The sequence below is a fragment of the Arachis ipaensis genome, chromosome B3 (genome assembly GCF_059453495.1).
Source record: "Arachis ipaensis isolate K30076 ecotype BB chromosome B3, ASM5945349v1, whole genome shotgun sequence".
Lineage (NCBI taxonomy): Eukaryota > Viridiplantae > Streptophyta > Magnoliopsida > Fabales > Fabaceae > Arachis > Arachis ipaensis.
Window position 1 is genome coordinate 69,605,485 of NC_142438.1, and position 72,089 is coordinate 69,677,573.

Genomic DNA, 72,089 nt, shown 5'->3' on the forward strand with positions numbered 1-72,089 from the left:
TCACCACTTCACCACTCACATCCATCCACTCTTCCCCATAAACCTACCTCATAAACTCCACCTACCTTCAAAATTCAAAATCAATTTCCCACCCAAACCCACCCTATATGGCCGAAACTAACCCCCCCCTCCCCTCCCTATATAAAGCCTTCCATTCTTCCTCATTTTCACACAACACAACCCTCTTTTCCCCTTCTTGGCCGAATACACCTCTCCCTCCTCTCCTCCATATTTTCTTCTTCTTCTTCATCTATTCTTTCTTCTCTTGCTCAAGGGCGAGCAATATTCTAAGTTTGGTGTGGTAAAAGCATAAGCTTTTTGTTTTTACATTACCATTGATGGCACCCAAGACCGGAGAATCCTCTAGAAAAGGGAAAGGGAAGACAAAAGCTTCCACCTCCGAGTCATGGGAGATGGAAAGATTCATCTCCAAAGCTCATCAAGACCACTTCTATGATGTTGTGGCCAAGAAGAAGGTGATCCCCGAGGTCCCTTTCAAGCTCAAGAGAAATGAGTATCCGGAGATCCGACATGAAATCCAAAGAAGAGGTTGGGAAGTTCTAACAAACCCCATCCAACAAGTCGGCATCCTAATGGTTCAAGAGTTCTATGCCAATGCATGGATCACTAAGAACCATGATCAAAGTAAGAACCCGAACCCAAAGAATTATCTCACCATGGTTCGGGGAAAATACTTAGATTTCAGTCCAGAAAATGTGAGGTTGGCGTTTGACTTGCCTATGATGCAAGGAGATGCACGCCCCTATACTAGAAGGGTCAATTTTGATCAAAGGTTGGACCAAGTCCTCACGGACATATGTGTAGAAGGAGCTCAATGGAAGATTGACTCAAAAGGCAAACCGGTTCAACTGACAAGATTGGACCTCAAGCCTGTGGCTAGAGGATCGTTGGAGTTCATCCAACGCTCCATCATTCCCACTAGCAACCGATCTGAAGTTACTGTGGATCGGGCCATCATGATTCATAGCATCATGATTGGTGAGGAAGTAGAAGTTCATGAAGTCATCTCCCTTGAACTCTACAAAATAGCCGAAAAGTCCTCCCCCTTGGCAAGGTTAGCTTTCCTTCATCTTATTTGCCATCTATGTTACTCAGCTGGAGCTTTCATAGAAGGAGACATTCCCATTGAGGAAGAGAAGCCCATCACTAAGAAAAGGATGGAGCAAACAAGAGAGCCCACTCATGGAGCTCAAGAAACGCATGAGGAAGCTCACCATCAAGAAATCCCTAAGATACCTCAAGGGATGCACTTTCCTCCACATAATTTTTGGGAGCAAATCAACACCTCCCAAGGAGAATTAAGTTCCAACATGGGACAATTAAGGGTGGAACATCAAGAGCACTCCATCATCCTCCATGAAATTAGAGAAGATCAAAGAGCTATGAGGGAGGAGCAACAAAGACAAGGAAGAGACATAGAAGAGCTCAAGGACATCATTGGTTCCTCAAGGAGAAAATGCCACCATCACTAAGGTAGACTCATTCCTTGTTCTTACATTCTCTGTTTTTCGTTTTCTTTATGTTAAGTACTTATCCATGTTTGTGTCTTATTACATGATCATTAGTATTTAGTAACTTTGTCTTAAAGTTATGAATGTCCTATGAATCCATCACCTCTCTTAAATGAAAAATGTTTTAATTCAAAAGAACAAGAATTACATGAGTTTCAAATTCATCCTTGAACTTAGTTTAATTATATTGATGTGGAGACAATACTTTTTGTTTTCTGAATGAATGCTTGAACAGTGCATATGTCTTTTGAAGTTGTTGTTCATGAATGTTAAATATGTTGGCTCTTGAAAGAATGATGACAAGGAGACATGTTATTTGATAATCTGAAAAATCATAAAAATGATTCTTGAAGCAAGAAAAAGCAGTGAATACAAAGCTTGCAGAAAAAAAATAGGCGAAAAAAAATAGAAAGAAAAAGAAAAAGCAAGCAGAAAAAGCCAAAAGCTCTTAAAACCAAAAGGCAAGAGCAAAAAGCCAATAGCCCTTAAAACTAAAAGGAAAGGGTAATAAAAAGGATCCCAAGGCTTTGAGCATCAGTGGATAGGAGGGCCTAAAGGAATAAAATCCTGGCCTAAGCGGCTAAACCAAGCTGTCCCTAACCATGTGCTTGTGGCGTGAAGGTGTCAAGTGAAAACTTGAGACTGAGCGGTTAAAGTCAAGGTCCAAAGCAAAAAAAAGAGTGTGCTTAAGAACCCTGGACACCTCTAATTGGGGACTTTAGCAAAGCTGAGTCACAATCTGAAAAGGTTCACCCAGTTATGTGTCTGTGGCATTTATGTATCCGGTGGTAATACTGGAAAACAAAGTGCTTAAGGCCACGGCCAAGACTCATAAAGTAGCTGTGTTCAAGAATCAACATACTGAACTAGGAGAATCAATAACACTATCTGAACTCTGAGTTCCTATAGATGCCAATCATTCTGAACCTCAATGGATAAAGTGAGATGCCAAAACTATTCAAAAGGCAAAAAGCTACAAGTCCCGCTCATCTGATTGGAGCTATGTTTCATTGATAGTTTGGAATTTATAGTATATTCTCTTCTTTTTATCCTATTTGATTTTCAGTTGCTTGGGGACAAGCAACAATTTAAGTTTGGTGTTGTGATAAGCGGATAATTTATATGCTTTTTGGCATTATTTTTAGCATGTTTTTAGTAGGATCTAGTTACTTTTAGGGATGTTTTTATTAGTTTTTATGTTAAATTCACATTTCTGGACTTCACTATGAGTTTGTGTGTTTTTCTGTGATTTCAGGTATTTTCTGGCTAAAATTGAGGGACTTGAGCAAAAAATTAGATTCAGAGGTTGAAGAAGGACTGCTGATGTTGTTGGATTCTGACCTCCCTGCACTCAAAGTGGATTTTCTGGAGCTACAGAACTCAAACTGGCGCGCTTTCAATTGCGTTGGAAAGTAGACATCCAGGGCTTTCCAGCAATATATAATAGTCCATACTTTGGCCGAGTTTAGATGACGCAAAAGGGCGTTGAACGCTAGTTCTACGCTGCAGTCTGGAGTTAAACGCCAGAAACACGTCACAAACCAGAGTTGAACGCCAGAAACACGTTACAAACTGGCGTTCAACTCCAAGAATGACCTCTCCACGTGTAAACTTCAAGCTCAGCCCAAGCACACACCAAGTGGGCCCCGGAAGTGGATTTATGCATCAATTACTTACTTCTGTAAACCCTAGTAACTAGTTTAGTATAAATAGAACTTTTTACTAGTCTTTTAGACATCTTATGATTTTTAGTTCAACTTTGGATCATATTGATCACGTTTGGGGGCTGGCCATTCGGCCATGCCTGGACCTTCATCACTTATGTATTTTCAACGGTAGAGTTTCTGCACTCCATAGATTAAGGTGTGGAGCTCTGCTGTTCCTCATGAGTTAATGCAAAGTACTACTGTTTTTCTATTCAACTCAACTTATTCCGCTTCTAAGATATCCATTCGCACCCAAGAACATGATGAATGTGATGATTATGTGACGTTCATCATCATTCTCACTTATGAACGCGTGCCTAACAAACACTTCCGTTCTACATGCAAACAAGCTAGAATGAGTATCTCTTAGATATCTAATACAGGGGACCAAGTCTGAGTTATTAGTGTCTTCGTGGTATAAGTTAGAACCCATGGATGGCCATTCCTGAGATCCGAAATGTCTAAACCTTGTCTGTGGTATTCCGAGTAGGATCTGGGAAGGGATTGCTGTGACGAACTTCAAACTCGCGAGTGCTAGGCGTAGTGACAGACGCAAAAGGAGGGTGAACCCTATTCCAGTATGATCGAGAACCTCCAGATGATTAGCCGTGCCGTGACAGAGCATTTAGACCTTTTTCACAGAGAGGATGGGATGTAGCCATTGACAACGGTGATGCCCTTACAGAAAGCTTGCCATGGAAAGGAGTAAGACTGATTGGATGAAGACAGCGGGAAAGCAGAGATTCAGAGGAACGAAAGCATCTCTATACGCTTATCTGAAATTCTCACCAATGATATACATAAGTATTTTTATCTTTATTTTCTGTTTATTTATTATTATTATTCGAAAATACTATAACCATTTGATATCCGCCTGACTGAGATTTACAAGATGACCATAGCTTGCTTCATACCAACAATCTCCGTGGGATCGACCCTTACTCACGTAAGGTTTTATTACTTGGACGACCCAGTGCACTTGCTGGTTAGTTGTGCGAAGTTGTAAAGTTATGTTTGGACCATGGTATTGTGCACCAGTTATTGGCGCCATTGCCAGGGAGAGAACGACAACAAATTTTACAACCTCAGAGTAACAATTTTGCATACCAATTACGTTATCCACTATTTCTTGGTAAATCCGCTAGACCCTGCAGCGATTTATGTATGGTCCAAGTTTTTCAAAAATAGCGACATCCTCTAACTGTTTCTGTATGGCACATTTTTAACGTAATATGTGTTATTCTGTAGCAAATTACGTGTAATCTACAAACCGTTATACTCTGTAATGATTTATATAGAATTAAAACAGAACAAAGATGTAACATATTTTAAAAAAGTTATATTTGCATAAATTTAAAGTTCAATTGATTTATTTATGTAATTTGTCCAAAAATATATGTTAAATAATTGTTTCTTTTACTTATTCATTATTTAAAAGGGGTACATTAGGAAGAATAAACAAAAACTAAATGAGAGAGGTGTGACAATATCAATTAAAATCCATTCTTGTTCTGTATATTTATTTGTTTTGGAGTATTCAAAGAGATGTTATATTTATATTAGATGGATTTTAATATAATTATGTTATAATAATTACCATGATTATATAATTATTATTAAAATTGAAGTCATATTGTTTTTATTTTAGTGATATTTTTTAAATAACACTTTTTAAAAAACGTCATTTAACAATAGAAAATATTATTTTAATTTTAGCAATACTTTTTGACACATCATAATTATTATAATCATTCTAGCTAATATAATTTTATTAGAATGAGCCTCTGTATTATTCTTTTAGAAAAAAGTATATATAAAATCAATACGTGCTTTTATCTAGAAGAGAAGATGCACTAATACGTGAAAAAAATATGATTTACATTTTTTAAAAAAAACAAAATAAAAGCTAAAAGAATTTTTAATTTACAATTCAATTACTAACTGCAATACTGCATTGAAGGCACATAAACTACTTACAAGCAGTGAATACATGTTCATGTGAGTGCCCACCGTATCTTAATTGCTCCGACTAAAGAGAATACAAATTAAATGATCCCTGGAGAGGAAGAGTTTCTAGAAGAAAAGCAACATATAGTTTGACATACTACAAAGTATCTGCTATATACTATGCAACTAAGACAAGAGTTGGTGTGAACAGGATCGAAATTGGATCATCTACCACTAAGATTGTTAACTTGGGAAAACATTGTCCCAGAATAATCTTCAGTAGCCGGTACTTGGGTTGATCCATTATTGTTATTTACTTCTTGATGATGAAGTTCACTAGCGGCATTATTATCATCAACCGAGGCGGGGTTGGAAATGGAATTATGATTAGGTAGAGTAGGAGGGGTAGGAACAGAAGCAGAGGAGTTGCTGAGGTCTTCAACCTTTCCTTGCGTGAAAGCATCTTGAAGCTGCAATGCATACTCCAAATTCCACAACACATCCCCCATTGTAGGCCTATCAACACCATGATCAGCCAAGCACTTCTCAGCAGCCTCTGCAAATTTCTTCATGGATTCAGCGTTCAAAGAACCAATAAGATGAGGATCCACAATTTTCTCAAGCATCCCCTTTCTCTTCCACTGCATTGCCCAATCAGCCAAGTTTACTTGTTCTCTAGGCAACTGAGGACTAATGGCGGCCCTCGCGCATAATGCCTCAAGCAACACCACCCCAAATGAATACACATCGGATTTTTCAGTCAATTGTTGCCTCCTGAAATACTCAGGATCAAGATATCCAAAGCTACCCTTGACGGCAGTGCTAACATGGCCTTGGCCCATAGGTGCATCTTTGGAGAGGCCGAAATCGGAAACCTTGGCCGTGAAATTCTCATCAAGGAGAATGTTGGTGGTCTTAACATCACGGTGGATGATACCTTGTGTTGTGCCTGTGTGGAGGTAGTGAAGGCCGCGGGCCGCTCCGATGCAGATCTCTAATCTCTGCTTCCAGGAAAGAGGATGCAAATTCTTGCCATAAAGATGGTCCCTGAAATGTCCATTAGGCATGTATTCATAAACAAGAATCATCTCATTGTTTTCATCACAGTATCCAATCAACGAAACCAAATGTCTGTGTCTTAGCTTAGACAGCATTTGAATTTCAGTTTGGAATTCGTTGATGCCTTGTTCTGATTGTGGATTCCCTCTCTTAACAGCAACTTTAGTCCCTTCATCAATCATACCTAAATACACATTACCAAATCCTCCAACACCTATAATATTATTGGAGTCAAAGCTCTTGGTAGCATCTTGCAACTCTGCAAACGAGAAAAACCTGCCTAGTCCCATGGTTGAGGAGTAGAAATTGCTCTTGTTAGACCCCAATGAGTTCTTGCTACTTAAGAAGCTTGCGTCACCAGCATGTAAAGGGAGCAACCATGAAGAGAAACTATTCCTTTTTTGCCAATCCGGCGGCCTCTTTTGCCACTTCATCACCATCGCACCAAGACCTACAAAGGCTCCAAACATCATTGCAAAACCAACCGCTGCCACCGCACCGCGGTTTGAACCACCAGCTTTTCTTCCATCAACACCAAATTCACCATCCAAACTGTCCACAGAATTGCTTATCTTCAAGACCTCAATTCCATTCATAATTGCATTGCCATTCCCACCCTCAGCATTTGCAGGACCAACCTGAACCATTAGCCCCTCAGACATCAAAGAAGAATTAACCACAATGTCTTTGTAATAAGGTGTTGCCAAAGCTCCAGTAATAGCTGACAAATCCAAATTGGGAACTGCCATTTTTCCATTGACATATACATTAAAATAGAGTTCATTTAGCCCTTTGCTCACGATATCACAGAAATGCAGTCTTACAAGGTAATCAAAAGCGGTGTCCACATCAAATTTCCACGAGACATTGAAATTAGGCTCGTTAACACCAGCATCACCCATCTCCATGGCAGAAGCATAAACTGTTTGCGGTGCAATGAGCGGAGAAATGGTTGGTGTATTGGAAGGGAACTTAATGGCAGTGGTAGCCACAGAAACACTCTTTGCCGAATTCTTGTTTGTGAGGTAAGGTGCATCAGAATCAGATACCCATGTTCTTCCCAGTGTGTCATTTGATGAAGTTATTAAAGGACCACCATTGTTGATGCGATGAGCCGTTTGGAAAGCGTAGTTGCTCAAGCCCGAAAAGTCTCCAACGGGAAAAAGCGATGTGGCGGTGTCAAATATGAGGTTATCAGGAGCTGAAACAAGCTCAATGGCATTGATAAATGCTGCTGAATCCTTGGTTGGAATGAAGAATATGGACAAGTGAGGCTCTGTGGCATTGATGAGGAACTCCTTGACAATGGTGGTGTCATTGTTGACGTTGAAGCTATGAAGCAAAACATACTTATCTGTGTTCACAGAGAAGGTAGCCTTGTGAAGTTCAAAGATAGTGTTCTCGATTGGGTAGAAATGAAGGCGAAGCCAATGAAAACCAGGTTGGTTCAGAGGGAATGAATATGTAGCCTGATGAATGAAGATCCTTGCGTTTGAGTAGATTGGGGAGGGTAGTTTGGGAATTGGTTCGTTGGATGAGACTTTGGTGTCATCAGTGGCTTGCAAGAAGGAGCTTGATTCAGATTCTGATTTGAATCTTCTTCCATCAGGGAGCGTTGCTACGTTTTCAGCACCGCAATCTATCAGGAAATTATCTTTTGGAGTGAAGTTGTTTAAAGCAGATGTTGCGCATGAGTTAGAGATGAACACCACAATGATAATAAGGAGGGTAGGCATTGAAGATCAAATTCAAGACAAGAGAATGCTACATTATTATGTCTAAACCTTTTGTTAGTCTGTATTTTGGTTTAGAATTAGAATAAGCGGAAGCCTGAATAGGAAAAGTGGTGCGTTTTGTGACACAATAATTAGACAAAGCACGTGAGTAGTAATTTTTGTGCTTTGAGAAATTCTTTCTTTGGCTTTATTTAGCATCTACCAATCGAGAAAGTAGGGATCCAAAATGGTTGGGAGGATTTGATTGGAATAGGTCAAACATCTCATGACCTTGCGTTTGATTTGGAATTCAGATTGTTGCCGCGAATAAATGGTGATTTTGGTCCTTTAGAGCTTGGATGCTTTCAAGTAGTGGATGCTATATGTAACTCTGATCTTCAAGTCAAGGCTGAAACTTGGTTGAAGGGACAGAAAATATTTACACACTCCAATGTTAGCATGTTATCACTTATGAACAATGTAAAAAATTACTTTTAATCCATAAAACTTAATTATCTAAATATAAGCGAGCATGATGCATAAAACAACTAACAAGATTAATATTTCAATTAGTATTTCTTTTTTATTTTTAAATATTGTTTTGGTAAATGTAGCTTTTCTGCTTAGGCGGCAACTTCAGTTCCTCGAACATGATTCCATGGACGAAGATGAACAGAAACAGCGATGACTTTCCCTCTAAGAGACTGAGGAATCCGTACGCTGCCATGTTGACAGCGGATTATCACAGGAAGCTCCTCCTGCATAATTAAGGAGCTTGACTCCAGCATCCGAGAAGGTCCACAACATACCGTAAATCTTCCTGTTCTTTACTCCACCAATCACACTCCTTCTCTTTCAGCTCCTGGCTCCTGATTTCATCAAATCTTTTTTTCAATTTATAATTAATGCTTTCTTTGCTTTTTTAAATTTCCTTGACTTGTCTTCTTTTTTTTTTATCATGTTTCCCTTTGCTGAAATTAAAGTTTTGCATTTTGTTTGTTTGTGGAAGCTAGTTGTAATTATAAATGCTATTTTATTCCCTGCTAATGTAGTGCTTTACTGAATTCATTTGGTTCTAATTTTGTAATTGTACTCAGTTAGAGAGAATTTACGGGTTGCAAAGAACGAATCCTCAAAAACTGAGGATGATCTGAATTCCCTTCAGTAAGCACAGTATTTTGGTGATACCACTCAAGCCATTTTAAAATACGATATTTGCCACATTACTAGGTTCAATACCATGTACAAGCCTTAGCAAATTGATTCTTCAGTTGTTTAGTAATTCTGATTTGTCACATTTATGCTATAGCTAGCAAGTGCAAAGTGATTTTCCTTCGTAGTCTAACATGATCATATTATTAGTGATGGAATTTTTTTGGAATAAAATTAAAAAAAAAACTTTATTTTCACAAAAAAATTATTCTCTGATTATATCCTGGAATCCAATCCCGGAATCCAACCTTTTTTGTGGAGGGCAAGTTTGCCATACTCCGGCGAACTTTATAAGATTCATAAAGTTAGTCGTTCTTCCAACGAACTTTAAATTCCTAAACTTCACAACGTCTCTTTGCTTCTAATTTGAAAAAGATATATATATACTAGAATCAAAACTCTTAATTTTGAAAAATTCTAATTTGGTTTAATTTGTGTGAGAAGAAAAGTTGGAGAGTTAAATGCTGAACAGACAACAAGCATGACTTCTGCAACGTGGTCGGCAGAAATGGTGACCATTATCATCGTCTTCAGAAGTACACAGGATTACACAAAAGTACATAGGAATAAGCCGTATTTAAAAATGACTTAAACTGTTTATACTTTCACATTAGCTTTTTTAAGAATAAGTACTCTTGAAAACTTATAGAAAAAAATAAAATAAAATTCATATGTTCAGTTTATTATTTGTTCAATTGTGTATGACACATGTATATAGGCAACAATGGCATAGTAGAATAGTGGTCCCTAACACAAAGAAGAACTTAGGAATCTGAAGTTCGTTGGGAGAATGATGAACTTTATGAATTTTATAAAGTTTGCGGAGTATAGCGAACTTGCTCCCACAAAAAAAGTTCGATTTCGGAGTATAAGTCCAGAATAATTTTTTAAGAATACGTACTCTTAAAAACTCATAAAAAATAAAATGAAATCATATGTTCAAGTTATTGTTTGTTCAATTGTGTATGGCACATGCATACTGTTCATACCTGACCCAAAACATAAGTTAGGCCCAAAAGTAGATAAAAGCCCAAAAGACAACTATCACATAACCGACCTCTTGAGAGATCGGACAAAATATTACAAGGTGATAACTCCCCTCTGAATGAGTTATAACTGACTCCTAATATCTCTCACCCACTTCTAGAAGAGAGATCTTAACAACCTCTTGATAAAGGGGCAGTTATCCACCATCAAGAGTGGAGCTACTCCAATAGTGGTTATTGGCTCATCACCTATAAATACACTGACACTCTCAGGTATACTTAAGATCCAATACACTATAATCCTGCTAAGACCCTTGTTGACTTAGGCATCGGAGTGTTTTTGTAGGTACCACCCCCCATCTCTTTTCAACAACTCAGACGACGGCCGTACCACCCTGGCTGACACTTCAAATGCGACTCGCTGCAAGACCTTCCCGACAACCTTAACAAAGTCGGCCATGAAATGGTTTGACAGCCTGCCACCTAGGTCGGTTACTGGTCTCGAAGACCTTGCACGAAAATTCCTCACACGGTTTTCAATTCAAAAGGACAAGGTCAAGCATGCACCCAGTCTACTTGGAGTCAAACAGGAAGTTGACGAATCTCTCAAAGACTACATGAAGAGATTCAATAGGGCATGCTTGGAAATCCAAGACTTACCCACTGAGGCAATAATAATGGGACTAGTCAATGGTCTCCAAGAAGGCCCTTTTTCCCAGTCTATCTCAAAAAGACACCCGGCTTCTTTGAATGATGCCAGGCTGCGGAAACCAAATTGGCGATTAAGGCATCCTCATCAGACACGAGAAAGGAAAAGGAGCCCAAGAAGAAAGAAGAATTTGGCTCGGAGAAACCTAGGAGGTATCACAACTACACCCCGCTACGAGTTTCTCTCGTGGATATCTACAGGAAAATATGTCATACCGAGAACCCCCTCCCCCCCGGGCGTCCAATAAAAAATAAAAAGGGTGGAAGCCGTAATGATTATTACGAGTACCACAAGCTGTATGGGCACTCTACAAATGACTGTTACGACCTAAAAAATATGATAGAAAAACTGGCCAGGGAAGGTCGGTTAGAGAGATATCTCATGGAAAGGTCGGACGGCCATGGAAAGAGAAAGAGAGATGACGAAGAAATCGGTCGAAGAGGTCAGCCCCCACAAACTCCAAAGTGACATGTCCACATGATAGCAGGAGGCTTCGCCGGTGGAGGAATTGCATCTGGGCATGATGACCCCATTGTGATTACTATTATACTTGCCGACGCAAATTTACATAGGACCTTGGTAGACCAAGGAAGCTCAACTGACATACTGTTCAAGTCTGCATTCGACAAGTTAGGGTTGGAAGAAAGGAATTGAAATCCTATCCGGATACTCTTTTGGGCTAGGGGATACACCAATTAGGCCATTAGGGTTCATTTCCTTATATACTACTTTTGGAAAGGGATTGAAATCCAAAACCCTAAGCATTGACTACATTATTGCGGATGTAGCTTCAGCCTACAATGCCCTAATTGGCAGGACAACTCTAAATCGACTAGGAGCTGTTGTTTCCACTCCTCACTTCTGCATAAAATTCCCAACAAAGGACGGAATTGTTACCATTAAGGGAGATCAAAATCTGGCGATAAAATATTACAATGAAAGCTTGAATCTACGAGGTAAGGGTAAAGAAGTCAATTCGATTGAGCTCGAAAGAGTCCGAGGAAGAGATGAGCTACGACCACAGCCTAAAAGGAAGATAGAAGAAGTGAAAATCGGAGAGGAAGCCGGAAAAAATACCAATATAGGAGTAAATATAAAAATAGATCTGAAGAAAGAACTCGTAAAACTCTTACAGGAGAACTCCGACCTCTTTGCTTGGAAGGCCGTCAACATGCCCGAAATAGACCCCAGACTCATGACGCACAAACTGGCAGTATATCCCGATTCCCGACCTGTCCAACAAAGAAGGTGCAGACTCAGACCAGAGCGAACTCAAATGGTCAAAGAGCAAGTCAAGCACTACTAGAAGCCGAATTCGTCAAGGAAATGTGGTGTTGGTTAAAAAGCAAAATGGAAAATGGAGGATGTGTGTTGATTATACCGACCTCAACAAAGCTTGCCTAAAAGATCTGTATTCCCATCCCAATATCGATGCTTTGGTGGATTCCTCTTCAGGATATCAATACTATCCTTCATGGATGCGTACTCGGGATATAATCAAATTCCGATGTACAAGTCGGACCAGGAGAAGACATCATTCATCACTCCCAGAGCGAATTACTATTACGTGATCATGCCATTTGGATTAAAAAATTCAAGCGCCACATATCAAAGGTTGATGAACAAGATGTTCGCACCCCACCTTGGAAACTTACCGGAGATATATGTGAACGACATGTTGGTAAAAACCAAGGATAAGGCCAATCTCCTATCTGATCTTTCACAAGTCTCCAGTACCATAAGAAAGCATGGGATGAGGTTGAATCCCACAAAAAGCACTTTTGCGGTAGAAGAAGGAAAATTTTTGGGATTCATGCTCACACAGCGGGGAATTAAGGATAACCTTGACAAGTGCAGAGCGATTTTGTATATGAGAAGCCCGACTTGTTTGAAAGAAGTCCAATAGCTGAATGGACGACTTGCAGCCATGTCTAGATTTTTTTGGCAGGATCAGCCTTGAGATCCTTGCCACTTTTCTCATTACTCAAAAAAGGGTGCCAATTTGAATGGACTTCTGAATGCGAAGAATCCTTTCAAGAATTCAAGAAATCTTTAAGTCAACCACCCATCCTTACCCGGCCAAAAACGGGAGACGAGCTCGTATTGTACCTAGCTGTTGCGGATAAGGCAGTAGCCTCAGCACTAGTATGAGAAGATGAAGTCGGACATAATCCTATTTATTTCACTAGTAAAGTCTTACAAGGGCCAAAATTAAGGTATCAAAAAATAGAGAAATTTGCACGCTTTAATTCTGGCATCTAGGAGGCTTTGACCTTACTTCCAGACGCACACCATAAGAGTCCGGATGAGCCTTCCTATCAAGAAGATTCTCCAGAAAACAGACATAGCAGGTCGGATGGTACAATGGACCATAGAACTGTCCGAGTTCGACTTAAGGTACGAAACTCAGATAGCAATCAAGGCTCAATGCTTCACCGACTTCATAGCAGAATACACAGACAACAAGAATGAAACCTCTACGACTTAGAATCTTTATGTAGATGGATCTTCAAACAAGGTCGGGAGTGGTGCGGGTGTAACACCCTAAATTTTAGCATGTCATGATCGTACCAAAAGTAAGGCGTTACTAACCTATTTTCCTTTATTATCTATTTAATATTGAGCCTTTACGTCATTATCGCGTTTCAGTTTTTAAGAAAGTTCCACAAAATTTTGTTTCTATTAATTAAAACTACATATCAAAGATCTTCAAATAATAATAATCACATAAATACTATTAATAATAACTGCTATACAAATAAATTCAATATAAAACTCAAATACAATACCTATCCCTCTAGATAAAATAGAAACTAAAGCAACAAGGGCGAGAAAATTCTATAAAAGCGACAAGAATCATAAGTAAATCTACCAATCGTCCGCAGCTTCATACTGAGTCTTCGAACTTGTGTCACTGAAAGAGTGGAAGATTTTGGGGTGAGAATAAATCACACATTCTTAGTAGGGAATGAGAATGCCGTAAAAGTAATGAATATAATGCAAACAGTTAACTTACTCAATAAAAATATTTTGTTAAACCTTTAAAAATACTTTTTACTTTTACTTTATATAATGAATTACTTTCTTTAAATTTCTGAACTTAAAGCAAATCTCAATCACAACCTCAGTTCCCAATCACAGAGAAACAATAGCATGAGAAACAGATCAACACACAAACAAATTGCAATAAGACAAACAGCACAATCACAGAGAAACAAGATAAGCAAACACAATCAAATACAATGCACAAATAAGGATGATGCATGTCTAGTCCTATACAGGCCATGAGCTCATGTGTCAGTTTGTTGCCCGATTCTCGTCACTGGTCCTGAGATAAGCATTTCGTACTGCTGTCCTTATCTCAGCCATCGTCCCCTCCATGAGCGTTATGTATCACCGTCCTTATGGGGGAACCTTCTTTTCGGTCTCCAATGAGTGTTACGCATCGCCGTCCTCACTGAGCCATAACCTTCCTTTCGGTCTCCAGTGAGCGTTACATATCGCCGTCTTCACTGAGTCGTCTATATAGTATCAAGTGAGCGTTACGCATCGCCGTCCTCACTAGACACTTGGCACTAAGGCCCAACAATACTCAATATCTTTTAATATTTATTCTCTGCTCTCCTGTGGCAAAAATTCCTTTGACTATCTCTCTTTCCTTTACTTTTTGTTCTTCTTCCTTTCTTTCTTATCAAACCGAACTCGTACCGTAATTTAAATGAAATCTCTTCTCAAAAGATTGGATTTAAAACATTATACTTTTTTAATAAATTGGATTCAAAATAGAATAAATCTTTTCTTAACTAAATTTATCTCAAATAATTTAATTTTCCAAAACCAAATCTTTTAAAATAGCATTTCAAAAAAAGTCTCAAATTTTATAAAAATTTTGGTAGCATCTTGCCTAAAACTCGGACTTAGCCACCCTTACGGGTTCCCTCTTTCATAACAAATCACCAACCCTTTTGTCAGCAGTTATCATAACAACAGATTCTCAATAAACAACTCATCATAATTCAGTTTAACGAGTATCATTCTATCACCAACTAAAATTAGAATTTCTGTCAATCATTCTTTTAAAAGTAAACCCGTCCAACTTCAAAAATTCTAACTACTATTCAAAAATCAGCCTCACATAATTCCAATTATTTTAGAGTTACTTATTCATTAACAAAGTTACAATTTTATCTTAATAAAAATCAAATTTTAAGAAAACAATTCAATAACCAAACTTCAATCATTTACAATCCTCAAAATTAATTCTAATTAATCATAAATCAACATTAACAACAATCATAACCTCATCAAACAACCAGTTCATTAACCACCAGTCACATATTTATTCCGCATCCAAAATTCATCACAGATCAAGCATTCATATATTCGCAATAATTCAGTAAACTTCTTAGGCATTCAATGTTTAAAATATTTATTTTAATAAAATATCCCCTACCTCAACTCATCGAAAATTGAAAGCTATGTAACGCGTCAAAGATCCCTTTTTCTCGACCCGCAACAGCGGCAACCATCAAACACCACATGCAGTCACAGTAACTTCGACCTTAAGACATTAACGTCATGAAAATATCAACAAACTATAACAAAAAGCTAATGGCTAGCGTTTCAAGGCAAGAACAGCTTACTGTACCGAACAAGAACCAAGAATGAAGCAGCCGTAACTCTAGTGGTGAACTCTAGCGGCGTAAATGCTGCTCCCGGCGACCATGCACGGCGGCAACGGCAGAAGAACCACCTCGTGATGCCTTCTCTCTCTTCACACATGTTCTCTCTCTCTCTCTCTCTCTCTCTCTCTCTCTCTCTCTCTCTCTCTCTCTCTCTCTCTCTCTCTCTCTCTCTCTCTCTCTACGCGTCGGCTCCTCCTCGGGGTGGCTCCATGACAGCTCGCAGCAGCAGTGCGACGGTAACAGCTCTATGTAGGTCTGGCCGTGATGGCGGCGCATGCAGCACGAGTTCCTCTCCGTTGGTGCATCCCTAGTTCGTGTCTCTTCCCTTCGACAATGACGGCGTGGCTAATGATGATGGCTTTATATACGGCAACTTGGCAGCGGTGGCGGTGGAACTTCGATGATGGCAAGGCAGTGAGCTAGACGGCAGCTGGGGCGGCTGGGCGGCGAGTTCGGTGGCGGATCGGCAGCAGGGCGTAGCGACAGTTCCCTCTCTCTTTTCCCCCCTTCCCCTCCCTTTTCTTCCATGCTTCTAATCCCTTCTTTTCTTTCTTTCTTCGATGGGTAAGGGTTTTTAAGGGGGTGAATGGCAGCTGTAGGGTTAAATTAGGGTTAGGGTTTCAATTTGGAGATTTTTTTTGCTAATTTAGGTAATTTTTAATAAGATTAGGAGTAATAGAGTAATTAAAAACTAATTTTAATCCAACATTAATATTTATACAAATACTATTTAATTATCGACTTACAAGTTTATTTTCAAATAAATTCTCTAATTCAATAATTAGAGATAATCAAATTAATTTTCTTTAAAATCATAAAATAAAGTTAAAAATCTAATTATTCAATTTAAAGCATATAAAATTCTTGTTATTATTCAACTACTAAAGTTCTAAATCATAAATAAGAAATTGCTTAATTTATACATAATATTTCTTAAAATATAATCTTAATTAAATATAATAAATCATAAATACTTTATTATTTAGTTTTCAAAAATCCGGAGTCTTACATCCTACCCCACTTTAACACTTTTCTTTTAGAACACCTTATGGAAAAAGCATGAAGTCTCAGCTCATATGTATACATATATGATTTCCAATACTTGAATTTTCATATGGCATAAAGATACAAGGGTAAAAAGGTGATGCAAAACCGAGGCTACAAGGTAAGCTTGATGTAAAAGATGACATGCATGCGATGGTAAAGCAAGACAATGAAATGTTATAAAACATGCACAGGGTTAAAACGATGTGCTTAACGTCCACACACTAATCTAATCTCACACCAACTTCAGGGCTTCAATTCCCAAACTCCAGCCCGAGGTATATTCACCATTCCAAAATGTACTTTAACAAACAGATTATTCGTGAATTTCTCAACCTCATCAAATACTTCACAACCCATTACTGGTAAAAAATCTAATTTCTGCAAACTTCTTCACGGGAGTCAAAACCCCAAAACATCCTATGACATCGCATGCTTACAAGCTCCACCTTTCGTGTTCACGAACGCATCCTAAAGAACTAACGCACCACTTGCTATGTGTAACGGTCGCACAAGACACGAAAACAAATCTCAAGTCACTCAAAAAGATACAAGACCTCAGAGAAAGGATAAGTAACTCGGACAAGGTTCACAAAGATTTCAACGATTCACTTTGATGCATTAAACAAGTCCAAAACTACATCAAAGAATATAAGAGTCAAGAAGAGGAGTTTAAACAACACAAGGTGGATACCCAAGAAATTTAAGAAGGCATATACAGTTAGGATCAAATGAGAAAGCATATGAACAAGGAACAGGATTGGAGAATAATCAGTTAACTCTTCAAGAAAGAAATCTCGAATAAGAACCTCAAGTCAAACCATGAAAGAACAGATACGTAACTGAGTAATATCAAGAAATTAACTCCTCACGTTCCTAAAACCCACGATTCGCGTTACCTATTACTTCTATTTTGCCTATGATAACCCGTTAACTTTCCCGTATACATAAACCATCAACATTAAGTTGGCTAGACTTAATATTAACAGATATGCAATGGTAAGCTAACAGCGTTAATCAATAGATAGTCATGTGCTTAAAGCTCTAATTCTTGTTATTCGAACAAGACCTACTACATGACAGACACTCAGAGTATGCAATGAAGCATAGTCAGTCCATTCCCAAGGCTCTAATCAGGATGAACCGCTCTGATACCATAATGTAACACCCTAACTTTTAGCACGTCATGATCGTACCAAAAGTAAGGCGTTACTAACCTATTTTCTTTTATTATCTATTTAATATTTAGCCTTTACATAGTTATCGCATTTCAGTTTTTAAGAAAGTTACACAATTTTGTTTCTATTAATTAAAACTACATATCAAAGATCTTCAAATAATAATAATCTCATAAATACTATTAATAACAAGTGCTATACAAATAAATTCAATATAAAACTCAAACACAATACCTATCTCTCTGGATAAAATAGAAACTAAAGCAACAAGGGAGAGGAAATTCTATAAAAGCGACAGGAATCATAAGTAAATCTACTAATCATCCGCAGCTTCATACTGAATCTTCGAACCTGTGTCACTGAAAGGGTGAAAGATTTTGGGGTGAGAATAAACCACACGTTCTCAGTAAGGAATGAGAATGCCGTAAAAGTAATGAATATAATGCAAACAGTTAACTTACTCAATAAAACTATTTTGTTAAATCTTTAAAAATACTTTTTACTTTTACTTTATATAATTAATTACCTTCTTTAAATTTCTAAACTTAAAGCAAATCTCAATCACAACCTCAGTTCCCAATCACAGAGAAACAATAGCACGAGAAACAGATCAACACACAAACAAATTGCAATAAGACAAACAGCACAATCACAGAGAAACAAGATAAGAAAACACAATCAAATGCAATGCACAAATAAGGATGATGCATGTCTAGTCTTATACAGGCCATGAGCTCATGTGTCGGTTTGTTGCCCGATTCCCATCACTGGTCCTGAGATAAGCGTTTTGTACTGCCGTCCTTATCTCAGCCATCATCCCCTCCATGAGCGTTACGTATCGCCGTCCTCATGGGGGAACCTTCTTTTTGGTATCAAGTGAGTGTTATGCATCGCCGTCCTCACTGAGCCGTAACCTTATTTTCCGTCTCCAGTGAGCGTTACGTATCGCCGTCCTCACTGAGCCGTCCTTATAGTATCAAGTGATCGTTACACATCGCTGTCCTCACTAGACACTTGGCACTAAGGCCCAACAATACTTAATTTCTTTTAATCTTTGTTCTATGCTCTCCTGTGGCAGAAATTCCTTTAATTATCTCGCTTTCTTTTACTTTTCGTTCTTCTTCCTTTCTTTCTTATCAAACCGAATTTATATCATAATTTAAACGAAATCTCTTCGCAAAAGATTGGATTTAAAATATTATACTTTTTTAATAAATTGGATTCAAAATAGAATAAATCTTTTCTTAACTAAATAAATCTCAAATAATTTAATTTTTTAAAACCAAATCTTTTAAAATAGCATTTCAAAAAAAGCCTTAAATTTTATAAAAAAATTGCAACATCTCGCCTAAAACTCGGACTTAGCCACCCTTACGGGTTTCCTCTTTCTTAACAAATCACCAACCCTTTTGTCAACAGTTATCATAACAACAGATTCTCAATAAACAACTCATCATAATTCAGTTTAACGAGTATCATTCTATCACCAACTAAAATCGGAATTTCCGTCAATCATTCTTTTAAAAGTAAACCCGTCCAACTTCAAGAATTCTAACTACTATTCAAAAATCAGCCTCACATAATTTCAATTATTTTAGAGTTACTTATTCATTATCAAAGTTACAATTTTATCTTTCATAAAAATCAAATTTTAAGAAAACAATTCAATAACCAAGCTTCAATCATTTACAATCCTCAAAATTAATTCTAATTAATCATAAATCAACATTAACAATAATCACAACCTCATCAAACAACCAGTTCATTAACGACCAGTCACACATTTATATATTCAGTAAACTTCATAGGCATTCAAGGTTTAAAATATTTAATTTAATAAAATATCCCCTACCTCGACTCGTCAAAAATCAAAAGCTATATAACGCATCAAAGACCCCTTTTTCTCGACCCGCAACAGCGGCAACCATCAAACACCACATGCAGTCACAGTAACTTCGACCCTGAGACATTAACGTCACGAAAACCTCAACAAACTATAACAAAACACTAATGGCTAGGGCTTCAAGGCAAGAACAGCTTACTGTACCGAGCAAGAACCAAGAATGAAGCAGCCGCAGCTCTAGCGGTGAACTCTAGCGGCGTAAACGCTTCTCCCGGCGACCATGCACGGCAGCAACGGCGGCAGAACCACCTCGCGTTGCCTTCTCTCTCTCTCTCTCTCTCTCTCTCTCTCTCTCTCTCTCTCTCTCTCTCTCTCTCTCTCTCTCTCTCTCTCTCTCTCTCTCCGCGTCGGCTCCTCCTCGGGGTGTCTCCATGACAGCTCGCAGCGGCGGTGTGACAGTAACAGCTCCATGGAGGTCTGGCCGCGATGGCGGCACATGCAGCACAAGTTCCTCTCCCTTGGTGCATCCCTGGTTCGCGTCTCTTCCCTTCGACAATGACAGCGTGGCTGATGATGATGGCTTTATGGACGGCGACTTGGCAGCGGTGGCGGCGGAACTTCGATGACGGCAAGGCAGTGAGCTAGACGGCAGCTGGGGTGGCTGGGCGGCGAGTTCGGTGGCGGATCGACAGCAGGGCACAGCGACAGTTCCCTCTCTCTTTTCCCCCCTTCCCCTCTCCTTTCTTCCTTACTTCTAATCCCTTTTTTTCTTTCTTTCTTCGATGGGTAAGGGTTTTTTGGGGGGTGAATGGCCGCTGTAGGGTTAAATTAGGGTTAGGATTTCAATTTGGAGTTTTTTTTTTGTAGTTTAGGTAATTTTTAATAAGATTAGGAATAATAGAGTAATTAAAAACTAATTTTAATCCAACACTAATATTTATACAAATACTATTTAATTATCAACTTACAAATTTATTTTTAAATAAATATTCTAATTCAATAATTAGAGATAATCAAATTAATTTTCTTTAAAATCATAAAATAAAGTTAAAAATCTAATTATTTAACTTAAAGCATATAAAATTTATTATTCAACTACTAAAGTTTTAAATCATAAATAAAAAATTACTTAATTTATATATAATATTTCTTAAAATATAATCTTAATTAAATATAATAAATCATAAATAATTTATTATTTAATTTTCAAAAATCCGGGGTCTTACAGCGGGCATCATCCTAGTCAATGACAAAGGGACTCAAATAGAGCTTTCCCTGAAGTTTGAATTTCCTGCTTCCAATAATCAAGCCGAGTATGAAGCCATGATTGCAGGCTTGAAACTCGCCAAAGAAGTCGGAGCCAACAAAGTGGTGGTCTTCAGTAATTCTTAAATAGTGACTTCCTAGATCAATGGAGAATACCAAGCAAAAGACTCCAACATGAAGAGATACTTGGAGAAAACACTTGAGCAAGTTCAGTAATTTCTTGAGACCGAGATCCAGTATATAACTCGGGAATTTAACAGTAGGGCAGATGCTCTTTCTAAATTGGCAAGTACCAAATCAGGAGGAAATAACAGAAGTCTGATACAAGAAACTCTCAAAGAGCCCTCAATTATCAAGTCGGATAACAAGTCGGACATTCTACCTGTCTCTGGCTTAAACCTCGGATGGATGACTCCCTTTATCGAATATCTAAAATTTGACATCCTTTCCGAGGAGTAGAAGGAGGCCAAGAAAATTTGGAGGGAAGCACAAAACTACTCTCTAGTACAAAACTTCCTCTACAGAAGAGGGGTGTCCACACCCTTGTTAAAATTTGTTCCGACTTGCAGAACCAAAGAAGTCTTGGAAGACGTGCATAATGGCATCTGTGGAAACCATCTCGGAGCTTGGTCCTTAGCTAGAAAAGTGGTCTGAGCCGGATTCTTCTGGCCGACCTTGCAAAGCAACATGACCGACTTTGTCAGAAAATGTCCACCTTGTCAGATGCATGCCAATTTCCACATTGCTCCCCCGAAGACCTCATTAGCGTGACCTCCCCATGGCCTTTTGCGAAATGGGGGGTTGGACCTACTCGAACCTTTTTTGCAAGCCCCTGAATAGGTTAAGTACCTTATTGTGGGAGTGAATTACTTCACCAAATGGATAGAAGTAGAACAACTAGCTACTATCACAGCTCAAAGAAGTTGGAAGTTCCTGTACAAGAATATCATTACTCAGTTCAGAGTTCCTCACTCTATTACCGTAGATAATGGTACTCAGTTCACCGACTCTACATTCAAGAGCTTAGTAGCTAGTATGAAGATCAAGTATCAGTTCACATCAGTGGAACATCCCCAAGCTAATGGACAAGTCGAAGCAGCCAATAAAGTTATATTAGCTAGACTGAAGAAAGGGTTGCAAGATGCAAAGGGAGCTTGGATAGAGGAACTCCCGCAAGTGTTATGGGCTTACCGAACAACTCCTCATTCCACGAATGGGGAAACACTCTTCCGACTTACATATGGGATAGAAGCCATGATCCTTATCGAGGTTAACGAGCAAAGTCCAAGAGTAAGATTCTATGACGAGGTCGGGAATGTCCAAGCCCAAAGAGAAGAGCTTGAACTCCTCCCTGAAATTCGAGAATAAGCCTAGATAAGAAAAGCAGCGCTAAAGCAACCAGATACAATAAAAAGGCCATATGAAGAAACTTCGCCACAAGCGACCTAGTCCTGATAAGAAATGACATTGGGGTAAATAAGTCGGGCGAAGGGAAGCTCGCTGCTACGTGGAAGCGACCTTTCAAGATAACTGAAGTCTTGGAAAAATGCTACTACAAAGTGTCCGACTTGAATGGAGCCAAGCTCCCAAGGTTATGGCACGCATGCAACTTGAAAAGATATTATAGCTAGAAGCGCGCCTCACTTCCTGATGTACTCTTTTTCCCGACTTCATGGTTTTTTCCCGAGAAGAATTTTCCTAGAGGGGATTTTAACGAGGCATCAAAGCGGGGACTAGGGGCAAGAAAGTTATCACCCTTAATAGAAAAGCATTTTTTATTTCACTCTTCATTAATAAAAACATCTTTTTTTAATTCCATTATTGTTTCTACGATACACACCGACTTAAGCTCGAAAAAGCGCGTAAATCTGTTGCCCGACCTATATGGTCGGCTAGATAAAGTAACGAGGTACAAGTCGGTGCAAAGAGGTTGTAAATGACGATCATATAAGATCGGTCAACATGACTTACGACTTACGACTTACAAGTCAAAAAGTATTCGAGAAACATAAAATGAATCGCAAAAATAACCTAAGTCATAATAACAGCCCAACAACAGATGAGTTGTCCGATTTACGCAATGGAAAACAATTATCTTGAAATCCTAACACGAAAGGAAATTCAAATATATAAACCTTTTAAGGTAGTTATAACAAACTCCACATCAAAAGGAAAAGTTGTTAAATCCTATCAAAAGGACCAATATCCACGAGTAATAGCAAATGCGAAAACCAAAAAGTAGTTAACATCCTTTAAAAGGAACAGAGTTAATAAACGTACACAAAAGTGTACATAAAAAACATACAAATAAGAAATTTTTATAAAAGGTCCCACAAGCCGGGCTTTAATAAAAACACTAAACACGGCCAAAGACTAGATTTTGATCGTCAGCCGCAGAGGAACCGGGTTCAGTAGAGGAAGTCAGAAGAGTCTCCTCGATTGGAACGGCTTTTGGCTGAGGAGAAGAACTCGGCACTGCCTCCTCGACAGAACGGCCTCTGGTGGAGGAGACTCCACCAGATGCTACCCCGCAGTCTTCAGGTCAGATTCGCTAACATCACCTTCTCAGGGAGGAGGGACAATCTTCCCATCAACCACGATCATGTCTAGGTTGAGAGGGGACAAGTCCAAGTCGGGAGCAATAACCCGAATTTGATTCTTCAAATTTTCAAACACCTCTTTCGTCCCCTCAGCAAGCGACTCCTCTAAGTCGGCATAATCATGTTTAAGTCGCTTTACCTCCTCCTTCAGATCCAAGTTCTTCCCATAAACTCGGACATAGTTCTCTTCGGCCTTCTTCATTAACCCCTCGGCCATAGCACAAGAGGCCGCAGATTTTTTCTCGTTCTCCTGAGTTTTAAAGAGACCGGACTCCAGTTTCAACTTCTCCCCCTCCAACTCCTTTTTTGCCTCCTGAAGAGAAGCCACCTCGACTTGTAAGATCTCCAAAAAATGCTGAGTAACATTCAGAGGAATCCTCTCTAACTCTTTCAGTAAGGTAGAGCATACCCCAACTGTTCGGATCCCACCTCGGATCAAGACCTGGAGGTGGTTTTTGATAGAAACATCATCCATAGCAATGAAGCTATGAGGAAGGATGTATTTCTGACAAAATCTCACACCATCAAACCTAGTATCATAAATGTTGGGGCCGCCAGACTATGAAGTCTTTCTCTTCTTAGAACTCGGCTTCGAAAAGGGGGGAACAGGAGGGGTAGAAACAGGAGGAGGATGACGAGGAGGAAGAGGGTTTACCGACTTATTTTGAGAGGAGGTACCCGAATCAGACTTAGTCGGGGAGGGAGTATTCAATTTCCCAGTTCCTTGTAGCTGAGTAGCTCGAGCTCGAGCATTCCTCTTAGCCTCCTAGACTTTTTGATAAGCCTTAGAACCACTTTTCATTTTCTCTGCACGAGAACATGAAAGGATCAAGAGACAAGTCGAAATAAAAAAATAATTATTTACAAATGGCAATAAAAACTACCTAGCTTGGTACGAACATAACTCGGCGTTCCGAAGAGGAACTTCTTTGTATCAAGGTTTGGAGCCCGCCCCATGCCTTTGAGAAAAAGTCAACTATGGCCTCCTAAACCTCATCCAAATCTATTAGATTGTATTTTCCAACAGGAGCCGCCTCTACCCAATATAATTGAAGTAGGGTTCATTATTTTCATTTAGGAAAAAAGGGTGATGACCCTTAACAGCACGGACTTTAAAAAAGAAGTTCTTGAAATCATGAAATGAATAATCAAAAATGGAGAATACCTTCCGACCTTGAATAGCCCGGAAGAAAATCCATTATTGTTTATTTGAAAGGGAACTGAAGGGTTTTGTAAGATGAAATAAGAAGAGAAGATCTTCAAAGAAATCGAAAAATCGGAAAATCAAGTCACGACTAACAAGTTGATAGATTTTCAAAAACCCCCATGAGTTCAGACGAAGTTGGGAAGGAGCAACTTTACAATCAAACAGGACCTCAATTTCAAAGTCGAAAAAGGGAAGAACTACCCCTAGACAAGTGAAAAGACAATCATACATGAAGAGAAAATGGGCTCCGATATGTCAACTCGGCTAAAGCAAACTCGGTCCTCTGGGTTAGGAGCCACTATCTCATACTTCACCTCATCGTCCCTAAAACTACAAATCCTATGGTGTCTACGAAATTCATCTACGAAAACATTATCTACTACAGGAACTGCTCAAAGAACCGAAGAGTCTACCCATTTCAACAAATCCTCAAGGACCCTTGAAGACATTTTTGAGACAGTTGAACGAGACATATAGAAGAATATACCTACATTATGAAAAAAAAAATTGTCACTACCAATTGGAAACAAAGGAAACCCCCTTTTTTTACAGATCAAAGCAATCGACAAATACGGGGGGAGTATCTTTGAAAATGACATTATGTTGAAGAAAGTTACAACAAATCTCATTTAGAGGCATCTTGATACACAAAGAAGACCATGGCAGCATCACAACAACAAAAAGCAAACTAACAAAGAAAAGCAACGAATATAACGTTCATAATACTACTAGCAAGCAAAGATTCAACAAACAATGATCCCACACTCAAATAAAGGCTTTTAGGTAAGCACTAGAAGATAAAAACTAACCTCTGTTCTCCTCGAAGAAGCCAAAGGCAGATAGGGGCACAGCAGAATAGTGAACGATTCCCTTCAAAGAAAAAGTAAATGTTCTTTAGAATTCTCCAGAGAAGAAACGAAGCTCCAACACAGGAAAGGAAAAGAAAATGAAAAAAAAACTGGAAGAAGAGAGAAAAGCACGAAATGCACAGAGGAAGAAGAAACGAAAAAGAAGAGAGAAAAAGGAATACGTATTTATAAGATTCGAGGAGCAAAACCGTCAAGAGTCCTTCCCCTCATTTAAAGAACGTACACGGTTACCCATGTAACGGCACCCCACGCGTCACAAAGGAAAACCAACAGACGCAACAGTTGGCATTCAAAAATCACGTCGGGCTTCCGACTTGAGAACAGAAGCACTGAAAAACCCGACGTGATAACTCTACTTCTCGACACCGATTTGACTTCATTCATACTTGAATCCGACTTAAGCAAAGATCGGACTCAAGTAGGGGCACTGCTCATACTTGGCCCAAAACATAAGTTAGGCCCAAAAGACAACTACCACATAACCGACCTCTTGAGAGGTCGGATAGAACACTACAAGGTGATAACTCCCCTATGAAGGAGTTATAACTAACTCCTAATATCTCCCACCCACTTCCAGAAGAGAGATCTTAACAACCCCTTGATAAAGGGGCGGTTATCTACCATTAATATTGGAACTACTCCAACGGTGGTTATTGACTCATCACCTATAAATACACTGACACTCTCAGATATACTTAAATTCTAATACACTATAAACCTGCTAAGACCCTTGCTGACTTAGGCATCAAAGTATTTTGCAAGGACCACCCCATCTCTTTTCAACAACTCGGACGACGGCCGTACCACCCAGGCTAAGTCAGAAATCACCTCTCCAAAGAGCTTGGATTTCACGTTCAGGCCCAAATTCGACCCAGTTTCAGGTAACCCTTAGAACACATACTAACAACAATAGTGTAATAGAAATGGTGCTCCCCAACATAAAAAAGAACTTAGGAATTTAATGTTATGAACTTAGGAATTTAATGTTCGCCGATGGAACGACAAACTTTATGAATTTTATAAATTTCGCCGTGCCCCACCCAAACTATTTTTTTATTTTATTCGAGAAAAAATCCCTATTAGTGATAGTTAAAGCAAGCAATGGGCCTAGATATGTAATTATATGGAGTATGTAACATACTTCACTTTTCGATCATCACAAAATTATCATTACGAGATTGATTTAACATGGGAAAAACACGGAACTTACGTTGTTCAGCATGGTTGGTTCAACTACATTTTAAAGGTGTTGGAAAAATCATGAGCATTTGTAGCTCATCCAATCAATTAGAGTAACCGCTTTTGAACTTTATTAGTTAAATAATGGTCAACAACTGATACCACAACACAGCATTAACAACATCTGAATTCTGAAGAATCCCCATTGTCACTTCCACTGCAATGAATCTATTGTCTGTTGATGGATGTGTTTGTCACCAGCCGCCACGACATTAAAACCTGTGACATGCAGTTCACGAAAACCTCAAGTTGATAACAGGACTAGGAGTAGGAGGAAGCAACTGAAATAAACAAGGACATACTTGTTGCAGTTGAAAGTGGAGAAGCTTCCCAATGAAGCTTTTGTCCTTTCCAATCAGTTATGACACCTCCAGCTCCTTCAATAACAGGTATCAATGCAAGAAAATCGTATGGCTGAAACACAAAAGATCAGCAAAGATAGGTATGTAACAATCTAGTTTGAATGTGGAGGCAGAGTTGAGAAAATATAGTACCTTGAGACCGGACTCAACAACAAGATCCACAAAGCCAGAAGACAAAAGAGCATATGCATAGCAGTCACAACCATATAATGGAATCTTAACCTGCAGAATGCAAATTAAGAATATTCATCTTGGGAAAGAAAGGGAATCCAAGTAATAACGCAACAGACCTACCTTGTCCCTAACACGGAAGAATGCGTCCTCTGCATCTCCGCTGAAGAGATGCGGGCTTGTGGTATATAGGTATGCTTGAGAGAGGTTGGAGCAAGCGCGTGTGGACACATGTTTTCCATTGAGTGTAGTCGTCTCTCCGGTCATCCCGACCCATCTTTCTCTCAGGACAGGTTGATCAATGATGCCAAGGATCTAACCAAAAGGAAAGAAAACAAGATATGGTTGATGATAATGCCAATCACAATACATTGATTCATCAAATGTAAAGGAGTGAGTGATTAAAGAGTGGCGTGCATACTGGTGTACCGTTGTGCAGAAGAGCAATCAGAGTTCCAAACAGGGGTTTTCCTGAGGCAGAGGCAGAGTCAAAATGAATGGATGAAATATTTAACGAGTGAGAGGCAATGAATAATGATAGCAGTTACCAGTGATGAAGCTCTTTGTGCCATCAATAGGATCCAGGACCCAGACATAGTCAGCAGTGTCTTGTGTACACCTCCACCCCTTTTCCTCTCCATAACTGCAATTCTCAATATGCCACAAGTGAGTGAATGCAAAAGGCAACAAAGGGTAAAAGGTGGAGTTAAGACTCGACTCACATAGCATGAGAAGGGAAATTGTCTAATATGATGGAAACCATGGCCTCCTCGGCGGATTGATCTGCAATTGTTACTGGACCTGATGCAAGAACGACAATTCCAATTCACAAACAGAGAGAAAATGAAAAGCATTGGAAGGTTGGAGGGAGGCATACTGAGGTCGTCTTTCTGAATAATGTCAAATTTACTCCTGAAATACTGACGGATGACCACTCCGGCAGCATCGGCAACTTTGTTGGCCACGTCGGCAAAGAGGTTCAGGTGGGGAGGCGCGTTGGGAGTGGACGCCGCCATGGCTCTGGCTCTGGGTCTGTAAGATGCAAAATTAAAATTAGAGTGAGATTGTGGGATTGGGAATATAGTGCGGAAAACCTTGGTGCTTCATCACCAACTCTCACACTCAGCCTCACGGGTGTATTCTAACACAACCACCAAAGCATGCCACTAGCATGTAAAGACCATGTAAAGCGCTCAATATTTGCTTTTCAGGTTAAAGTGGGCCCCAACACAACAGCGTCTTCAACCACCCCTCTCAAATGCTAAATCTACTTTATATTATTCTTGAAAATTTTGCAATGTATCTACTCTATCTTAAAAATAAAAAATTCTTTTAATCCCAGTTGCTACTAGCTAACATCTTTAATTCTCAACAGACACACTTGAAGCTGATTTTAATTCTCAGCAAACAGAACTAACCGTATAGCCTGAAGCCCGCCACCGGTAAAGTGGCATAAGCTCAACGCCGACGGCGCTGCGAAGGATTGTCCATGACCAGCAGTTCTTAGGGATTCTGATGGAAGATGGGTTACTGGTTTTGCCAAAAAGGTTGGTATTTGCGACGCACTAACGGCAGACCTCATCAGTCTGGACTTGGCGTGGGAAAGGGGATTTCAAAATCTAGTGATTCTTCTGTTGTAATTCATATCATTAAGAACAGAAGGCTCCACCGTCTGGGAAGCTCCACCGCAGCCGGTTCTTGCATAGCTTGTACAGTTAAATAACGTGATTGCCGAAAGTCCGAAACCCCCTCCTTAAAAAAAAAAAAAAGGAAAAATCTAGGGAACAGCAATCTTTCAAAAAATTGGCCAGTATTTAACCATAGAAAGAAAATTGAATGATCTTACATTATTAAATTTAATTTCACACTATTAAAGATACTATTGATGGCCAATTAATAGTTACAAAATATAAAAGTTGGAATTCGATGGTTTCAGAACGTTTGGACCATAACAAAACATGTTATTTTAAGTTTTTTAATAACGACTAAATAATCATTTTCTAATTTTAATTACAAATTAATTTCGTATATTTTTTTTTAATTATAAAAAATATTTTTTTTTATAAATTATTATTTTATGAATCAACTATTATGTTTATTAACAATCAAAAACAAAAACAATAACGAATTAGATATTCCATTGATCGTAATAAAATTTTTGGGCATTCCAGGGTTGTGAAATCGTGTTTCATTGAAAAACAATCGATTGAATTATAACTCAATCGATTGGATTATAGTTTATCACAAAACAATCCATTGAAAATTGCAAGACAGCATAGTTTTCGCATAAATCAATCAATTGGTCATAGTATTTCAATCGATTGGACGATGAATAACATGTGGATTTTTTATAATTCAATCGATTGTTTATATCTTCCAATCGATTGAATGCTTCAAAACAATCTGAGATTCACAATTCAATCCATTGTTTTTGTTACTCAATCCATTGAATTTACCAAAACAATATGGAAGCAATGATTTATTCTTACACAAGGCATATCAATGACTTTGCTGCAATGCTCCGAGATGAAGAGGCTGCTGAAATTGCAAGTAAGATCAAAGTGGTTGATAGTGAATAGAAAAAGATTTAAATTCTAATCTTACCAAAATTACTGTGATTTTTTACGTAGAACATCCAAAGGTTGTGTTGGTGTTCTTGAACAAAGGAAGGAAGTTACACATTACACGTACGTGGGAGTTTATGTTAATGGAGAAGCAAAGTGGGGGTGATTAGCCCTGCTTCAGTGTTTAGCAAAGCTAGATTTGGTGAAGATACCATAATTGGGAATTTTGACACCTATAAATTTTACATCTTTCTGCCATAATTCTCTTTTATTTCCTTGTAGCACATCAATTTCAAAAGTGACTAGTAAAAGTATCGTATACTCTATTATCTGTCCTTGTTCCATGGCAATCTCGCTGTTTTTAAAAACAATAGAGACAAAAAAATGTGCAATCACAATCCATTCTGTGAAAAGTATGATCTTGTCTTGTTATGCAGCCGTGTAAATCACATTGTCGTGGACCCTTCAAATATTTGTGACATACAAATCATCCATTACCCATCATGTTTCTCCTTTCGAATTCAATAAACCGTATTAACTAGCAAGTACTATACTGTTACATATAATAGTGTTTTTCTCCAATAGTTTATGCGCTGTGATTTCTTTCATTATTGTACGTGCTTTTCATGAAAGTTTGATTAAAATTTACATGTAGGTGTATGGCCAGAATCTCCTAGTTTTAGAGATGAGGGCATAGGTCCCATTCCTTCAAGATGGAAGGGATCTTGTGACGGTGGTAGTCCTGACTTTCATTGCAACAAGTGAGATTTTAACTTCTTTCTTTCTCGCTTTTTATTGATACTGTTTAATGTTTATTCACTCTCTCATTTTATTCTCTCTATAAAGAACAGTACTAGAAATCTTAAAAAAATTATGCAAACACGTAAAACAGTAACAGAAATTTAATCATATCCTGATTACAGGAAGCTGATAGGAGCAAGGTACTTCAACAAAGGGTATGCTGCATATGCAGGGCCAAGTGTACTGAAGAACGGTACTCTTAACACGGTACGAGATTATGAAGGTCATGGATCACACACACTATCAACATTAGGTGGAAACTTTGTCCCCGGCGCTAACGTCTTCGGCTTTGGCAATGGAACCGCGGAAGGCGGCTCTCCTAAAGCTCGAGTGGCTTCTTACAAGGTTTGTTGGCCGCGAGTTGACGGCGGTGAGTGCTTTGATGCTGATATCATGGCGGCTTTCGACATGGCTATACATGATGGTGTGGACATTCTTTCCCTCTCTCTTGGAGGGGATCCCGTTGACTACTTTGAAGATGGTATCGCCATTGGTGCATACCATGCTTTCAGCAAGGGAATCACCGTAGTGTGCTCTGATGGCAACTCGGGACCAAAACGGGGATCTGTCTCCAACATTGCGTCTTGGATACTCACGGTAGCTTGCAAGCACCTTTCATATTATTTTGATGAATTCAATCGATTGAGTAACAAAAACAATTTATTGAATTGTGAACCTCAGGTTATTTTGAAGCATTCAATTGATTGGAAGATATAAATAATCGATTGAATTATAAAAAATTCACATGTTATTCATCGTTCAATCGATTGAAATACTATGAGCAATCGATTGATTTATGCGAAAACCATGCTGCCTTGCAATTTTCAATCGATTATTTTTTGATAAACTGTAATCCAATCGATTAAGTTATAATTCAATCGATTATTTTGATAATCCAATCAATTGGTTTTCAATGAAACACGATTTCACAGCCCCTGGACGAATGTCACGGATCAAATATAAACTTTTAATCTATTGGAATGGCCAAAAGCTTTATTATGATCAATGGAAGATCTAATTCGTTATTGTTTTTGTTTTTTATTGTTAATAAACATAATAGTTGATTCATAAAATAATAATTTATAAAAGAAAAAATAGTTTTTATAATTAAATAAAATATATGGGGTTAATTTGTAATTAAAATTAAAAAATGACTATTTAGCAATTATTAAAAAACTTAAAAAAACATATTTTGTTATGGGACCATTTAATGGTCCAAACGTTATGGGACCATCGAATCCTATGCAAGCACTCCTCTATAAAAAATTTTCAATTTATTTTACCCAAAAACACTCAACAATTTCTATGCCAAAAACATTGAACAATTTCTTTGAAAAAAAAAATAAATGGTTAAATTAGTCTTCTAAACATCATTCATTCTTTAAATTAGTCTTCGAAATATTTTTTTAATTAAATTTGTTAATAAAAAATTTTAAATTAGTCACTTTAGTCTTTTTGTCACTTTTGTTGCTAACGACTTCAAAATTTATTGATATAACACATTAAATGACACCACAATATACACTTAGTAGTTCTAATTGACGGCTAACATGATAAGTTTATGAAATCAGACCAAATTAATCTCAAATTGAGAAATTCTAATACCTCAATTTTTTTCAATTAAATTTTAATTTAATATAATTTGATAAATTTATTATGTTAATAGTTAATTAATATTCCTATATATTTGTTATAGTATTAATTAAGGTACCACATTAATAAATTTTAGCACTGTTAATAAAAAATAATAAAAAAAATTAATGCAATTAATTTAAAATTTTTAAAAAATTTATTTAATTTAAAAAATAAATAATCTTTCAGAAACGAATTTGGTCCTATATCCAAAATAAATAAAACATGTTCTCTGGCTTAAGTTTGATAGACAAAAAAAAAATATATTGCTCGAGAGTATCAGGGATTATGTAAATAATAATTAATTTTTAATGGTCACATATTTACTGAAGAAATAATCTATTTAGCTCTAGACAATCTCTTATTGTTAGTCAACAAAAAGTTAGATGGTTTAACAATATTTAGACTATTAAACAGTTTTAATAATAAAATATATTTTTAAATATTTTAATAATTATTAAATAACTACGGGAATATAAATTTTTGAAAATTACAGTCCACTTTATTTTGACAGTATAAAATATACATATATAGTACAAAAATTTATAAAATCAAATTATTTTTACAAAAAAAAGTCAACAAAAGTCTCTGATTAAGAAAACTAAGATATCTGTAGATAAAAAACAAATAATAAAATTTTTAGTTATTATTTTTGTATAAAAAAGTCTAATTTTTTATTAATAATTAGTTTTAACATTCGTTATCTAAAATTCAAAACAATTTAACTTGTATACTTTTACATTTAATCACGTGTTAACTGTTAAATCTATTGCACAAATAGAAATAATTAATTTTTATACTTTCTATTTAAAAATAATATTTTTTCTCTATATATATAAAAATATAATTAGATATTAGCATAAAAAAATTATACTGATAGTTATAAAATTAACTCAAAATTAATTTTTTTAAAATAATTGAATCTTGATTCTAACTTTTAATTATAATATTAGTATTCTCTCTAAATTACATGTAATAAATATTTAAAAAAAGAGAAATAAAAATATAAATTAGAAAGATAAGCGATGAAAATTTAAAACTAAATAAAAAACTAAAAAATTATGTATATAATAATAATAATATTTTTTATTTAAATTATATAATTTTGTTAAATTTTGTTTTCTGTGGAAGAGAAAGATAGAAAAAATAGAGAATGAGAGAAAAGACAGAAAAAGATAAAGATGAAGAATGAGAGTGAGAGTGAGAGTTTGTTAATTTTGGAAGAAAAAAAATTATTTTAAATGTAAAAAAATATCGGATGATATATTTGATTTATCAAATTACTAACTTAAAATATAAATTATATATAGAGTAAAAATAGTAGAGAGAAATAGAAAAATAGACAGAGGTAGATGAGAGAATTTAGAAAGGAAATTTATTAATTTTAAAAAAAGAATATTTTCTCTCAATTTTAATAAGAGAGTGTCATGTGACACATTTGATTATTAAATTAGATAATAATATATAATATATAATATAGGTATATTTTAATTTCAATTTTAATATTTTAATTTTAATTTTACTGCAATTAAAGAGTGACATGTTGTACATTTTTATTGTCAAATTAGTAATTAGTCATTGATATTGATAATCATATATAAAATAGATAGAGTGGTTGAAGAAATGAGAGAAATAGAGAAAGAAAGAGGGAGGAGGAGAAAACTTTTTAATTTTGGAGGGAAAGATTTTATTTCAATTGCAATAAAGGAATAATGACATGTGACACATTTTGGTTGTAAAATTAGTAAGGACTAAGGAGAATGGAAGAATTCTTTAATTTTGGAGGGAAAAATTTAATTTCAATTACAATGAGAGAGTGACATGTGGTATATTTTGGTTGTAAAATTAGTAAGGAGGAGAGGAGAATTCCTTAATTTTATTTAAAGGAAAAATTTTGATTCCAATTACAATAAAAAAGTGACATGTGATACATTTTGGTTATAAAATTAAAGATATATAATAAACAATAGAATATATAATAGATTTTTTTTGAAGTATTATTTATTAATTAATCCTTCAATTATTATTTTATCTAAAAATCTACCCTTTATTTTATTATTCATCATTTATATTTTATGGACATCATGAACAATTAAAAATAATAAAAACATAGAATTTTTATTGTTGATCTTAATTCTAATATAATCATATATTCAAGGTATGCACTGTCCATATATTTCCTTTTAATTACTAACGTAAAAATCTCTTAGTCACCTAATTTGAGAATCTAACTTATTATGAATAACAAGTTTAATAGCTCGTGCCATACACGTGATAAGATTGAAATTATAATTTTAAATTCTTTTGTTAAGATTAAAATTATAATTTTAAATTCTTTTATTAAGATTAATTTGAATTATAATAATTTGATTAATAAAAATATAACATATTATGTATTGTTTATTTTTTCTTAATCTAATATTAAATATATTAACTCTAAAATAGTTATTAATTAGTTTTAGTAATTTACTTTTTTTAATAAATCAAACATATATACTTAATGTGACCATAAATAACCTAGTAATACTTAGACTCACCAATAAATTTGTATATGTTGTTTTACTGTCAAGTAAGAACATATTAAAATCAGCTCAAAATAAATAATAAATTATTAGAGAATTCTAATGCACAAAATTCTCTAATAAACAATAAATAATTTAAACCCACTAAAAAATAACTCAACACTTTTCTTTAATACCTATAAAATATATACCTGAAATAATATTATATCAATGTTAGTATACAGTTTTACAATCATCGACCGTATAATACGTGACTCCTTCTTAAAAGTTATTCTACATACGTGTGCAGTCGAAAGATAAATTACTGGACTTTATTTTATTTTTCTAAATTACTATAATTATACATTATTCATTAAATGCTACTTGTAATATAATTGTAATATTGTAATATAATTATAATAAAGATATTTTTCTAAAATAAATTTAGAAGAGAGAATAGTGCTTTCATTTTGGAGGGAAAATGAATTCATGAGAAATTGACACTTCACTTTTATTAGTTGATAATGTATTAAATATTGATTTTATATAATTATAATAAAGATATTTTCCTAAATTAGTATAATCATGCATTATTCGTTAAATGTTAATTGTAATATAATTATAATAAAGATATTTTTCTAAAATAAATTTAGAAGAGAAAATAGTGATTTCATTTTAGAGGAAAAATGAATTTATGAGAAATTGACACCTCACTTTTATTAGTTGGAGGAAACATACAGTTTTAGTATATTTCTCGTTATTATATATTTTCTCTAATCATATATCCACTGTTTTCTTTCCTTCGTTTCAGCATTTTGAACCTGGGTTTAACTTATCGTAGTTCTCACTTCTCAGTCATTCTATTAGATGTAGTTGATAACTATTGAAATTCTTTGATTAACATAGGAGAAAAATATATTATTATATGATAGAATTAATATGAGTATATTTTGTTATTAAAAACATAAAGTTAATGTAAAATAAAATTACACATAAAAAAAGTAAAGAAAATAAAATTAAAATAGCAAAAATGAGAAAAAGATTATTTTTACAATTTTGTTTTGTCATTTTTATGTATAGAAGATTAGAAAATAATTATTTTTATTTATTCCTTAAATTTATATATCATAAAAATCAAATCAACATACATAATTTTAAAGTGTGTGATACTTAAATATCTAATCAAATCAATTAGTTGATATAATTAATGCATCATAATGAATTGTATTTAATGAGTTAAACAAAATAAATTAAGAAACACTCTCAGAAATATGCTACGTTGACTCTATCATTAAATGTAAAAAATCGACTTTTATATAATAGAATCGATAATATAATAGACGGTGAGAAAGAGAAAGATAAACATTTTAGATCCTAGGTTGTTTCATTTGGATGTTGTAATGTGGGTATCACATTATTTTATTTATTCTACCCTATAGACCTTTTTGCAACGTTATTTCAGTATCAATAGAATTTTACTACCTTTTAGAAATAAATTAAAATCCAAAATAAAACTGAAAAAAAATAAAGAATATAAAATTATTTATTGAACTTTTATTTTATTTTTTGTTATTATAACAGGTATTTTTATTTAATATATCAACACCGTACAAAATTAATCATAAAAAAAGTATAAAATATAAATAAATATATTGAATTAAGAGATAAAATTATGTTTGTTATCTCATTTTTACTTTTAGCAACACAATATAATATCATGTACTCAACATAATTTAAGATGCAAATCATAATTAATTATACTTTTTATTTTAAAATATTTAAAATTAATCTTAATATAAATAAAAGTAATTTAATATATTAAATAAATTAATAGAATAATATAAGTCAACTATTTTTTTTGATTAATTTTGTTGTTTTTTCTGACTAACATTAAAATTACGACTTTTTTTTTTAATTTGACCGTGAAATAAAATTAGAGTTGTTGGTCTACACTATTAAAAAAAAATAATATTATGCAATTACATTTGTACATATAACATGTTCCTAAATTTTTATATGCAAAAATTAAGATTCTGTATTTATTTATTTATGCCATAAATAAGTATTATTTACAATTATTCGTATTGATTTAAAAGTTTAAAAACTTTTGTACGTATTAATTTTATATTTAATATTAAAATATGAAAATTTAATATAATATTTTATTATTAATGTATGTAGTATTACATTATAAAATATAAAAATTAAAATGATTATTATATAGCTTAGATGGATTGAACTAAATATAAAATTATAAAATAGAATTGTATTATTAAATTTTAGTAATTTTATTTAGTTAATAATATAAAATATGATAGAAGTGACTATTTATAATTGAATAGTTTTGGTTGATTTATTGATTAGACTAAAAAATCGAAAAACACTCTAAATAAAAAGCCAAATTAACTTTAATATTAAATTCATTAATACAATTTTAATTTTATATAATAGTTAGATAATAAATTAATAAAAGTAAATGGAATGATGGCTTTAATTAGTAGTTGATAAAATACTCATTTAGAATAATTAAAAAAAGTAAAAGTATGATATTATTAAAATAATACATTTTTATGTTTAAAATACATTTAAATAAAATATTTGTAAAATATAAAATTTAGAATAACATATCTTCATGAATATTAATCATTAATCAATTATGAACTAATATAAAATTATAATACAATTTATTAACAAAAAATAATCAACAATTAATATTAATAAATATAAAAATCATCCAAACACTTTAATTAAAAGTATGAGTGGTTAATTATTATTTATTATTAATAATATTTTGTTTATAACTAAAACTAAAAATATAATTATTCAGATTTAGATTTTAAAAGAATAAATATATAAGTAACAAATAATCTATTTTATCATGCATATTATAAATTAATGAATTAAACTAACTGATATAATGAATTATAATTAATTAATTGGTATAAATTATAATAAATTATATGATATTCAAAAAGAAAATAAAATGAATAAGAAGAAAATAAAAAGAAATAAAAGAGATAAAAGACTACAATAAAATAAATTGAGTGTGAGAGTTTCTTTTTTATTTTTTTATTTTACAAACAGGTAAATAACTTAAGCTTAATTACAGAATTTTTTTTTTATTTATGCATACATGATAACACCATGGTCTATAAATATTTCATGGATAACATATCATATATTGCTCTAAATGATGAGCACGAAAGTTGAAGAGTGTGTGGTGGTTTGTGTCCACGACAGTTGCCTTCTTGCGACGACGCCTCATAGGAAGAAAAAGAATTGTTGTAAAAGCTACCCAATAATTACACATCATATATTAATTTTGTTAAAATTATATAATTTTTCATAATATGATTAGAATCGTTATCTTCTATCATAATCAGAGAAAACCCGGACAATGACTAAGAATATTATACCTGATATACACAAATTGAAATAGAAATATATGTCTTGAAATTTAGAAATATAAATCTATTATATCTTCCTAAACAAACCTAAACAACTCTACACCAATAGCCCGTGCCATGTCGTGTTTTTCAAGACTTATATTTAGGAACATATAGAATTTTAATAATAATACACGGGTAATTGAAATAGTTTATATACGAATTTTTCAAGTTATTATTATTATTATTATTGGATAATAAATAAGAATTAGAATTATATTAATATTTTTAAAATTAATATAATTAAAATGACTAAAAATATTTAAAATTAATGTGCGTTATTAATATCATAAAATTTGATCATTTTATAATTAGATTCAAATATTCTTATCATGATTACTACGACCGGTGCAATTATCATATCATTATCATATATTATTATTATTATTATTATTATTATTATTATTATTATTATTATTATTATTATTATTATTATTATTATTACTATTATTATTATTAAAATGATTAAAAGTATTTTCAATTGATAATTGATAAGTAGTTTAATAATGCATTAAATATTGATTTGATATAATTATAATAAAGATATTTTTTATAAAATAATTTAGAATAGAGAATAAGAAAGTTCATTTTGGAGGGAAAACGGAGTCACGAGAGATCGACACCTCACCTTCCTTAGTTGGGGGAAAATCCAGTTTTAGTATATTAAGTAGATGCTATTTTTTTTTAATTTGTAGTCAATGAAATATAAATTTATGCTAACTCCAACTATGCATTTTTGAAAGATGTTTGCTACGGTACGATGATAAATTCATACGTACTGACACGTTTAAAATATAGACAAATAACAATAAGATATGTGGAATTTATTTTCCATGTTAGCATTTTTTTTTTAAATATATAGTATATCACCACTTTTACTAAAACACCCTTTTAATTAAATAAAAATAAAAAAATTATTTATTTAATTTTATAAAAAGACTTAAACATCCTTCTTTTATTTGATTAGACAAAAATACCCTTTTAAATTAATCAAATTTTAGAATTCAATTAATCCTAATTTTATAGTTTCAAATAATTGAAACAACAAAACAAAAACACATTAAAAAAACAAAAAATCAAAATTGTTCTTCATCTGTGTTAAACATATTAAAAAAATAAAAAACCAAAATTGTTCTTCATCTGGGTTCAGAAACCTTCTCGTTCACGCCTCTGAAGGTTTCAGTCTTCTTCATCTTCTTCTCTCCTCTTCCTATCCTCTCTCTCTGCTACTCGATCTCTCTCATCTGTCTCACTGTGTGTCGCACGCAAGACACCATCGTTTTGCTGGGATGCCCTAGCCAATTACCCAACCCAGCAACCTTAGCTCCACACAATGGCTAAACACGAACCCATCCCTCCCATCACCCTCGAGCTCCTCCTTCCTCTCTCCGTCATCAATCTCACTCCCTCACCTCCGTCCATCTCCCGCCGCCGTCGCCGAAATGAGCTTCAAAGCCACCGTCGTTATTGTGCAGCTCTGTTCCACCATCGTGCAGCTATCGTTTCAGCTTTGAAAGCACCGTCGCACAGCTCAGTTCCATCGTCGCGGGGCTTGCCTTTTTTTTCCGTCGTGCATCTCTGTTCCATAGTCACCGGCGCTATCTCTATTCCACCTGTCATCCCTTCGGTCGTGCCCTTGTCCCCCTCTTGCTCAGGATCTGCTCTACTCTGTTTTAGGGCTTCTAGCTTCTAGGTATTTTTTTTATAACAATTATTGAATAATTGTTGTTAGTTAACTTGTGAACTTGTTATAGGTTAAATAATTGTTGAATAAGTGTTAATTAATCTGTGAATCTTACTGTTTTTACTGTGAATTACTCCATTATTAATGATTCTGATAATTCATCGAAGAAGGCTGTGTTTGATGAGGATGAGGAAGATAAATACAAGGAAAAAAATCCGGAAAATAGTTTGAAGAGAAAAGAGAGTGGCGGTGGAGGAAAGTCAACCTTGGAAGAATTAATAAGGGAAGAGGAGAAGAAAAAGGAGAAAATCAACAGGAAGAACTATTGGTTGCGTGAGGGAATCATTGTTAAGGTTATGAGCAAGGCCTTGGCAGAGAAGGGGTACTACAAGCAAAAGGGTGTGGTGGAATGATACCTTGGAAACTTCATGTCACCGGAAAACTCTTTCACAGTGGGTTAGCTCATAAAGTATGCTCTTCATTCATATAGTACTACCTTTAACATTTCGCTCGGCTATGGCATTTTCTACTACTATTATTTTTATTTTGGTTTTTTTATTTGATGAGTATGATATATAATATTAATAAGTCAATAATGAAGTTCTAATTCTTGATTTTGTGAGAGATGTGGTATGTGTGTGTAAGTAAACATAATTATTCCAATTTTACTCCTTCTCTACTAAACTGTATTCTTGATGACAAAACAAGAGAGAAGAAAAAAGCTTGTCTTGGTTCTGTGACTATCAAAGTAGATTATAACCAATTCTGTAGTTGCTTTTGTCTTTAGGCCTTACCCCTGCTACGTGGAAACTTGACCAAGTATTGACCAATCAATACATTTTTTTATAATTTTAATGTTTTCTATGACTTCGACTCTTAAGCTTTATAATATTGTAAGTACTGAGTTGTTAACTTGTCTATTATTTCATATTTGGTTTCTTGCAGGCTATAAATCCTCTGGAGCTATCCATGGATGCTCTAAAGGAAATCCAGTCATGATTTTATGAAGACTTTCCACCACATCCACAGGAACAGATCTATGGGTTTGCAACCGCATCAACCATGAAACCAACCCAATGGAGCTGTAAGTTTGTGGGCTCAAATTATTACTTTAGTACTTCTTTTTTAATATAAGATCTTCAATATTCATGATTATATTTTCTACCATAGATCCTGGAGGTGGAATCAACCAAATTCCAGGGGAATGTACTATTTCAGGAGATGTCAGGTTTATGCTCTAGGAAATTACAATCAATCTAGATTTTTCTTTTAGGAATGGTTTTGATATGGCATTAGTGATGTTTTTATTTTGTGTGTTGCAGGTTAACCCCATTTTACAAGTAAGTAACATCTTATAATATGGCCAAAGTTGTGCTCTTTTTGGAACTTTGGATCCAATTTTTTATTCTTCATTTTACTAGTATATTTCATTTGCAAAGTAATTCCGTAAAGGTAGAAAAAAACATGTGAGAATAAGAGATTTCAATGATTTTTCAAGCATATCCTGTGGTCTAATACTTTGTTCAGTGTGAAGGATGTACTAACAAAGCTGCAAGAATATGTGGATAACATTAATCTCAACATACATAAGCTAGAAACACGGGGTCCTGTTTCAAAATATGTCTTGCCTGATGATGACTTAAGGGGAAGGTTTGACTTATTTATCCTCCACTATATTTAGCTATTAAGGTTTGGATCCCTTGATTTTTAATTTTCACGTATGTGTAGCTATTAAGGCTTCTTTTGCATTCTTCTACAGCCTTACTCTAACTTTTGATGAGGCAAATTCTGGAGTAGCTTGTGATCTTAATTCCAGAGGCTACCATGTTTTGTGCAAAGCAACTAAAGAAGTAGTTGGGCATGTGAAGTGGTGCACGAAATTGTGATCTCTAGCAACGACACCAAAATCCTTTTGCGTCTGTCACTACGCCCAACACTCGCGAGTTTGAAGCTCGTCATAGTCATCCCTTCCCAGATCCTACTCGGAATACCACAGACAAGGTTTAGATTTTTCGGATCTCAAGAATGGCTACCAATAATTCTAGCTTATACCACGAAGACTCCGATCTTTCGGAATGGAGGCTAAGAGATAAACGCTCAATCCAAAGTAGAACAGAAGTGGTTGTCAGGCACGCGTTCATAGGTTGAGAATAGTGATGAGTGTCATGGATCATCATATTCATCATGTTGAAGTGCAAGCGAATATCTTAGAATAGGAATAAGCTTGAATTGAATAAGAAAACAATAGTACTTTGCATTAATTCATGAGGAACAGCAGAGCTCCACACCTTAATCTATGGTGTGTAGAAACTCTACCGTTGAAAATACATAAGTGATGATGGTCCAGGCATGGCCGAATGGCCAGCCCCCAAGTCTAAGGAAAAATGTTCCAAAGATCGTCCAAAAGACCCTGAATACAATAGTAAAAAGTCCTATTTATACTAAACTAGTTACTAGGGTTTACAGAGATAAGTAAATGATGCAGAAATCCACTTTCGGGCCCACTTGGTGTGTGCTTGGGCTGAGCATTGAGCTTTCATGTGTAGAGACTCTTTTTGGAGTTAAACGCCAGGTTGTAGCCTGTTTCTGGCGTTTAACTCCAGAATAGGGCAGGAAATTGGTGTTTGAACGCCAGTTTGCGTTATATAAACTCGGGTAAAGTATAGACTATTATATATTTCAAGAAAGTCCTGGATGTCTACTTTCCAACGCAATTGAGAGCACGCCAATTGGATTTCTGTAGCTCCAGAAAATCCATTTCGAGTGCAGGGAGGTCAGAATCCAACAACATCTACAGTCTTTCTTCAGCCTTTGAATCAGATTTTTGCTCAAGTCCCTCAATTTCAGCTAGAAATTACCTGAAATCACAGAAAAACACACAAACTCATAGTAAAGTCCAGAAATGTGATTTTTATTTAAAAACTAATAAAAATATACTAAAAACTAACTAAATCATACTAAAAACTACTTAAAAACAATGCCAAAAAGCGTATAAATTATCCGCTCATCACAACACCAAACTTAAATTGTTGCTTGTCCCCAAGCAACTGAAAATTAAATAGGATAAAAAGAAGAGAATATACTATTAAATTTCAAAATATCAATGAAACTTAGCTCCAATTAGATGAGCGGGACTAGTAGCTTTTTGCCTCTGAACAGTTTTGGCATCTCACTTTATCCTTTGAAGTTTAGAATGATTGGCATCTATAGGAACTCAGAATTCAGATAGTGTTATTGATTCTCCTAGTTCAGTATGTTGATTCTTGAACACAGCTACTTTATGAGTCTTGGTCGTGGCCCTAAGCACTTTGTTTTCCAGTATTATCACCGGATACATAAATGCCACAGACACATAATTGGGTGAACCTTTTCCAGATTGTGACTCAGCTTTGCTAGAGTCCCCAGTTAGAGGTGTCCAGAGTTCTTAAACACACTCTTTTTTTTTTTTACTTTGGATCATGACTTTAACCGCTCAGTCTCAAGCTTTTGGCTTGACACCTTCACGCCACAAGCACATGGTTAGGGACAACTTGGTTTAGCCACTTAGGCCAGGATTTTATTCCTTTGGGCCCTCCTATCCACTGATGCTCAAAGCCTTGGATCCTTTTTTTTCCCTTGCCTTTTGGTTTAAAGAGTTATTGGCTTTTTCTACTTACTTTTCTTTTTCTTTCTCTCTTTTTTTTTCGCCATTTTTTTCTGCAAGCTTTTGTATTCACTGTTTTTTCTTGCTTCAAGAATCAATTTTATAATTTTTCAGATTATCAATAACATTTCTCTTTTTCATCATTCTTTCAAGAGCCAACAATTTTAACATTCATAAACTACAAATTCAAAAGACATATGCACTGTTCAAGCATTCATTCAGAAAACAAAAAGTATTGCCACCACATCAAAATAATCAAACTAATTTCAAGGATGAATTCAAAATTCATGTACTTATTTTTCTTTCGTAATTAAAACATCTTTCATTTAAGAGAGGTGATGGATTCATAGGATATTCATAGCTTTAAGGCATGGATACTAGACCCTAATGATCATGTAATAAGACACAAACATAAATAAAAATAAAGCATAGAGAACGAAAACAAAAAAAAAATTAACTAGACAAGGAGATTAAGGAACGGGTCTACCTTAGTGAGGGTGGCGTCTTCTTCCTCTTGAAGAACCAATAGTGTTCTTGAGCTTCTCTGTGTCTCTTCCTTGCCTTTTTTGCTCCTCCCTCATAGCTCTTTGATCTTCTCTGATCTCATGGAGAATGATGGAGTGCTCTTGGTGCTCCATCCTTAGTTGTCCCATGTTGGAACTTAATTCTCCTAGGGAGGTGTTGATTTTCTTCCAATAGTTTTGTGGAGGAAAGTGCATCCCTTGAGGCATCTCAGGAATTTCATGATGAGGAATTTCATCATGCTCTTGTTGAGGTCCATGAGTGGGCTCTCTTGTTTGCTCCATCCTTTTATTAGTGATGGGCTTGTCCTCATCAATGAGGATATCTCCCTCTATGTCAATCCCATCCGAATTGCAGATATGGCAAATGAGGTGAGGAAAGGCTAACCTTGCCAAAGTGGAGGACTTGTCAGCCACCTTGTAGAGTTCTTGAGGTATAATCTCATGAACTTTCACTTCCTCCCCAATCATGATACTATGGATCATGATGGCCCAATCCACAGTTACTTCGGATCGGTTGCTAGTAGGAATGATAGAGCGTTGGATGAACTCCAACCATCCTCTAGCTACAGGCTTAAGGTCCGGTCTTCTCAATTGAACCGGCTTGCCTCTTGAGTCAACTTCCCATTGAGCTCCTTCCACACATATATCCATGAGGACTTGGTCCAACCTTTGATCAAAGTTGACCCTTCTAGTGTAGGGGTGTGCGTTTTCTTGCATCATTGGCAAGTTGAACGCCAACCTTACATTTTCTGGACTGAAATCTAAGTATTTCCCCCGAACCATTGTAAGCCAATTCTTTGGATTCGGGTTCATACTTTGATCATGGTTCCTAGTGATCCATGTGTTTGCATAGAACTCTTGAACCATTAAGATTCTGACTTGTTGAATAGGATTGTAGAGTACTTTCCATCCTCTTCTTCTAATCTCTTGTCGGATCTCCAGATATTCGTCCTTTTTGAGCTTAAAAGGGACCTCAGGGATCACCTTTTTCTTGGCCACAACTTCATAGAAGTGGTCTTGATGGACCTTTGAGATGAATCTCTCCATCTCCCATGACTCAGAGGTGGAAGCAATTGGCTTCCCTTTCCTCTTTCTTGAGGTTTCTCTGGCCTTAGGTGCCATTAATGGTTATGGAAAAACAAAAAGCAACGCTTTTACCACACCAAACTTAAAATGTTTGCTCGTCCTCGAGCAAAAGAAGAAAGAAAGTAGTAGAAGAAGAAGAAAATAAAGGAGATGGAGGGGGATTTGTGGTTCGGCCAAGGGGTAGAAGTAGTAGTTGTAATGTGTGAAAATGAGGTAGTGTTGATGGGTTTATATAGGGGTGGGGGGAGGGTTAGGTTTCCTGTATTAGGGTTGGGTTTGGGAGGGAAATGATTTTTGAATTTGGAGGTAGGTGGGGTTTTTGGAGAAAAGGGGATTGATTTGAGTGGTGAAGAGTATTTGGGGAAGAGATATGGAGGTGATTGGTGAAGGGTATTTGGGAATGAGTGTTATGAAAGGGTGTGAATAGGAGAGAAGAAGAGGTGGGGTAGGTGGGGATCCTGTGGGGTCCACAGATCCTGAGGGGTCAAGGACTTAACATCCCTGCTCCATTTAGGCGTGCAAAACGCCTTTGGTGTGCACTTCTGGCGTTAAACGCCAGGTTGCTGCTTGTTTCTGGTGTTTAACGCCAGCTTTTCTCCCATTCTTGGCGTTAAACGCCAATTACATGCTCTGTTCTGGTGTTAAACGCCAGTCTGGTGCTTGTTTTTGGCGTTAAACGCCAGTTTGATGCTTCTTACTGGCGTTTAAACACCAGTAAGCTCTTCCTCCAGGGTGAGCTATTTTTAATGCTATTTTTCATTCTGTTTTTTATTTTTCAGTTGTTTTTGTGACTTCACATGATCATCAACCTAAAGAAATCATAAAATAACAATAGAATATATATATAACATTGGGTTGCCTCCCAACAAGCGCTTCTTTAATGTCAATAGCTTGACAGTGAGCTCTCATGGAGCCTCACAGATAATCAGAGCAAGGTTGAGGCCTCCCAACACCAAACTTAGAGTTTGGTTGTGGTCTCCCAAAACCAAACTTAGAGTTTGAATGTGGGGGTTCTGTTTGACTCTGTATTGAGAGAAGCTTTTCATGCTTCCTCTCCATGGTTATAGAAGGAGAACCTTGAGTCTTAAATACAAGGTAGTCTTTATTCAACTGAAGGACCAACTCTCCTCTGTCAACATCAATCACAGCTTTTGTTGTGGCTAGAAAGGGTCTGCCAAGGATGATGGATTCAACCTCATCCTTCCCAGTGTCTAAGATTATGAAATCAGCAGGGATGTAGAGGCCTTCAACTTTCACAAGCACGTCCTCAACTAGCCCATAAGCATGTTTCATTGATTTGTTTGCCATCTCTAGTGAGATTCTTGCAACTTGTACCTCAAAGATTCCCAGTTTCTTCATTATAAAAAGTGGCATGAGGTTTATCCCTGACCCCAGGTCGCACAGAGCCTTCTCAAAGGTCATGGCGCCTATGGTACAAGGTATGAAGAATTTTCCGGGATCAGGTTTCTTCTGAGGTAATGTCTGCCTCTTTAATGCATTCAGTTCATTGGTGAACAAGGGGGTTCATCCTCCCAAGTCTCATTACCAAACAACTTGGCATTCAGCTTCATGATTGCTCCTAGATACTTAGCAACTTACTCTTCAGTGATGTATTCATCCTCTTCAGAGGAAGAATATTCATCAGAGCTCATGAATGGCAGAAAGAAGTTCAATGGAATCCCTATGGTCTATGTATGAGCCTCAGATTCCTTTGGTTCCTCAAACGGGAACTCCTTTCTGTCCAGAGGACGTCCCATGAGGCTTTTCTCACTGGGATTCACGTCCTCCTCACTCTCTCCAGGTTCAGCCATGTTAGTCATGGTTATGGCCTTGCACTCTCTCTTGGGATTTTCTTCTGTATTGCTTGGGAGAGTACTGGGAGGAGTTTCAGTAATCTTCTTACTCAGCTGACCCACCTGTGCCTCCAAATTTCTAATGGAGGACCTTGTTTCATTCATGAAACTTAGAGTGGTCTTGGATAGATCAGAGACTATGGTTGCCAGGCCAGAATGGCTCTGTTCAGAATTCTCTGTCTGTTGCTGAGAAGATAATGGAAAAGGCTTGCTATTGCTAAACCTATTTCTTCCACCATTATTATTGAAGCCTTGTTGAGGCTTCTGTTGGTCTTTCCATGAGAAATTTGGATGATTTCTCCATGAAGAATTATAGGTGTTTCCATAGGGTTCTCCCATATAATTCACCTCTGCTATTGCAGGGTTCTCAGGATCATAAGCTTCTTCTTCAGAAGATGATTCTTTAGTACTATTGGATGCAGCTTGCAATCCATTCAGACTCTGAGAAATCATATTGACTTGCTGAGTCAATATTTTGTTCTGAGCCAATATGGCATTCAGAGTACCAATTTCAAGAACTCCCTTCTTCTGGGGCGTCCCATTGTTCACAGGATTCCTCTCAGAGGTTTACATGAACTGGTTATTTGTAACCATTTCAATGAGTTTCTGAGCTTCTACAGGGGTTTTCACGTGAAGAGATCCTCCTGCAGAATGGTCCAATGATATTTTTGACAACTCAGACAGACCATCATAGAATATACTTATGATGCTCCACTCTGGAAGCATGTCAGTAGGACACCTTTTGATCAGTTGCTTGTATCTTTCCCAAGCTTCATAGAGGGATTCTCCTTCCTTCTGTCTGAAGGTTTGGATTTCCACTCTGAGCTTGCTCATCTTTTGAGGTGGAAAGAATTTGGCCAGGAAAGCACTGACCAGCTTATCTCAAGAGTTCAGGCTATCCTTAGGTTGTGAATCCAACCATGTTCTAGCTTTGTCTCTTACAACAAAAGGGAAAAGCATAAGCCTGTAGACCTCGGGATCAACTCCATTGGTCTTGACAGTGTCACAGATTTGCAAGAATTCAGCTAAAAATTGATGAGGATCTTCCATTGGAAGTCCATGAAACTTGCAATTTTGCTGCATTAGAGAAACCAATTGAGGCTTAAGCTCAAAGTTATTTGATCAAATTGCAGAAATTGAGAGGCTTCTTCCATAGAAGTTGGAAGAGGGTGCAATAAAGTCACCAAGCATCTTCCTTGCATCTCCACCATTGTTATTAGGTTCGGCCATGTCTTCCTCTTTTTTGAAAATCTCTGTCAGGTTCTCTCCAGAGAGTTGTGCCTTAGCTTCCCTTAGCTTCCTCTTCAGAGTCCTTTCAGGTTCAAGATCAGCTTCAACAAGAATATTCTTATCCTTGTTCCTGCTCATATGAAAAAGAAGAGAACAGAAAAGAAAATATGAAATTCTCTATGTCACAGTATAGAGATTTCTTATGTGAGTATAAAAAGAAAAGAATAGAAGAAGGAGAAGAGACAAACTCGAACACAGAGAAGAAGATGGGGTTCGAATTATGAGAGAAGTGTTAGTAGATAAATAAATAAATAGAAAGAGATGAGAGGGGGAAGAATTTGAAAATTAATTAAAATAAACTAAAAATAGTTTTGTTTTTATTTTAAATGTTAATTAGAATTCAAAAATTAAGGAGAAAAATAAAATTAAATTGAAATTTAAAACAATTAGTTAATGAAAAGAAATTTTTTGAAAAAAAAAGGTTAGTAATTTTCGAAAATAAGAGAGAGAAAAGTAGTTAGGTGGTTTTGAAAATGATAAGGATTTTTAAAAATCAAACAAAAAGTTAAGTGGTTAATTGAAAAAGATTTTGAAAATCAATTTTGAAAAGATGAGAAGTTAGAAAAGATTTTAAAATTAAGTTTTGAAAAAGATATGATTGAAATTTATGATTGAAAATCATTTTGAAAAAGATTTGAAAAAGAAATTTAAAAAGATTTGATTTTGAAAATTGAAGTTGATTACTTGACTAACAAGAAACTAAAAGATATGATTCTAAAATTTAAAGATTGAACAAAATCTTAATAGGCAAGTAACAAACTTTAAAATTTTTGAATCAATCACATTAATTGTTAGTAAAGAATTTGAAATTATGAAATGAAATTAAGAAAAAAGGATTTTGAAAATCATTTTTAAAAGTTTTCGAAAATATAAGAAAATGAGAAAGATTTGATTTTTGAAAAGGTTTTGAAAAGATAAGATTTTTAAATTAAAAATTTGATTTGACTCATAAGAAACAACTAGAGTTTAAAATTTTTTGAAAAAGTCAACTCAAATATTCGAATTTTATGAGAAGAAAAAGGGAAATATATTATTTTTTTTATTTTTAAATTTTTAATGATGAAAGAAAAAAACAATGAAAAGACTCAAAACATGAAAATCATGAATCAAAACACACAATGCATGCAAGAACACTTTGAATGTCAAGATGAACACCAAGAACACTTTGAAGATCAAGATGAACATCAAGAACTTATTTTTTGGAAATTTTTTTTAAGAAAAGACACACATGCAAGACACCAAACTTAGAGATTTTCAATGTTTAGACACTAACAAATTGAAAATGCATATGAAAAACAAGAAAAGACACAAAACATGAAAATTCAAAGATCAAATAAAGACAATCATCAAGAACAACTTGAAGATCATGAAGAACATCATGCATGGGTATTCGAAAATTCAAAGAAAAAGTGACAAAGATGCAATTGACCCAAACTTACAATTTGACACTAGACTCAAACAATAAACATAAAATTTTTTTGGTTTTTATGATTTTATTAAATTTTTTTTTGTATTTTTCCGAAAATTAATTGGAAAAAGAAAAATAAGGATTTCAAAATTTTTAATGAGAATTCCAGGAATCATGCAATGTTAGTCTAAAGCTCCAGTCCAGGAATTAGACACGGTTTACTAGCCAGCCAAGCTTTTAGTGAAAGCTCCGGGCCAAAACACTAGACATGGCCAATGGCCAGCCAAGCTTTAGCATACAAATCAGGCATACAACAGCTGAATTGATGAGAATAAAAAAGCTCTTGTGATGATGAGTTGAAACCTTGGTCCAAATAATTAGACATGGCTTCACAGCCAGCCAGACTTCAACATATCATCATGAAACTCTAGAATTCATTCTTAAAAATTCTGAAGTCATAGAATAATTTATTATTTTTTTTGAAATTTTTTTTTCGAAAATAAAAATAAAAACAAAAAGCTTAAAATTAAAATAAAATTACCTAATCTGAGCAACAAGATGAACCGTCAGTTGTCCAAACTCGAACAATCCCCGGCAACGGCGCCAAAAACTTGGTGCACAAAATTGTGATCCCCGGCAACGGCGCCAAAAACTTGGTGCACGAAATTGTGATCTCTAGCAACGGCGCCAAAAACTTGGTACGCATGTTTATAATCTCAAATTCTTTTTTACAACTCTGATACAACTAACCAGCAAGTGCACTGGGTCGTCCAAGTAATAAACCTTACGTGAGTAAGGGTCGATCCTACGGAGATTGTCGGCTTGAAGCAAGCTACAGTCACCTTGTAAATCTCAGTCAAGCAGATTCAAATGGTTATGGGATTTTGATAATTAAAATATAAATAACAGAAAATAAGATAGAGATACTTATGTAATTCATTAGTGAGAATTTCAGATAAGCATATGGAGATGCTTTGTTCCTTCTGAATCCCTGCTTTCCTATTGCCTTCATCCAATCATCCCTACTCCTTTCCATGGCAAGCTGTATGTTGGGCATCACCGTTGTCAATGGCTACTTCCCATCCTCTCAGTGAAAATGGTCCAAATGCGCTGTCACTGCACGACTAATCATCTGTCGGTTCCCGATCATGTTGGAATAGGATCCAGTGATCCTTTTGCATCTGTCACTACGCCCAACACTCGCGAGTTTGAAGCTCGTCAAAGTCATCCCTTCCCAGATCCTACTCGGAATACCACAGACAAGGTTTATACTTTCCGGATCTCAAGAATGGCTGCCAATAATTCTAGCTTATACCACGAAGACTCTAATCTTTTGGAATGGAGGCTAAGAGATAAACGCTCAATCCAAAGTAGAACGAAAGTGGTTGTCAGGCACGCGTTCATAGGTTGAGAATAGTGATGAGTGTCACGGATCATCATATTCATCATGTTGAAGTGCAAGCGAATATCTTAGAATAGGAATAAGCTTGAATTGAATAAGAAAATAATAGTACTTTACATTAATTCATGAGGAACAGCAGAGCTCCACACCTTAATCTATGGTGTGTAGAAACTCTACCATTGAAAATACATAAGTGATGATGGTTCAGGTATGGCCGAATGGCCAGCCCCCAAGTCTAAGGAAAAATGTTCCAAAGATCGTCCAAAAGACCCTGAATACAATAGTAAAAAGCCCTATTTATACTAAACTAGTTACTATGGTTTACAGAGATAAGTAAATGATGCAGAAATCCACTTCCAGGCCCACTTGGTGTGTGCTTGGGCTGAGCATTGAGGTTTCATGTGTAGAGACTCTTTTTGGAGTTAAACGCCAGGTTGTAGCTTGTTTCTGGCGTTTAACTCTAGAATAGGGCAGGAAGTTGGCGTTTGAATGCCAGTTTGCGTCATCTAAACTCGGCCAAAGTATGGACTATTATATATTGATGGAAAGCCCTGGATGTCTACTTTCTAACGCAATTGAGAGCGCGCCAATTGGGTTTCTGTAGCTCCAGAAAATTTATTTTGAGTGCAGGGAGGTCAGAATCCAACAGCATCTGTAGTCCTTCTTCAGCCTCTGAATCAGATTTTTGCTCAAGTCCCTCAATTTCAGCCAGAAATTACCTGAAATCACAAAAAAATACACGAACTCATAGTAAAGTCTAGAAATGTAATTTTTATTTAAAAACTAATAAAAATATACTAAAAACTAACTAAATCATACTAAAAACTACTTAAAAACAATACCAAAAAGCGTATAAATTATCCGCTCATCATGAAGGCTTACTCAATTACTGGAAGTTTGCCACTCATTCGGGAGCTACAGGTGATAATACATTCTCGTTGCTCGGTGAAAATTAAAAATCTTTCCTAGTTGTAGGCAGTTAGCACTCAGATCCCTTACTTGAACTCTTATTTTATCTACCGCAGGATGAAGGTTTTGATGTCCAAACTGCTGGATATGGTATGGCCTTCCTAAGAACAAATTTATACACGTTGAATCTTGATGTAGAGAAGAAACAAGTTACTCACTTGCGTTTCATGTTACTATTAGGTCTAATGGCTACATACCATGCCCAGAATGAGTACTGCCTTTTTACGGATATGTCTTAAGGGTATCGAGTTTTTGCAAGCATCATCGCTCAGTTAGAGGAAGATTGAGACTACGAGTTGAACTTCATTCTAGCATTTCACGGCCTATGAATATGTCATTGCTGCTAAAGCTGAAGGAAGACCTTAAGTGACTCTGTATTCATTGTATGTATGAAGTAGAAGTTTGGTGGTATTGATTTCTACACTAGTCTTACGAAAATAGTTGACTTAGTACACTATTATCTAAGTTATATGTTGTTTTATACTATTATTAATATATATTTTCTTTTCCTTTTTGGGTGATATATAACGCTCCATGTGAAAAAATGTTTAATTAAAATTTTCAGTTTTATCTACTCAAAATAAATTCCTTTTCTTTATGAAGAATCTTATGTAACATTGTTTAGATGCTTATCTATTTACCTACTTTCTTTTGCGTTTACAACTTGACTTTAACTAGCACCTAACTTGTATGTCTTTTTTTGTCTCTTATTTAGCATAGTCAACATTGGGGTAAAGCCGTAAAGGATATATACTACCCCACTACGTCACATGGTGAATTATTCACCCCATGATAGCTAGTGGTTCAAATAAAACGTTCCATGGATAATTTAAATGGAACAGTAAATGTGCTATTTGTTTCACCAAACATTTTCCCCCATTTTATTGGAAAACATTCATAACTGGAAAATTTTTTAATCAGAACTTGCTTATTCTGTATGTAAGAGATCTCAACTAACATAATTATACAACTTTCCTTTACAAGATTAACAACTCTAATACATATACAATTTTTCATCAAGCTGTGTCAGCCATGGATGGTATTTCAAAATCTACTTGGAATATCTTTCTTCTGATTTGAGCTGTTGGATTCTTTGCCGTAGTCTACGCCGGTGGTCATGAATTTTCCAAAGGCCATGTCCCAATATAACCGTTGAGTATATGCCATGCGTGATAATGGGAGCTAGAATGTTATTTGTCTGTCACATAACCATTGCCAATTAGTTTATCCTTGAAAATCTTACACAAAACAGAAAAATATTTTCAAAAGATTATATAAAATGTAAAGCTAAGAAGATTACTTGAATCCATTCAAAACCCAAGTAGAGGGCAAGAAGTCCTTCAAGAAGAGGGGAATATATCTTTTTCATTTGGCGCTTCTCATACCATGCTGCAAACCGAAAGCAGGCAATGCAATCAGACTCATGAAACAAATATAATATGTAGAAACTGCTTAATCAATGACTAGTAGATATTATATCATAGAGAAACTTTATAAGTTTATGACTTTATTCCACCACTTTCTGAACCAAATGAAACTTTGTTCAATCTATGAATCTATGAACTGAATCTAATGCTTTGCTGCAGGGATAAGTAATTGAACCTTCAAATAGCTTTTTCAAATCTTGACGGCCCGAGCGAGATTGCAAAATAGGTGCCACAACATAAGTGGGATCTGAAAGAAGTAAACAAATAAGCAAGAGATCGTTAAGCAAGCTTAAAAACAAAATAAGTCAGTACAAAGGGAAAACATGTTGAAGGGTAATAAGAACAGGACCTTTGGGCGAGGCAGCCACATAATAGAGAGAACCAGTAAGAACAGCTGTGAGTACAGCTGCAAATGCTTGCGCAAAAGGTACAAACGGAGGCAATACCCCTGTCTACAATTTTGAAAATAAATCACCATTTAGCCACTGGAATGAAAACTTTTGCTTTGGATACTTGTAATAAGTAGCCCTTGTCAGATGGTATAACTGAAAAAGGAATAGTAACTTGAGTAATAGGTTCTTGGTAGGAACTCGGGTCAACAACTTCTGTAAATCCAAAAGCTTTTGCTGCGGCAACAATAAACACAATAACAAATAATGAACCAAGGATTGTGCTAGGTGAAAAAACAATATTCAGATCGATTTCAGGACTGATTTTGGCACTATTTTCACACTTATGTGGATTCTTATCCACGCCAATTATTCGAGATGCTCCCCTTAGTTTTGCGCCTTGTGCAACCTAATTAAAGGAGAATTCATAAATTATCTTGTAGTTTGGAAATGATAATTAGTAATCAATTGAGAACTGAAAAGTTAAGACAGACAAAGTTGTTCGCTGCACTTACAGAAAGGCCAACAGTTCCGAGACCAAATATCACCCCAGTTGATCCTTTTGTCACATTAGCAACATTCCATGCTGCGCCTAGACCTTCCATGAGTAACATAATCAATCAGAAACTAAGAATTTATCAATGGAATTAAGAGTTATGAATGCATCGAAGCAAGGCAGCAACTAGAGTTTAGTGGGCACTCTAATATTACTTTTAGATCAAGACTATACTCTATGAAAATGCATGAAATGCCACTTTGATTCTAGACATATTATGTTTCAATACAAGGTTGATGGGCCAATGCTTCATCCATCCTTCAAGCCTAAACAACTTCTACTTATGTGAGGTATACCACATATAAAAATCATTCCCAACCCAAGCAAAATGTGAACTTCTAAGTTTAAGTTAAGCAATCATTATTCCAGGCATTCAATAAGCCCAACAACACATGAAGTTAGTATTTTGTATTAACAACTTCTGGAGAGGCAGCAGCTATGTATGAGCGTGAGAATCCATCAACCCAGTTAAATAGTTTTCAGTAAGTAGCAGAACAAGAAAATTACAAATACAAGAAATAGAAAGCCTAAGATCATTATGAAACTATACTTACTTTTAAATCATGTGAAAGTTTTAAATTTTCTTCAAGATCGCTTTTTCTTTTAGCCAACTCATTAGATGCAGCTGTGATGGCTTCATTTTGCTTGTCATCGACTGCCTAATAAACAAAAAATATGTGAATTTGGGAATTGTAGTTCAACAAACTGCTGAAAGATAACCATAAATAACAAAGACATCAATAGTGATTTACTGAGTGAAACATAATAGATTAGTGAAAGACACACATATGAGCAGAGTAACTTTACCTTTTTTCCCTGATCAGGCAGCATATTCAAAATTGAGCATAAATGAACCTTTAATTATTTAAACAAAAGCTGCATCAACCAGCCCCTTCTCTCGGGTATAATCCAAATCACTCGAACTCCCACTTCCACTTCAAAATCCCACTTCCACTCCAAGCATGGTGGTAGAATCTCTTTGGAAGCATGGATTAAGCCATACTAAACCAATAGGAGCAGTTTTAACATGGCAGGAGCAATTTTACCATGGCAAGTTTTCATCTTCCACTCAATGAACAATTTATTAAATCAATCACAGCAAATCACAATATAACAATCAAAAGGTAGAGAACAACACCAAAACAATAATTTATCAAATTAACAAGTTAATAAGATCAATTAAAACTGAAAATCAAAATAACAAGAACAATTAACATTTTAAACTATAGCAAACTAACAACAAAATAAGAACTAGAAAACATACTAACCATGAAAACAACAATAAAAAAAACAATAACTGAATAATTAATACAAGAAAGAACAAGAAGAAGGAAATAAAAATCACCCTAGGATGGAGCAGTTCTGAAATTCAAACAGTACAGGGAAAGGGAGGAGCTTTAAATCGCAACGGAGATGGCTGAATGGAGGCAGACAATGGCGGAACGGTGGCTGAAAGGCCGCAGAACAGAGGCTGAACAGAGGCTCGAACACGCAGCGTAAAGGACTGAACAGAGGGCTAAGAAGCTCGAACAAGGGTTGGCTAAAAAGGGCAGAACAAGGGTTGGCAAAAAAACAGACGCAGAAGCTTGGCCAAAAAAGAGGCGGATGCGCGGCGAACAAGGGCGACGTTGCGCCGAAGCTGTAGTAGCGACGGTGGCTGGACATTGAGGAACGGCGACGAGAGATGGCTGCTTCGGTGCTTCCTCCATGCTGCGTTTGAGTTTTCTTCTGTCTTCTCTGCGTTCTTCAATGTGTTCGTTCAGAGGCCAGAGAGAGGGAACTGAGGGAGTGAGGAGGAGCTCGATGAGAGGAAGGAGGAGAGTGGCTGAGTGAGACTGTGAGAGAGGAGAGGCCAAGAAGGTGCTGCGCATTTTGGTTACTGGTTAGGGTTCCTCTAACCAACGGCACCGTTTTGAGCAAATTTTAGAAAACCGGTCGGGTCCCGGTTCGGTTTGACCGACCGGTTCTTGACCGGTTTGACGGTCCAACGACAGTTTCTGAATCTTTCGGTTTTGATATATGACCGATTCATTTTTTATACTGGTCCACGGTTTGAACCAATTTTTAGAATCTTTGTCCGAATCGCTTTTCCCTTCGGTTCACGATTTGACCGGTTCGACCAGTCGATTCGAACCGTTTTCAGAACTTTGCGTTTTTCCCATATTCCAAAAATCCGGCCAAGTGACGATTCGGTTCGACTGACCAGTTCTTGGCCGGTTCGACGGTTAAATTGTGGTTTTTGAAATTGGAGACTTTAACATTTGTCTGAGTTATTTTTTGTAGCGGTTCATGTTCAACCGGTTCAACCGGCCGGTTCGAACCGATTTTCAGAAGATAGATTATAACCATTCTCTCATGTTGTTTTTATTTTAAAATGCTTAATATATTTTAGTATCAAATTTTCAATTAAACTTACAACACAGAAGTGGTTTAAGGAATCTAAATGCTAGAGTGAAAATTAAGCTTCACCTAAATTCAATTAAAATCGAACGAAAGACAGAAACATTAATTTTCAACAAGAGTCCATAAAAAATATAGTGCATAATAATTTTTTAAGTAAAAGAGATGAAACTAACAACTCTTAGTAGTTAATATAAACTAAACATGACTACATGACAATTACGATTATTTAATTTTTGTTTGACTCCTTTTGTTTATACTTATTGTAATTCCTGGTAGCAAATTCAATGACATTACGCAGCATCAAGTTGTGGGGCCTTAGAATCAAATCCAACGCAAGTCGCATCCTTGTACCATCATTAACCTGAAAAATATAAATATTTTAGGTTACCAACAAAACCATACACATTAGCAATTGAAGTACTATTTTTTTAGCAAAAGAAAATTATATTTATTGTATAACTATAAGTCTTCCTGTAGTTTGTCATCCAGGTTGCCACCTGTTCCGAGGGTTACCTGAAACTGTAGGTCGATCTCGGACGAGATCTTCTGTACTGGTCGGAGATGACGTGTCCGGCTGGCTGGTGGCGGCCGGAGCTGTTGTGTCCGACTTGTTGGACTGGCTGCACTTCTGATCCTTTGCCACCGGATGGTGGGGGGTACCTGCAAGAGACTCCGATGCTTAAGTTAGCATGGGTATTAAACAGGTTTTATGTAGAATCAGAGTATGAGTTATACCTGGGTGCTCCAGTGTATTTATAGTGTTGAGATGTGACCTTCGTTGGGTAAGATAAGTTAGTTATCTTATCTTATCTTTATCTTTAGAGTTGAGGTCAGCATATCTTTATTGGAACCGCCCTTATCTCTATAGGCTTAGGCCGCCTTAGGATTTGGGTCGTGTTCCTCTATTTGGGCCTTTTACTGGGCTCTCTTATTGATTTGGCCGAGCTCTTTGAGACGAGGTCGGATAGTCTGTCCTGAAGAGGTTGGTCGCTTTATCTCGAATCATCCCAGGTCGGATAGCTCGACCTAGGGTATGAACAGTGCCCCTGCTTGAGCTCGATCTTCTCTTTGAGGTCGAGTCCTTGACTTCGGTCCTTCTTAAAGTCGAACTCAAGCATTTGTCGATTCCTTTCTTTGTAGAGTCTTTTTTGAATGTAGAACGTTTCCTTCTAGAAGCGCGCGCTTTTGTATTAGCGCTTTTTTGAGAATGCAAGCGGTTTTTTTCTTCATTTCTTCTTCGTAACTTCTCCCTTTACTCTCTCGTTTTCCGTTTCTCTTATCTGCTCTCTGTCTTTTGCTTGCGCTTCTGCTTTCTTGTGTTTGCGGCGTCGTTCGGCGTTTTTCTAGGCAGCCTCTATCCCTGCGCTTCCACTTTTCCTTGAAGCTTCTTTCGTCTCCAGGTTAGTCCCATTTCATATTTTTCTCGTCGTTTTTGACTTTGCGATGGAGTTTTTGATCTTCTTTTTGGAGAAAGTTTGGATCTTTCTGTTTTTATCATGCTTGACTTTGTTGCATGCTTTGGGATTTCTTCATTTTCTGCATGATTGCCTTTGCTTAATGCTTTTTAGGGTTTTCGCATGCTATCGCCTTTCCTGTTTTGTGCTTTCGATGGTGGTTTTCGCCTAATTCTGAGAAAGGTTGTGCCTTTGGTGATTTTCTGTTTGGCATTGTTGACGTTTGACAGTGCTTTCGCTGGTAGACTGTAGAAAGATAGTTACTTTGATGACTTTTTCGTTTTTTAACTTGATGGACGAAATGCTTGCTGCTTTAGGTCTTCTTTCCTTGTTTTGAGAGATACTGGGGTGTAGGTTTTTCCTAGGAATCTTGCTTTGTTATTGCCTCCAAAGGATGCCCCAGGACTTTTGGTTTGAGTCTTGGGGTTTTTCTTTTTGTTTATCCGCCCGTCGAGATGTTTTGACCCGTGCCCGAGATGTTTTTGAGTAATCCGCTCTTCTTTTCTTTTGTAGGATCTTAGTTGACCTCATGTCTTCCCGAAATAACGTCGTAGCGACGCCTTCCCAGGTCCCTGCGGGTATGGCCGATTGGGTGGACTCCATGGTTCTCATGTGTGTCTCATTGGTTGACTCTGAGTTTTGTTCTCAGCTTAGGCAGTTTCACAGCGTCTGTAGTAACTCTGGTGAAGAGAAGAATTATGAGCTTGTTCCTCCTTCCTCTGATGAGAGAGTCTGTTTCTCGACTCGAGTTGTTGACAATCGCCCTTTCTTTTATGCTTATGATTTTTTCTTTGGTCGACTCGGGGTTACTCTTCCCTTTACTCCATTTGAAATCGACTTGTTATGGTCTTGTAATGTTGCCCCTTCTCAATTTCACCCCAACTCCTGGGGTTTTATTAAAATCTTCCAATTGTTGTGTGATAGTTTTGGTATTCCAGCTTCCCAATCTCTCTTTTTCTACTTGTTTGTCTTGACTAAGCCTGGTGTGGTGAAAGAGAAGTCAGCTTGGGTCTCCTTCCGTTCTACCCAAGGAAAGAAAGTTTTTTCCATGTTTGACGAATCGTTTCGGGATTTTAAAAACTATTTTTTCAAGGTCCGAGCTGTTGAAGGATCTCGGCCCTTTTTCTTGGATGAAAATGATGAGCCCGCCTTTCCCCTAGAGTGGCAGAAGGATGTTAGGGTCTCCAGGTACTCTTGGGACATGTTGGATGAGGCTGAGCGAGCCTTTGTGACTGTTTTAGAGGAGCGTTGGGGTCAGCCTCCCCATCTTGACATAAAGAAGTTTCTAACCAATCCTTCTCTTCTTCAATCTGAACTGGGTATCTTGTGTTTCCTTTGCTGTTTGTCTTACGATGCTTCTAGCTGTATTTTCAACTTGTTTGATTTGTAGCTTGACTTCTATTTTATTTGCAGAGGTAATGAAGAACAATGAGTCTATGAAAGCTTTTAAGAGGGCACAGAAGGCGACTGCTGCCAGGAATGTTGCCGCTCGGGCTGCTGGGGAGGGGTCCTCCCAGCCCCGCGAGAAGCCGGCCGTGCCGAGCTCTCCCGGGGTGAAGAAGGCGATCCCGGTACCTCGGGTTCGTTTGGTGGATCCTCCTTCTTCTTCTGCGATTCCATCCGCCGCTCCTCCGAGTAAAAAGCAAAAGACTTCTGAGCCTTTCGACCTCAACGCTCCTGATTTCAATGCCATTGAGTTTATAGATCAACAAATTGGGCCATATGGTACCATTCCTATGGATGATGTGTCCATTCTCCATCATTTGGAGTTTATGGCTTAGAATCATGTGAGGATGGCCTTTATGTCGGCTGCACTTCATCGCACTGCCCAGAATCTTCCTCTCCACGCTACCAAGGCGTTTATGGAGGAGGCGAAACGAGAGTTTGACCGGATGAAGGGTTTGAAGGAGGAGCTCGAGGTGAAGGTGATCAAATTGGAGAAGGACCTCAAAAATGAGAAGGCGAGTTCCGAGGCGCTGGCTGCTTCCTTGAGGTTGGCTGAGGATGCGGCCATGATGCACAAGGACAGCTATGTGACTTCCTATAGGGAGGGGAGGCGCCTGAGGGAAGAACTCGACAATGCCCGGGAGGATTATGCTGAGCTCCAAAGTCATCTTGTTGGCAGCGTAACTGCTGCTTACGAGAAATTGAAAGAGCAAGTCCGAATTATTGCTCCCGAGGCCGATCTTACCCTTTTTAGCTTGGATAATGTTGTCAGAGATGGCAAGATTGTCCCTGATGATGAGGGTGATGATGATGAAGTTGTTCCTCCCCTTGTGTCTTCCACCAAAGCGCCGACTTCTTCCACTCCTCCTGTTGTACCTGACCTGGATTGCCAGATCCTGAATCGGGAGGATGGGACTGTTGATACGGTGCCGCTTCAAACTCGCCCTTCTTCTCCTGGTCCTGATGTCGCCAAGAAAGCTCATGATGCTGCCGAGAAAACTTCTGATGTTTGTTGATTGTAGTTGGCCCGGCTTGTGGGCGTTTTTTGGAACTTTATTAAGATGTTGACTTTTTAGTTGCTTTCCTAGCAACTTTTTATTTAAAAAACGGACCAGTAGCTTGCTACCCTTTGGGTAGTCAGTGTTAGTGGCCCTTCAAGGCCTTTATAACTTTATATAATTTGGTTTTCTTGCTTTGTGTGTGTTCTTTACTGCCTTGTGACCGACTTCTTTGCGTTGGTCCCCTGATAGACTCTTTTTTGTAATCCTCTTTCTCGGACCTTCGTGAGGTCTCTTTCAGGGATTGCTTGGATTTTTATAGTGGATCGACCTCGTTGGGTCGACTTCTTCTAAGCTGTTTCGTAATCCTCTTTCTTGGACCTTTGTTAGGTCTCTTTCAGGGATTACTTCTATAACTTGTCTTTTGTAGGAGGTCGACTTCGTTAGGTCGATCTCTTCTAAGTTATTTCGTAATCCTCTTTTTTGGACCTTGGTTAGGTCTCTTTCAGGGATTACTTTTATAACTTGTCTTTTGTAGGAGGTCGACTTCGTTAGGTCGATCTCTTCTAAGTTATTTCGTAATCCTCTTTTTTGGACCTTGGTTAGGTCTCTTTCAAGGATTACTTTTATAACTTGTCTTTTGTAGGAGGTCGACTTCGTTAGGTCGATCTCTTCTAAGTTATTTCGTAATCCTCTTTTTTGGACCTTGGTTAGGTCTCTTTCAGGGATTACTTTTATAACTTGTCTTTTGTAGGAGGTCGACTTCGTTAGGTCGATCTCTTCTAAGTTATTTCGTAATCCTCTTTTTTGGACCTTGGTTAGGTCTCTTTCAGGGATTACTTTTATAACTTTTCATCTTGGGCTGACTTTGCTAGGTCGAGCCCTTCTAAGTTAAAGTAATCCTCTTTAATAGGGTTGGCCAGACCTCTTTCCAGGGTTTACTTATAACTTGGGTTGACTTGGTCCGACTTCCGAACGCCGGCCAGTCTTTAAGTTATTTTATTAGCTATCCGTAAGACCTCGTCAGGTTCTTTTTTAGATTGCTTTCTATAACTTCTTACATTATTCTGTGTTTATCTTTGCCGATTTGTAGAAAGTGGTTGGAATCTCTAGCTCGTCCTTTGGGTGAATCGCGTTTTCACCTTTATCGGACGACTCATCTTTATCGTGGTCGTGCAGTGAAATTGTTTTTCACTTTCTGCCGACCTGTAGCTTTATAATCAGACGATGAATACTTCAGATTAATGCGTCTTGAAATCTTTGTAGAACGCCTAGATAAATTTTATTCAAAGAAAAATGCAAATATATACATATGGGAATTTTCTCATCCTCTTACGTTGGGTATGTCTCAACCTGGTGCCTCATTAAAAAACCTTTTCAGAAAAAAGAGTGCATCCACTGATGAGATCCTTTACCTTTTCTAACTGTAGTACCTTCTTAGGTTGCAGGCATGCCATAACCTTGGAAGCTCCCGTCCGTCGAGTTCGGACACTCTGTAGTAGCCCTTCCCGAGTACTTCTATGACTCGGTATGGTCCTTTCCAATTGGCTGCCAGCTTTCCCTCTCCGGGTCGAGTTGTTCCGATGTCATTTCGGATTAAGATGAGGTCGTTTTCAGCGAAACTTCTTGGTACTACCCTTTGGTTATATCTAGAAGCCATTCGGCGTTTTAGCGCTTCTTCTCTGATCCGAGCTCTTTCCTGAACCTCGGGTAGTAGGTCGAGTTCTTCCCTCTGGAGTTGGGAGTTTGCTCCCTCATTATAATGGACTGCCCTATGTGATCCTTCCTCAATTTCTATTGGAATCATTGCCTCCGTTCCGTATGTTAGCCGGAATGGGGATTCTTTTGTGGTGGAATGTGGCGTTGTTCGATATGCCCATAGGACTTATGGGAGTTCCTCTGCCCAGGCTCCCTTCGCATCCTGCAATCTCTATTTTAACCCTGCCAATATGACTTTGTTGGCGGTTTTGGCCTGTCCGTTAGCTTGGGGGTGTTCGACAGAGGTGTACTGGTGCTTTATATTCAAATCAGCTACTAATTTTCTGAAGCCCGTATCTGTGAATTGGGTGCCATTGTCTGTGGTTATTGAGTACGGGACCCCAAATCTTGTGACAATGTTTCTGTATAAGAATTTTCGGCTTCTTTGGGCAGTGGCATTGGCTAATGGTTTTGCTTCGATCTACTTTGTAAAGTAATCTACCCCTACTATGAGGAATTTAACTTGCCCTGATCCCTGGAGAAAGGGGCCGAGAAGGTCGAGTCCCCATTTCGCAAAAAGCCAAGGGGCAGTCACGCTGATGAGTTCTTCTGGCGGGGCGATGTGGAAATTGGCATGTTTCTGACATGGTGGACATGTCTTTACGAATTCTGTAGATTCTTTCTGTAAAGTTGGCCAGTAAAACCCTGCCTGGAGTATCTTTTTGGCAAGAGCCCGTGCTCCAAGATGATTGCCGCAAATGCCGCTGTGTACCTCTTCTAACACTTCCCTGGTGTGGGAGGTTGGCACACATTTTAGTAATGGTACCGAGATCCCTCTTTTGTATAGGATGTTGTTTATGATGGTGTAATACTGTGCCTCCCTTTTTAGCTTCTTTGCTTCCTTGTCTTCTGCGGGGAGTGTTCCTGTTTTGAGGTAGTTAATTATGGGGATCATCCATCCTTGGTCCTGGCCTGTTATGGTTAGGACTTTTTTCGTTTCCGAGATTGATGGGTTCTGTAGCATTTCTTGGATGAGGCTTCTATTATTGCCCCCTGGTTTGGTGCTGGCCAGTTTTGAGAGTGCGTCAGCTCGAACATTTTGCTCACGGGGGTATGTGGCAGATCTTGTATTCCTCGATTCGTCTTTCGAGCTGTTGCTCTGTCTATCCTATTGCTCTATTCCCTAGGATCTCTTTCGATCTGCGTTGCTTGGTCTCTGATATCTTCATGGTGGGATCTTTGGCTTGGTAGCTCCCTGCTATCTGTGATGTGACCACTTGCGAATCACTGTAAATGTTAAGTTTTTGAGCTCCCACCTCTTCAGCCAGTTTTAGACCAGCTAGCAATGCTTCATATTCCGCCTGGTTATTTGAAGCCGGGAATCCGAACTTGAGGGAGAGCTCAATTTGGGTTCCCTGGTTGCTTTCTATTATAATTCCTACGCCACTTCCCGTTTTATTTGAAGAACCATCCACATACAGATTCCACTCTATGGGGACTTCTAGGGCATCTGTGAATTCGGCGATAAAATCGGCCAGGTATTGTGATTTGATGGCGGTCCGAGCTTCATATTGGAGGTCAAATTCTGACAGCTCGACTGCCCATTGTAGAATTCTGCCTGCTAAATCTGTTTTCTGCAGTATTCCCTTTAAGGGCTGATTAGTTCGAACTTTAATGGTGTGGGCCTGGAAGTAGGGGCGGAGTCGCCGAGATGTTAAAACGAGAGCGTAAGCAAATTTTTCTATTTTCTGATAGTTCAGCTCGGATCCCTGCAGTGCTTTGCTAATGAAGTAGACGGGTTGTTGCCCGTTTTTGCTTTCTCGGACCAGTGCTGACGCTACTGCCTTATCTCCTACTGTAAGATATAGTATGAGTGGTTCTCCTTCTTGAGGTCGGGATAGGATAGGTGGCTGTCCTAAGAACTTTTTAAAGTCTTGGAACGTTTGTTCGCATTCGGTCGTCCACTCGAACTGTTTTCCCTTTCTTAAGGTAGGGTAGAAGGGGAGAGATCTTATTGCGGCTCCTGCTAAGAATCGGGATAGGGCGGCCAACTGATGTGCGGAAAACGATCCGACACAAAACTCACCGGCAAGTGCACCGGGTCGCATCAAGTAATAATAACTCACGGGAGTGAGGTCGATCCCACAGGGATTGAAGGATTGAGCAATTTTAGTTTAGTGGTTGATTTAGTCAAGCGAATCAAGATTTGGTTGAGAGATTTGTGATTTGCAGAATTTAAATTGAGTGGAAAATAAAGAGAATGGGTAGTTTGCATGAAATTAAAGAGAACTGAAATTTAAAGTGCTAAATCTTAAAGGGTAAGAAATTAAATGGAAGAAACTTAGAACGCAAGAAATGTAAATTGCAGAATCTTAAAGTGCAAGAAATGTAAATGGCTTGAATTGTAAAGGGAATTGGGAATTGGATTTGCAGAAATTAAACAAGGAAGAGTAAAATTCAACACACAAAAGAGTAGAAGATGCCTTGGGTTGAATCAGATCTAAAACAGAAATATAAAAGAGCTTGAAAAGCAGTAAACAGAGAAATTGAGAATGGGAATCCAGATCTCAGGACTCAAGAGACTAGATAACCAAGTCTAGATCTCAATGCCTTCCTAGATCCAACAAGAGCAATTGCAAAGGAAATGTAAATTGCAGAGAAAGTAGAAGAAGAAGCAATTAACAGAAACTGAAATTCAATTGTGCAGTAAGTAAACAGAGAGATCTCAGGATGAGATTGAAACAGAATTCCTTCAATTCTCCAACCCAAGATCAAAGCAAATGTAATTGAAATTGAAAGCAAGAAAACTAAGAGGAAGGGAATTCAATTCTCCTTCCCCAAGACTTAGAAACTCAAAATCACTCAACACCCAAAAGCTCTTCGAAAACTCCCTACGAAAACTAAAGGAAAGCTCTCTCAAAAACTTAAATCCTAAGCTATTTATACACTTTCTTCAAATGGTCTTCAAGCTTTGAATTGGGCCTTTGCTCTTGATGGAATTGGGTTGATAGAGGCCTTGGTTGATTGCTCTTGGAGTTGGAGAGAGAACCGAAGTGAACCGGGTTGGGAATTATAAAAGCTTGAGTAAAAGTTTGAGTAAAAGTTTGAGGCAAACTTTTACTCAAACTTTTTACACCAGCTGCCCCATTCTTGCTGCTACCAACGTTTGAGCTAAAGTTTGGGGTCAAACTTTTGCTCAAACGTTGGCCCCCTTATGCACACTCATGGCGCCAACGTTTGCCAAAAAGTTTGAGGCAAACGTTGGCACAAACGTTTTGTCTCCAGGGTGTGTTGCTGATGGCGCCAACGTTTGCCAAAAAGTTTGAGGCAAACGTTGGCGCAAGCTTTTGTCCTCCAGGGTATTGATTTGTGATGCCAACGTTTGCCAAAAATGTTTGAGGCAAACGTTGGCGCAAGCTTTTTTCCCAAAAGTTTGAGCTAAAGTTTGAGGCAAACTTTTGCTCAAGCTTTTTGTTCCCTGGGGTGTTTTCACTTATTCCGAAAGTTTGAGCTAAAGTTTGAGGCAAACTTTTGCTCAAACTTTTTGTTCTCTCTTGCTCCTAGCCATTCCTTCTTGCTTCAACCTTTCTCCAAGCTTTCTTCACCTATCATTAATCAACCAAACACATCAAAGCTATGCTCAAAATCATGAGATTGTCATTCTTTCATAATATGTGGCAATTATAGCATAAATCCTCATGAAATTGCATTAATTTATCTATGGTTGATTAAATCAAAGGAAACATGAAAATCTACCCAATTGGCATGCTTGTGGCTCAAGAAAGTGCATAATTCAATTGAAAACAAAAGAAAAAGTCTAGTAAAACTAGGCTAAGATGACTTGTCATCACAACACCAAACTTAAAGCTTGCTTGTCCCCAAGCAAGAAATGAATTATTGAGAAGAAAGAATGAAATGGAAGATGATGTTCATGCTAGCAGAGTATTATTGGTAGTTCATGGGGTTTTATGTGGATATGTAAACACTCACTTCTTATTGACTCTTAGGCCTAGAAAGTCTTCTTCAAGCATCAAGCAACACACTCCTATAACCTCTCATTATTCCTTTATCCTTGGCTATTATTTTGTTCATAAGCTTTATTTGAGTGTCATGTGTAACAAGTTCATTGATTTCTTTATACTTGACACATTATTCACTATAGACACTTGGCTCACATTCCTTCTTAAAACATTGATGCCCAGCACCTCTTTGGGCTACTAAATGGCTTGTAGTTAGGTTGCTCTTGATAGTGGACTTTCAGCTGATGATCCCAGGTTAGTTAACCCAAGTCACCGAGTGTTGATGCACTCCAAAGAGCTTAATAGTCCAAGCAGATCCTAGTACAAAGACACCACAGACATATATTCTAAGGTTCAAGCTATTGGTGTCTAGCTTTGTTTCTTTTTGTTTTTCTTTTGTTCTGTTGCCATTTTTGGCTTTTTCTTTTCTCTTTTTTTTTTGTTTTTCTTTTTAACCAAGGATTTTTATTTGATTGAGATTCATAGACAGTAGGCCACTTTCTACTTAAGAGGAGACATCCTAGTTCTCTTATTCATTAAAAGTGAGCTATTATGCAATCACACATTCATACCACCACTTACTTTTATTGTACTTCTATCTAACAGAGAACTATCTCACTTCACATTCAAACCTTTCTTTTATTGAATTAAAGATGCAGGGAACAAAGCATGCTTTTTGTTCAGTGAAAGTCAACACACAAGCACACACATAGGCTAGCTTACTTATTTTAAGAGAAACAAACATAATGCAAAGACTACTAAACTAACAGTCACTGTTAAGATGGGCATATTCACACTTCCAATTTAAAGCAATTCAATGCTGATGGAGTTAAGTGGCAATACAACCTCTTGGTGGCTTCTTCTTCTTTTCTCTTAGCTAATGGTGTGTAGTCCTCCCAAGAGAGTAATTGAATTCCTGCAGTGTTAATGGAAGTTGCTTGTTTCTCAAGCCCTTAGGTGACTGATTAGTGTGTAAGACTTTCTTGTAGGCGTTTGAACTTACATTGGTGTGTAAACAACAAACTTAATCCCTTGTCATGTTTCTTATGCATTAAAATATCCATATGTGAAAGCCTAAGTCTTTGCTAAAGGTAATAAAACTAAAAACTGGAAACAGACAATGATTAAATGATTTATCAGATTGCTTGGAGCTAGTAACCCTTTGTGTAGAAGGTGAGAATGTGCTTTGAAATGAGATTTTGGTGGAACACCAAACTTAGAATCCTTTATTCTCCCTGAAATTGTTTTGGTGTGAAACACCAAACTTAGCTCCTTGCAATACATACCAATCATTCAACCTTTTTATTGAAATAGCTATAAAACGAAAATTACCTCAGGTTGGGTTGCCTCGCAACAAGCGCTTCTTTATTGTCATTAGCTTGACATTTTTCAATTCTTTTCAAGAAGGTTGTAGGTTCTGAACCTCTTTTTCCTTATCCCATTGTCCTCCCAAGTACATCTTTGCTCTGTGACCATTTGCTGTAAATTGACTCTTTGTTGCTTCATCTAGCAATTCAATACTCCCATAAGGAAAAACCTTTGTCACCAAGTACGGGCCAGTCCACTTAGACTTAAGTTTGCCAGGGAAGATCTTAAGCCTTGAGTTATACAGGAGCACTTGTTGTCCTGGCTTGAACTCCTTCTTTGTGATCTTCTTATCATGCCACCTCTTAGCTCTTTCCTTGTATATCTTAGCACTTTCATAGGCTTCTAGCCTGAATTCATCTAACTCATTTAGTTGTAACAAACTTTTCTCTCCTACAGCTTGGGAATCAAGGTTGAGGAGTTTAGTGGCCCAAAAAGCTCTGTGTTCCATTTCTACAGGGAGGTGACAGGATTTGCCATATAATAACTGAAAGGGTGACTTGCCAATAGGGGTTTTGTAAGCTGTCCTATATGCCCATAAGGCATCTTCTAACTTTCTAGCCCAATCCTTTCTCGTGCTTCCCACTGTTTTCTCTAGGATCTTCTTCAGTTCCCTATTTGCGAGTTTAGCCTGGCCATTAGTCTGAGGGTGGTAAGGTGTGACTACTTTATGGATTACTCCATATTTTTGGAGGAGTTTCTCCATCTGTTTGTTGCAAAAGTGACCACCACCATCACTAACCAGCCCCTTGGGCACTCCATATCTTGTGAAAATGTGCTTTTTAAGGAATTGGAGGACAATCTGTGCATCACAGGTGGTTGTGGCTATGGCTTCCACCCACTTTGATACATACTCTACTGCCACCAGGATATATCTGAAAGAGTAGGAAGGAGGAAAAGGTCCCATGAAATAAATGCCCCATAAGTCAAACACCTCCACTTCCAGGATGAAGTTTTGAGGCATCTCATTTCTCTTTGTCAATCCTCCAGTTCTTTGACATTCATTTCATTGGTGAACAAACTCTCTGGCATCCTTGAAGATGGTTGGCCAATAAAACCCACTCTGTAATACCTTTGCAGCTGTTCTCTCTAGTCCAAAGTGTCCACCATATGCTGAGCCATGGCAATGCCATAGTATGTCCTTCATTTCACTTTCAGGGATACACCTCCTAATCATTCCATCAGCGCATCTCTTGAATAGAAAAGGTTCATCCCACAAGAACTTCCTTGCTTCATTGAGTAATTTCTTCATTTGTTGCTTGGAAAATTCTTGAGGTATCTTCCTTCCTACCTTGTAGTTTGCTATGTCAGCAAACCAAGGTGTTTGTTGAATTTGGAAAAGATATTCATCAGGGAAGTTCTCATTTACTTGATGTGGTTTATCTTGCTTAGCTTCTTGTGGCACTCTTGATAGATGATCTGCTACTTGATTCTCACTTCCCTTCCTATCCCTCACTTCAATATCAAATTCTTGTAGCAGCAACACCCACCTAATAAGCCTTGGCTTTGAATCCTGTTTAGACATTAAATACTTGAGAGCAGAATGGTCAGTGTATACTATAACTTTTGAACCGATCAAGTATTGTCTAAACTTATCAAATGCATATACAATTGCTAAAAGTTCTTTTTCAGTGGTGGTATAATTTTTCTGTGTTTCATTCAACACTTTGCTAGCATAATATATGACATGATGTAATTTGTCCTTCTTTTGCCCCAGTACAGCACCGATAGAAAGGTTACTTGCATCACACATAAGTTCAAAAGGTAAATTCCAATCAGGGGGTGTGATGATTGGTGCTGTAATGAGCTTTCTCTTGAGAGTTTCAAAGGCATGTCTACAGTTATCATCAAAAATGAAGGAAACATCATTCATTAGTAAATTGCTCAATGGTTTTGCTATTTTTGAAAAGTCCTTGATGAACCTTCTGTAGAAGCCAGCATGCCCAAGAAAACTTCTTACTGCTTTCACATTAACAGGTATAGGGAGTTTTTTAATAACTTCTATTTTAGCTTTATCAACTTCTATACCTCTACATGACACTTTATGCCCAAGAACTATTCCTTCCAGAACCATGAAATGGCATTTTTCCCAATTCAACACCAAATTAGTTTCTTGGCATCTTTTCAAAACAAGAGTTAAGTTATGCAAGCAAGTGTTAAATGAATTGCCAAAAACAGAAAAATCATCCATGAAGGCTTCTAAAAATTTTTCCACCATATCAGAAAAAATAGAAAGCATACACCTTTGAAAAGTGGCTGGGGCGTTGCACAGCCCAAAGGGCATCCTTCTATAGGCAAAAACTCCAAATGGGCATGTGAAGGAGGTCTTCTCTTGATCTTTGGGGTCCACCACTATTTGATTGTAACCAGAATACCCATCCAGGAAGCAATAATAAGCATGGCCTGCTAGTCTTTCCAACATTTGATCGATGAATGGCAAAGGAAAATGATCTTTTCTTGTTGCATCATTCAATATCAACTCATTCTTTTCATTGGTGATGACTGTCATTCCTCCCTTTTTTGGCACAACTTGAACCGGACTCACCCAAGAGCTGTCTGAGATTGGGAAAATTATCCCTGCATTCCATAGCTTCATCACTTCTTTTTGAATCACCTCTTTCATGGTTGGGTTGAGTCTTCTTTGAGGTTGAACCACATGTTTTGATTCTTCCTCCAATAAAATTTTATGCATGCAAATAGCAGGGCTGATGCCTTTGATGTCCTCAATTGTCCACCCAAGGATGTTTTGTGAGTTTTTAATACTTCAATCAACCTTGCTTCCTCATCCATGTTCAAAGAGGAATTTATAATCACTGGTAATGCCTCTGCTTCCCCAAGAAACACGTATTTGAGGTGAGGAGGGAGAGGTTTCAACTCCTGTTTTGGTTTATCCTCTTTCTTGTCTTTAATGAGTATTTCTATCACTTCCTCTCTTTGTTCTTTCTGATGCTCCAAATAGTCGTCTTCAAACATTTTTTCTACCAGCCCTTCTATCATATCCACATTCATGTAGTTTTCTTGCTCTGAGGGGTGTTGCATTGATGTGAAGACATTGATTACCATTTGTTCATTATGCACCCTGAAGGTCATTTCTCCCTTCTCCACATCAATAGTGGTTCTTGCTGTGGCTAGAAATGGTCTCCCCAAAATGATTGAGCTGCTTCCTTCCCCTTCTGTGTCTAAGATTACGAAGTCTGCGGGGAAGATAAACTTTCCAACCTTCACTAGTAAATTCTCCACAATACCATTGGGTGTCTTGATTGATCTATCAGCCATGACTAGTGACATCCTGGTGGGTTTAATTTCTTCTATGGCAAGCTTTCTCATCAATGATAGAGGCATCAAGTTGATGCTGGCACCTAGATCACACAGGGCGTTTTCCAATGTTATCTTGCCTATGGTGCATGAGACTACAAAACTCCCTAGATCTTTGAGCTTTGGTGGGATACCCATCTGGATCACAGCGCTACATTCTTCAGTGAGCATGATAGTTTCCTTTTCTTGCCAACTTCTCTTCTTGTTGATTAGCTCCTTCATGAACTTGGCATATAGGGGCATCTGCTCCAGTGCCTCAGCCAAGGGGATATTTATCTCCAACTTCTTGAAAGTCTCAAGGAACTTGTGAAATTGTTGGTCCTTTGCCTCCTTGTTGAATCTCTGGGGATATGGCAGTGGAGGTACAAAGGTCTTCTCTGCTTGTTGCTTTTGATTCTTTGTTGGCTCTTCAATTGCTTCATTCCCCTTTTTTGGAATTTTTGATTGTTCCTCCTTTTCTTGAGTTTGCTTTGAAGCTTGCTTGCTTGCCATTACATCATCATCATTGGCTTCCTCTGTGTGTGTTGGCTGTTCCTCTTCTAGTGGTCTTTTGCTGCTCTTCAATGTTCTCCCACTCCTTAATTGTATTGCCTTGCATTCTTCCTTAGGATTTGGGATTGTGTCACTCGGCAGTGAGCTTGAAGGTCTCTCAACAGAAATCTGTTTGGAGATTTGCCCAATTTGCCTCTCTAGACTCTTCATGGAGGCTTCATGGTTCTTGGTTGTCATTTCCTGGTGTTTCAACATTTTGTCTATCAAGGTCTCCAAGTTAGTGAGTCTTTGAGATTCAGGTGATGCTTGTGGTGGGTTGTGAGATGTGGATGGTGGATGGTAGGCATTTTGGTTGGTGGGTTGGTTATTAGATTGGTACTGGATGGGGTTGGGG

At 37.0% G+C, this 72,089-nt stretch overlaps 3 protein-coding genes, 1 non-coding gene and 1 pseudogene across 4 annotated transcripts; 3 read left to right on the forward strand and 2 right to left on the reverse strand.

Annotated features, from left to right (window-relative positions):
• Positions 1-5,409: 5,409 nt before the first annotated feature.
• Positions 5,410-7,980, reverse strand: LOC148571020 (putative receptor-like protein kinase At4g39110). The gene has a single exon (XM_088509003.1). It carries the CDS (start codon positions 7,978-7,980, stop codon positions 5,410-5,412), a length of 2,571 nt encoding a protein of 856 aa, XP_088365129.1.
• An 18,760-nt stretch (positions 7,981-26,740) lies between these two features.
• On the reverse strand, positions 26,741-29,116 carry LOC148571021 (bifunctional phosphatase IMPL2, chloroplastic-like). The gene is made up of 9 exons (XM_088509977.1): positions 28,749-29,116; positions 28,208-28,362; positions 28,053-28,131; positions 27,879-27,973; positions 27,752-27,801; positions 27,454-27,645; positions 27,292-27,381; positions 27,100-27,211; positions 26,741-27,016 (listed from the first exon to the last, which is right to left on the reverse strand). Exons 1-9 carry the CDS (start codon positions 28,910-28,912, stop codon positions 26,946-26,948), a joined length of 1,008 nt encoding a protein of 335 aa, XP_088366103.1. The 5' UTR covers positions 28,913-29,116; the 3' UTR covers positions 26,741-26,945.
• Positions 29,117-29,795: 679 nt separating this feature from the next.
• Positions 29,796-31,412, forward strand: LOC148571022 (subtilisin-like protease SBT5.4 pseudogene; annotated as a pseudogene).
• A 9,485-nt stretch (positions 31,413-40,897) lies between these two features.
• Positions 40,898-52,555, forward strand: LOC107609160 (acetylornithine deacetylase-like). The gene is made up of 8 exons (XM_021105947.2): positions 40,898-41,042; positions 41,129-41,186; positions 41,281-41,298; positions 41,486-41,608; positions 41,718-41,825; positions 52,041-52,085; positions 52,190-52,223; positions 52,314-52,555. Exons 1-8 carry the CDS (start codon positions 41,021-41,023, stop codon positions 52,317-52,319), a joined length of 414 nt encoding a protein of 137 aa, XP_020961606.1. The 5' UTR covers positions 40,898-41,020; the 3' UTR covers positions 52,320-52,555.
• LOC148571023 (small nucleolar RNA R71) lies at positions 47,789-47,892 on the forward strand. Its single transcript, XR_015908025.1, has one exon. It is a non-coding gene; the product is annotated as a small nucleolar RNA R71 (small nucleolar RNA).
• Positions 52,556-72,089: the final 19,534 nt, after the last annotated feature.

Excerpts from the sequence above, each read along its gene's own strand:
- LOC148571020 (XM_088509003.1), bottom strand. The coding sequence starts at position 7,980 with ATGCCTACCCTCCTTATTATCATTGTGGTGTTCATCTCTAACTCATGC.
- LOC148571021 (XM_088509977.1), bottom strand. The coding sequence starts at position 28,912 with ATGAGGTCTGCCGTTAGTGCGTCGCAAATACCAACCTTTTTGGCAAAA. Across the intron at positions 27,974-28,052 it reads AATTTCCCTTCTCATGCTAT|TTATGGAGAGGAAAAGGGGT; the intron begins GTGAGTCGAGTC and ends TGAGAATTGCAG. Across the intron at positions 27,017-27,099 it reads TCCACTTTCAACTGCAACAA|GTTTTAATGTCGTGGCGGCT; the intron begins GTATGTCCTTGT and ends TGCATGTCACAG.
- LOC107609160 (XM_021105947.2), top strand. The coding sequence starts at position 41,021 with ATGAAACCAACCCAATGGAGCT. Across the intron at positions 41,826-52,040 it reads GAAGTAGTTGGGCATGTGAA|GCTTACTCAATTACTGGAAG; the intron begins GTGGTGCACGAA and ends CTCATCATGAAG. Across the intron at positions 52,086-52,189 it reads CACTCATTCGGGAGCTACAG|GATGAAGGTTTTGATGTCCA; the intron begins GTGATAATACAT and ends TATCTACCGCAG.